Genomic DNA, 72089 nt, shown 5'->3' on the forward strand with positions numbered 1-72089 from the left:
AAAGAAGTAAATCTTAGTCATTCCTTTATGAATCCCAAAGCTTGTATTAAAGATTATAAACTTTGTCATTAGTAAAGTTTTATTACAAAAATTCAGTGCTTTATATCATAAAATGTATATGAGAAAAGCATATTAATCATCTAAGTCAGGAATTAAAAAATGTGTATTCTAAGTTAAGCTTTTCCCAAGAGGTAGTCTGAAGTGTACAAATACTGTAGCAGACAATTATTCATCTTTTTCATTTAAACACTTCATCTTTTTATAGGCTAATGTATGCAAACACAGATGAAAAAGAAAACTCATTTCACATAATTCCAGATCTCAAAATATTTAGGATGGAATATATACACATAGATACTATGAATGCCCTAATAAAATAAAAAATTGAGTAATAAACTTGGGTATCCTACTAGAGGCATCCCCAGGTACATGCCAATAGATAGACAGGCCAGGACGGTGTTCTCTGCCACGGAAAAGAAACACTTGGTGAGGTCAAAAACTGCTACTAAATCCTAATATACAAATGTACCTCATCACTCATCATACAAAGGGCTGGTCAGAATCTTAATACTTTGATTGCCCCAAATCTGACCCTGACTATTCAAGGGGTTTCAGGTGAAAACCTTTCATAACTTTTAAAATGGAAATCAATGGCAAAGTAGGATTTTGCTTCAGAGAAATTCCTTTTATACTCAGTTTTAATGGGACAGATTAATACTATTACAATTTTAATGTGGTATTTGGAAAACAAAACGGTAACAAGTAAAAATCATATTTAAGTACCAAAATAATTTTTAAAATCCTTCTTAAAGATACTCAACTTTTATAATCCTAATTGAGATAAAATAATTCTAAATCAATAGTTTTTCCTATTAAAATAACCCTGAAACTTAATTGAATTTTCTGACAAGCAGATTCACAGAACCAACATTCAGTCTAAAATAGCTAAAATTCTAATTCTAATTAAAAATTCCTTTTCCTAGTCTACCTTCACTGGAAATAACATCTGAAGAAATCAGAAATTTCTAAATAATGAGAAGGCCATTCATTATTTGGAATTTTCTGAATTCAAAAATCTTTCAAAGCATAAACCTGTCACTTATATTAGTCAGTTAACTTAATGGCTCTTAATCATATTAACTGTATATTTTAAACAATGATGCTTCTCTTACTTATTATTTGCAAAATAGCATTCTTATATAAGCTTTACTATAAAGTAGTTTTATCAGTATTTCTTCTTCTTTCCATTATCTGCCCCAACTGCTTTCAACAGGACATTTTTTTCTTTTACTTTTTAACAGAAAGGAATTTGAAAAACTCTAACTTGTGGTGTCCTATTCTCTAAAAACCATTTAAAATCTTGTTTTTTAGTCTTGGTCTTGTTACTTACCTGGAATTTTTGTTTCCCCATTTCCCTAAAAGACTTAAACCATGAGGAACTGGTTGATGATTCTTCTACTGTCATTATTAAGCATTACAAAAGGAAAAATTATGTTGGCACACATATTCCAAATTTAGGTTTTAACAGCACCTGAGTGATATACCCCTCTTTTTAAAATCTTTTATAGTCTAGAAATTTAAAATTAATCCTTAAATAGTAAGCAATCTAGACCAACACAATCTAATACAGAATCAATCACATTCAGGACACTCTGAATGCAGATAGTTTTTTCATAATACAGTTTTACAGTTTAAGTGTTTAATATGATAAACATTTACTATTATGTTTAATATGACACTGTTTAATATGATAATCTCTCAGTTCTGACATTATTTTGTCTTACTTAAATATTTGCCTTATACTATTTTTAAGTTACCCTGTTGCCCACTACCACAACACATAAAAAACACTACTTTTCCTCTTAATATTTTACAAACTGATTATTTCCATCATTAGCAGTGGATCTTTTTATTACTCACCCCCTGTTCCCAAACGATAACAAGAAATAAGGATCAGATTAGGAAATTTAGCATCTTTTTTAAACTTGTGCTTTCTTCTCCCTGCATACGTGCCCACTATACAATTTGTGAATGATACCTGTTACATATTACAGTATCTACCTCTGTTACATATTACAGCATCTGCCCTTCTAAGTATTTACCTTAGTCTTTCACAACCTTGCCTTGAATAATCAGAAATGTCAATAGCCAAAGTTTAAAGAAAAGCAGTTACCACCCTAAGACCCAAAATTGGATAAATGGTCTTGTCATTATGGCTTAACAGTAATATGGCTATAACATAGGGGCCTCGCCTTTTCCTTTATTAACAATGTGACCTGACCACACTTTTTAAAGTCTACACTAGTTTTCCATATGTTTTACATATTTTATTCTGACATCATATCTTTAAAAAACACAAAGAGATGAAAACATTTGCACTTATCAATGCCATTTTCTTTAGATGTGGTTTGACTTCTTCCTTTAGGCTCTTTGTCATCAAGAAGCAAGGTCTGATTTCAATACTGCCCATCTGCTATGAAAATATCAGAAGGGGTCATGTTCAAAGCAATACTCCAGCTGGGCTTATTCAATGATTATAGATTAGCTGCATAATTTCTTCTAGAACATTTGTAACAGACACGGAACATATAGGATTTCAGTTTGGGTTGTTTTTTTTTTTTTTTGTCCCTAGGTGTGATTTCTGTTTTTCATTCATATTTTCTTTTCTTTGAATATATTGCACAATATTTTATTATTAAAAAAGGTTTTATGTCTCAGGCAAAAAGTTCTTTTCCTTTACTTGGGAGATGTTAATGTGTATTATTTTCTAAAAGAGGTACATGGTTGTCCGTGTGGCCATCTTCAAAGGGAACCTAGGGAGGAACAAAAAGATCAAAGTATGAGCTTTATTTCTAACACTATTTCCTCTAAACATAATGGTTTATTTGGGGCAATTTCTTTTAGGCACCAAGAGCTAATATTTAGATTTAACAATGATACTATGACTTAGGGTGGACATCACTGTATCACTTACAGAATTGACAGGTTTGTAGGCTCCAAGTCTGAAACGACAGTAAATTATTTCAACTATAAATTTGCCAATTCCATGTAACATGCCTGTAACAACAAAATGTTTTTAATCAAATTATGCTTTTAATGAAATTTCTTCCTATGTTATTTACTTCCTAAATTTGTGAGTAAGAATAAAAAACTCAACTAATTACAATGGAATAGGTTAAGGAAGGAAACAGTTTGCTTTATTGACATCCACAGTTAAAAATATCAAGACAACTGGATTTTAAAATAAGTGAACTTCTTTTCAAAATCAGAAGGCCACATAATTCATGACCTTGACAAAGCTATCTTTTCAAAGGTGCTTAATATATCTTACACCACCACAAATTTAAATGACTCTATTGTAAATAAAGCAGTAACCAAAACTTTCATAAAAAAGCTATTCATTCATTTAAAAAATATAATTGAAACTATAAACTCCATGTAATATTAAACAGAAGTTAGCATAAAAAAGGAACTATTTAGGTTGGTACAAAAGTAACTGCAGTTTCAGACTGCATTTTAAATCATTATAACCAGGCTCAAACACTTTTTTTAATCAAAATAGGAACAATTAGAATCAATACATTGTTGCCAATGAGAAGTAAGTTTGCTTATTCCTGTAGCATAAAAATCCATGCTTTGGGATTCAATGAAGTCTTGGAAAGTATCTTCTGCCTCCTCCTGCTGTTTTGGAAGCATTTTCCCTGCAAGAAGTGGTCAAGATGCTTGAAGAAGTGGTAGTCAGTTGGTGAGAAGTCAGGTGAATACAACAAATGAGGCAAAACTTCATACCCCAATTTGTTCAACTTTTGAAACGTTGGTTGTGCAACCTGCAGTCGGGCATTGTTATAGAGAAGAATTGGGCCTTTTTGTTGACCAGTGTCAGCTGGAGGTGCTGCACCTTTCAGTGCTTCCAATTGATTTGCTGAGCATACTCCTCAGATGTAATGATTTCGCCTACAGAGGATTAGATGGGTGGCAGACCACCAAACCATGACCGTGACCCCTTTTCTGGTGCAAGTTTAGCTTTGGGAAGTGCTTTGGAGCTTCTGAGTTGGTCATCTCTGGATGTCATATACAGCCCACTTTTTGTTGCATGTCACAATCTGATTGAGAAATGGCTTGTTGTTGCACAGAAAAAGAGAAGACACTTCAAAATGAATTTTTTGATTTTCAGTCAGCTCATAGGCAGCCACTTAAATCAAGCTTTTCACCTTTCCAAATTGCTTCAAGTGCAAATGACCATAGAATGGTTGACGATAAGCTCCTCTGCAACTTCTGTAGTTCTAAGAGGATCAGCTTCAATGATGGCTCTTAATTGAAGCTGTCAACTTCCAATGGCCTGCCACTACACTCCTCATCTTCAAGGCTCTCGTCTCCTTTGCAAAACTTCCTGAAGCATCATTGCACTGTATATTCATTAGCAGTTTCTGGGCCAAGTGCACTGTTGATATTGCAAGTTGTCTTGGCTGCTTTACAACCCATTTTGAACTCAAATAAGAAAATCGCTTAAATTTGCTTTTTGTCTAACATCATTTCCATAGTCTAAATAAATATAAAATAAACAGCAAGTAATAAGTCATTAGCCAAAAACATAAAGCGAGAAATGCACATTAAAATGATGTATACGTGAGCACATTTATTTAGAATGTATTCTAATATCAAATGGCAAATTTCAACAATGTAAAAACCACAGCTACTTTTGCACCAACCTAATATTTCCTTTATCCTTTCTATTTTATTTTTCTTTCTATATTTAACACTCAAATTTTCACAGCTACAATTCTGCAAAAGGAATGGCTACCCACTCCAGTATTTCTGCCTGGAGAATTCCATGGACAGAGGAGCCTGACAGGCTACAGTGCATGGGGTCTCAAAGAGTGGGACATGACTGAGTGACTAACACTTTAACTTTCACAATATAGCACTTCTTTTTCCTTTCAAGTTACCTTTGAGAAAATCCCATAACCTTAAAGCAAAATGATCAGAACTCACAGAATTTGGCTGTACATATTTCATAGTACAATGTATCATAAAATATAATTTTGCATCCTTTACTGTTGAAAATACCTTAATTGAAAAAGAAAATTTATGTTCAAACTATCTACTGTTTCCAGGCATGTTCTCATCTAATCCTACAACACACTTGCAAGTTAGATATTATTATTCCCATTTTTATAGAGAGAACATTTTAGAAAATGTAGGTGACTGACACAGAGCTACCACCATGTAAATGACACAACTTGAGTTCAATAGGCTCTCTCTAGCACACTCTGTGTGTAGTCCCTTCAATTGTGTCTGACTCTTCGTGACCCTATGGGCTATAGCCCACCAAGCTCCTCTGTTCATGGGAGTCTCCAGGCAAGAATAATGGAATAAGTTTCCATTTCCTCCTTGAGGTGATCTTCCTGACCCAGGAAACGTACCCACATCTCTCCCATCTCCTGCCTTGGCAGGCAGGTTCTTTACCTCTAGTGCCACCTGGGAAGCCCAACCACACTAAATCATCTCCCTTAAGTCACTGAATGCAGTGAGCTTAAGTGTAACACTTAATCAATACAATCTGTGACATCTGAAATTAAATCTTAAAGAAAAAGTTCTTTAAACATCAAAATATGAAAATGTATACATTTCTTGCCCCTTTTGAGTAGAAGTATCTTGACTGAGTATGAGCAATACTTTTAGAAATTAGACCAAAAAAAAAAAAAAAAACAGGAATGAATCTTAACCTGTTGTTGAAAAGATTCCTCCAACAATACCACAAAGTCTTACAAAAAACTGCCAGAAAGGCATATGCTCTTCGGTAACTGTCACCATAAGAGAGCTGAGATCATATTTCATAAAAATCCCAGAGACTCCATGGCTACCCGCAGCATGGTTAATAACGCGTTCCTAAAGGAAGGCAAAAGGAAGGGGAAAGAGAGAAGGAAGACACAACAGGATTCACGTCATTAGGCTACTTGCATACAGTCAACAGGAAGCCCTCCAGCCCTCCTGAACAAGAACTACATCCAAATCTCTTCATGAATTGTCCTGCTAGATCAAGTTCTCTATTATGTATTCTTTGTATGGCTGGCTTTTGAAGCAATCAAAAGAACTGTAATCATTCTTTCCTATTTTCTCAAAAAAATCACTTTACATACAAGGTTTCTATTAACCCAAGACTTTAAAACTATATGGCACATTCTTCATTGGCCAAATCATTGAAAACCATAACATTGCCCAAGAAGTTCGTTTGGGTTTTTCTGTCGCATCATAAGGAAAAACCCAAATGAACTTTTTAGCCAACCCAATACATTCCTATTTTAACATACTTTTTTGTAATATTTCTTTGCTAAGAATTTACAAAATAATTATACTTACTTCCTGTCATTTGAAAAAATTAAAAAACAATTTCACTTTCTGTTGTTCATTTTAAACCATATGAGATATAGTACAGGAAGAAAGAATGCATTAATTTGAAAGACTGACTACTGGTTCAGTTTTTAAATGAAATTTTTTTCTTGAAAGGAGTGTAACTAAATTTACAAACCTACCATAGTGTGCACATTGAGTGAGAAAATAATGTTTTGTTTCATCCTGGTTATATTTCAAAAATCAAGCTTGCAAACTTCTAATACATTTCTATCATAGCATTCCAAGGGACTCTCAAGAGTCTTCTCAAACACCACAGTTCAAAAGCAGCCAATCCTAAAGGAAATCAGTACTGAATATTCATTGGAAGGACTGATGCTGAAGCTCAAGCTCCAATACTTTGGCCACCTGATGCAAAGAGCTGACTCATCAAAAAAGACCCTAATGCTGTGCAAGACTGAACACAGAACAGGATGACAGAGGACCGAATCAATGGACATGAGTTTGAGCAGGCTCCAGGAGATGGTGAAGGACAGGGAAGCCTGGCATGCTGCAGACCATGGGGTGGCAAAGAGTCAGACACGACTGAGCAACTGAACAACAACATCACAGCATGAAACAGCTATGATACCCAGCACCTTGTTACGACTTTTGTGTCAAGTCTTACCTGTTTCTACTACGTTGTAACTAAACTACAAGGTTCAGGAAGACATATAGCGAGGAAAATTATAGCAACTCATGTGGGCACTACAAAATCTCTTTGCCTGTTAGCACAACAGAACTATTGTTATAAGCTTATTCCTTACAAGCTTCCTTAAAAGCCACTGATCAAGTTTCCAATATAAAATGATTTCATCTTAAGAGTTCTGATAAGTTAAATATAATGCCAAAATAATATATACACTGTCGCCATCTATATGAGTAGATGTTGTTTCAGGGATCACGGTGTCTACATAACAAAAGACTCATAATGGTTCGCTTTTGGTCCAATACCAATGAAGGTCAGTGTTGACCTTCTTATCATCCATCCATTCTGCCAACTTCAGTTACTTTTTCTGACAGTGAAACGCAACTATTGTAGTTACCCTATCAGTACAAACACACCCCACAAAGACCAAATGCTCTGGGATTCTATTTTTCTTTGTACTTTTATTAAAAAAAATATATCCTGGAGATAATTTTATATCAGTAAACAGGCATCTTTTTCTCTCTCTCTTTTTAAAGTTGCATGCTCCCCCATGTGTGGATGTACCATGTGGGTTGTTTCCAGTCTCTGCAATTACAAATAACACAACTAATAGCCTCATACACACATCACTTCTATTCTTTTATCTTTGGATTCAATTTATAGAAGTAGGATTGCTGTGTCAAAGGGTAAAAGCATACATCATTTTCCAGATATTGCCTAACTCCCTTCCAGGCTATTATGCTATTTTACACTTTCTTAGCAATGTATATCACTCATTTTCCCCAAAGTCTTGTCACTGTGTAGACTGCCTGACCTTCCAGTGTTGCCAACCTTAGTGAGAAATGATATCTCCCCAGCCATACAGAAAAGCAAGCACAATGTATACTTACACTGTAGCTAGTTTCTCTCTCTGTGTACACACAAACATAGTTTTATATATATATATGTATATATATATATATACACACACACACACACACTTTATTTTTCCCTTCTGAACCATTTGAAAAGTCATAAACACATGATACTACATCCATAAAAACTTTAGTACTTAAGATTCCTAAGAATAAAGAAAATTCTATAGTTATCGAGCTCATAATCAACATAAGTCATAAGATTATCAAAGGAAAATCTCATACGGAGGAAAGCAAATTTTTAAAAGCACTTAAATTTTGGAATTTTTCTGGATACTAGTATTTGAATATTCACCATATTTGAACACAATAAGTAAATATAACTTAAAAAAATAAACAAAAGAAGAAAAAAGAGAAGGAAAGAAAGAAAATATGGTCCCAGAGTAGATGAGAAATCTGTTAGACTATCCAATTCTAAAACTCTGCTCCTCACTGTCAATATTTATTTATAGAGCCACTCTACCCTAAGGTTACAGAACGTTTTTCCTCTCAATTATTAATAGATGAATACAAAGCCCTAATTTAAGAAGGAAAACCCTCTAAACCTGCTATGTGAGTCACAATAACCATGCATGGTGCAGGATAGGTGCATTAATTAAAAACTAATAGTGAAATTAGAAAATCTGTTGGCAGATAAAAACCTGCTTATACCAATACATAGGAAAACATTAAAAATTAAGATATTAAGAGTAAAATAATTAATATCATAGTTTAACAATTTTTTATTAATTGACAGAAAACATTCTAGATTTTAAAAATCTACTTCTTCTTCTAAAACATATATTTAGTACCCATTTCTGTTATTTTATTTGCTTAAAATAAAGGTCAATCAATGGATTCCAAATCTTAAATGAGGGAGGGATTACCTGATACTTCAACTTAATTTTGTAGCAGAACTATAAATGCTTTAAAAATTCATTTTAAACCTAGAATGGAAAATAATTTCAAAAATAATATGTGTTAAAAAAAGAATTCTACTTTTTGAAATTTAATGCTTTTGAACTTTATTGAAATTTAATGTTTTGTGAAATATGAAATTTAAATTTTTGAAATTTGAAATTTTTCTTTTTGTCAGTTTTTCTAAATGTCCTATGAACATCTAATAACAATGTACATGATACAAACTTTTAAATATATTTGTGTAGTGATACAAGATTTAAAAAATAATTTTACCAGTTGAATTCAACTTACCCTTTCTGTCACGGCAAACTGATGGGTGTCTGCTGAAATTTTATATGTATGTAATTTTGTTGGCACAATTGTAATAAAATATTGAAACATCTGGTTGTCTAGAATTAAAACAAAAATGTAGTTTTTTCCATCAATCCATTAGCAATGAAACTGCTTCCAAATATATCATTCTTCTATTAAACACATCTAATCTGAGATTTAATGCTATTTATAACAGCGTCTAACAAAAAAAGTATTATAAAACAATCAATGAAAGCAATAATTCACACTTGATAAAACAAGTAAGTTCTCAGTAAGCATAAAAGTCACACACACACATATCTATTAGAAGATGTCAAAAAAATAGATGAGCTAGTGACCTCATTAGATATCCTTTACAGTCATTAGCATCCTTTTATAAAATATGGAAAATAAAAAAGCAGTTCTTTATAGTACAGAAACTAATAAAAATAAAGTTATAAGAGTATATAACCACCATGAGATTAAGATAAAAAAATAAACCAAAATTGAATTACCCATTGGATGAATAAACCAAACTGGAGTAGAAAATGGCAACCCACTTCAGTATTCTTGCCTGGAAAGTTTCATGGACAGAGGAGCCTGGTGGGCTACAGTCCATGGGGTCACACGGACTCTGACATGACTGAGTGACTAAGCATGTACCACTCAGGCAAATGAATCAAAAGGTAGTCTTTGGATAAATACAAAGAATCAATACGATAGCAGGAAAAAAAAGAAATCACTCAATGATGGCCTGGAGTCACTACGTAATTAAAGGGATTATAATTATATAGTCATTAGGCTGTTCTAGGTTTAATATGTCAGAAAAGCATTATATTACTAATTACTGATTTTAAACAATCACATAATAAAAAGCATGTTAATTCTCTAGATCTTACACTCTAGAAAATTTAGAACTAGATATGCTGCTGCTGCTAAGTCACTTCAGTCGTGTCCAACTTTGTGCGACCCCACAGACGGCAGCCCAACCACGCTCTGCTGTCCCTGGGATTCTCCAGGCAAGAAAACCACAGTGGGTTCCCATTTCCTTCTCCAATGCATGAAAGTGAAAAGTGAAAGTGAAGTCGTTCAGTCGTGTCTGACTCTTCATGACCCCATGGACTGCAGCCTACCAGACTCCTCCATCCCTGGGATTGAGTACTTGAGTGGCTTGCCATTGCCTTCTCCAGAACTAGATATACGTTATCTGTAATTTCAGCTAGGTAAGTGATAGGGCCTCACTATGTTTGTGACATACTTCACGTCATATGGTAATAATTGTCTATGAAAATTGTGTACATGAATAAAACATTTTAATCATCCCCCAAAGAAGAGAAGCGAAAAGCAAAGGAGAAAAGGAAAGATATAAGCATCTGAATGCAGAGTTCCAAAGAATAGCATAGAGAGATAAGAAAGCTGCCTCAGCAATCAATGCAAAGAAATAGAGGAAAACAACAGAATGGGAAAGACTAGAGATCTCTTCAAGAAAACTAGAGATACCAAGGAACATTTCATGCAAAGATGGGCTCAATAAAGTACAGAAATGCTATGGACCTAACAGAAGCAGAAGATAGTAAAAAGAGGTGGAAAGAATACACAGAAGAACTGTACAAAAAAGATCTTCACGACCAAGATATTCACGATGGTGTGATCACTCACCTAGAGCCAGACATCCTGGAATGTGAAGTCAAGTGGGCCTTAGGAAGCAAAACTACAAACAAAGCTAGTGGAGGTGATGGCATTCCAGTTGAGCTATTTCAAATCCTGAAATATGATGCTGGGAAAGTGCTGCACTCAATATGTCAGCAAATTTGGAAAACTCAGCAGTGACCACAGGACTAGAAAAGGTCAGTTTTCATTCCAATCCCAAAGAAAAGCAATACCAAAGAATGCTCAAACTACCGCATAATTGCACTCATCTCACAGGCTAGTAAAGTAATGCTCAAAATTCTCCAAGCCAGGCTTCAGCAATACCTGAACCGCGAACTTCCAAATGTTCAAGCTGGTTTTAGAAAAGGCAGAGGAACCAGAGATCAAATTGCCAACGTCTGCTGGATCATCAAAAAAGCAAGAGAGTTTCAGAAAAACATCTATTTCTGCTTTATTGACTATGCCAAAGCCTTTGACTGTGAGGATCACAAGAAACTGTGGAAAATTCTGAAAGACATGGGAATACCGGACCACCTAACCTGCCTCTTGAGAAACCTGTATGCAGGTCAGGAAGCAACAGTTAGAACTGGACATGGAACAACAGACTGTTTCCAAATATGAAAAGGAGTACGTCAAGGCTGTATATTGTCACCCTGCTTATTTAACTTAGATGCAGAATACATCATGAGAAACGCTGGACTGGAAGAAGCACAAGCTGGAATCAAGATTGCCGGGAGAAATATCAATAACCTCAGATATGCAGATGACACCACCCTTATGGCAGAAAGTGAAGAGGAACTAAAAAGCCTCTTAATGAAAGTGAAAGAGGAGAGTGAAAAAGTTGGCTTAAAGCTCAACATCCAGAAAACGAAGATCATGGCATCCAGTCCTGTCACTTCATGGGAAATAGATGGGGAAACAGTGGAAACAATGTCAGACTTTAATTTTGGGGGCTCCAAAATGACTGCAGATGGTAATTGCAGCCATGAAATTAAAAGACGCTTACTCCTTAGAAGGAAAATTATAACCAACCTAGATAGCATATTCAAAAGCAGAGACATTACTTTGCCAACAAAGGTCCGTCTAGTCAAGGCTATGGTTTTTCCAGTGGTCATGTATGGATGTGAGTTGGACTGTGAAGAAGGCTGAGCGCCGAAGAATTGATGCTTTTGAACTGTGGTGTTGGAGAAGACTCTTGAGAGTCCCTTGGACTGCAAGGAGATCCAACCAGTCCATTCTGAAGGAGATCAGCCCTGGGATTTCTTTGGAAGGAATGATGCTAAAGCTGAAAGTCCAGTACTTTGGCCACTTCATGCAAAGAGGTGCCTCACTGGAAAAAACTGATGCTGGGAGGGACTGGGGGCAGGAGGAGAAGGGGACGACCGAGGATGAGATGGCTGGATGGCATCACGGACTCGATGGACGTGAATCTGAGTGAACTCCGGGAGTTGGTGATGGACAGGGAGGCCTGGCGTGCTGCGATTCATGGGGTTGCAAAGAGTCGGACATGACTGAGCGACTGAACTGAACTGAACTGAAAGTTCCTTTGAATCCCTTTCAGTCCATCCCCTCCATATCTGGCCTAGGCCAACCACTAATCTACCTTCTACTGTTACACACTAGTTCTGCCTATTCCAGAATTTCATATGAATAGTAGTATATGTATGTACTTTGGCGTGTCTTGCTTCTTTTGCTCAGCATGAATAAATTTTTATTTCCATCAATTCAATTTTTCAGTCTCTATTCTCAGCATAATTCAGAACAGAAGAAGGAAAGGTAAAACTATAAATAGAAGGGAGAAGTAAGAGTAATGGTCTGTTTAGCACTAACATTAGACAAGTTTCTGACAAAATAAACCAAAGCCTTTTTCAACCTCACCACTTATTTCACCTAATGTTTGTACCACTATCAGTTTCAAAAACACAAACAGTTTTTACCAGTTTTCTATTAACAACTTCAATTTAAATCCTAAATATTATCACAGATAATATTAGAGCAAGAGGGTGTCAACTTTGTCTACCACCAATAACTGGCTTGTCAGCTGAGCTTTCATCCTTTGAGTCGTTTTTTGATATGAAGTGAACTGCTCAATCTGTGCTTATTTTTTTAGATGTTTTATAACTCTATTATATGATAAAAATAGCAACGTAAAAATGATAGAAGGTGTTCAAATGTTAAGTATTTATGAAAAAAGATGAAATTGAGAGTGGTGAGGTTACACCCAATGCTGTACACGTGTGGGAAAATTAAGACTTGCAGGAAAAAAGGAAAGACAAACGAAATCTCATACCATGAGGAGTGAAGTACCAACACAATGAATAATAACCCATGAGGGTCAAAGAAACGCCAGAGCTTTCTAAGCTACGGACTATTTGTCTAATATATAAGATTGCTAGATAACTTAATAACCAGGAAAGGCAGAAAATGCTGTTGCATAAGATTTTGTTGCAAGATTTACAGTCCAAATTGGCACAGCATTAAAGATGTCACTGCTAAGTAATCCCTTGAAAACTGCTACATCAGAGGGGGCAGTTACCTGAACCCACTGGATCTGTGATGCTGAATTTTTTTTTTTCTTTTTTGAAAAAGAGGCCCAACAGAATATATATTAGGCAGGAGAAGAGCATACCTGCTTTAAAGATTCGAAAACCTGCCGACATTCATCTCATGGCATTTTACAAAATAACTCTAAACACCTTAGTCTCCCTGAATTTAGGAACAAGTGAACTTCAAGAGTCTTTCGAAAATTAATCTGTTCATATTTAAATCTGCTTCTTTATAAAAATTTATAGTTCATTTTAGGATCCTGAAACAAAGTACTAACCAACATGTTTCAAATGAGCACCTCTGGTAATATTTAATGTATTTCAGTGTGGAATGAACATATACTTAACATGAGATTACAGAGAATAAAGGTTCTCAGAATGTTTCTACTCACATGTTTCAAGTTTCCTTAAGTGAAACATTCCCAAACAGAAACATCAAATATTCATGAATGTGAATATTCTAAATAAAGCATCTTTAATGTATCTGACTACAACACTGTGCTAACAGAGTAAAATACTGTATATTAATAAATCTATTTGAATTAAAACAAATAAAATCCTTAATTAGTTTTGTAGAGACTAGACTTTGTTTGCAAAAGGAAAGCATAGGAAGCTTTAGAAGACCTCAAGGTATGTCATACAATATGAGTATTTAAGAAGAAAAGCAACCAAAAATCTTCAGGAAATATGAGGAAATATAACTTGCTACAAAATTTAAGAAAACAATCCATTTATATTTGGTTAAGCTACAGTTTTAAATGGAACAGTTAAAACAGTTATAAAAGATATCTGTACTACTTCTGTATTAACAACAAACCATTCTAGAAAAACTCTAGGTTTCTGATGTTTGTAAACTTCTCCAGAGAGGTTTCTGATACGGTAAGTATAGCATGCATTTTATAACTTTGAATCTATAAAAAGAAAAAAATTCTTCTTATAATGTTCAAATTTTATTTTATTCTTTCTTTGTTGAATATGGAAAAGCAGTTATACCCTCTTACATTAACCTTTCATATATTTGAAGAGCTTTTAAATTCTACTCCTTGTCCTGCTTGCTTTTGACTAATTCCTTATTCTGTTTCACGGTACATTCTTTAACATTCAAATTCATCCACTACTAGGACATTCTCTCCACAAAACATTGTCACTTAATGATTATCAACCATTTAAACCACTTAAAAGATTTGTTTATCTGTTACAAGGGGGGTAGGAAAAGAATTAATTAAAATCTTTTATCAAAGTTACAACAACAATTTGCCTACATGCAAATTCCAACAGTAATTTTTAAATACTTACGATCTAATGCAATTTTTTCAGTTCCATCTAAAGGATTAATAATTCCTGGAACAAGTTCTCCAAAAGACAAATGATCTATTCTGTGAGAAAAGTTGTAAGCTAAGAAGCAAAAGAATAAAACTATTAAGTAGAGACATTAAATTATTTAAAACTATGTTACAGACTAGTTCACATTCTTGTCTATTCTCAAATGAAAGTATCTAAAATCTGGTGGCATGAAAATACTGTATTTAAAACCACATTATTCTGAGAAAAATGTATAAGAATACATAGGAACACTGTATTGCAAATTTCATAATTTATACAAATTAATATCTAAGAAATAATACAACATCTAATTCTGATAACAAAAAAAATAATTCTTTTCTAGTCCAAATCATCATATAGAAACAGGATTGTGCTGTTAGAACTGGGGTGATGTCCGTGAAACTGATCAGATATATTTTTAATACACATCATTGCTAAATGTGACCAAATTTGTTTTTTATGGAATTTATTACTTGTTTTTATTCTCCAACAGAGTTTAAAAACTAAATTTTATGATAACCATTACATGAAACTAACTTGAATACTTTATATCTGTGTGTAAATGTCCCTATTCAAATTTACATATGGAAACTTCAAATATATTCTCTTCATTATTATAAAAATTAACAGAAATGTGTACTAAGTGATAAAAAGGACACTAAGGCTCTTCCCCTAACCTTAGCAACTTATGAGCTATGACTAAATAGACTAAATAGAATTATGACTAAATAGAGCTATGATTAAATAGGTAGCTTAAAGACAAGAAAAAATAGATTAGGCATTAAGTTCAATCATTTATTTTCTCATTTATTTATTATAGCTATCTTCTTTCAGAGCAGGCCACTTTCAAAGCCCTACCTTGTACCTGCACTAAAAATTTAAAAACAAACTTTTCCCAAGGATATCTTCCCAGAAAGAAATTTCAGAAACTGCTTACAGTCATGGTTGACAAGTGCTGCCAAGTGTGCATGACCTCGGGGATGTGGAATTGCCCTGAAAGGAGGGAAAAAAGATTAAAGTAATAACATTTAAATACATAATGAATTAAAATCAGAAAGCAGATCTTTCCTAAACTATATGATTTTCTTAGAATTAAATAATATAACATACTTGACCTACGATTTAAGTAGTTAAATCTATTCATCTTGATGCAATAAACTGGGAGTTAGCAAACATTTTCTGTAAAGTTGTTGTTATTGTCTTAGTTGCTAAGTCATGTACAACTTTTCTGTGACCCCATGGACTGCAGCCTGCCAGATTTCTCAGCCCATGGGATTTTCAAGGCAGAAATATTGGAGTGGGTTGCTATTTCCTTCTCCAGGGGATCTTCCTGACCCAGAGACTGAACCCATGTCTCTTGCAATGGCAGGTGGATTCATTACCACTGAGCCACCTGAAAAGACCTAGACAGTAAATATTTTAGGTTTGTGGGCCAAGATGCAAAACTGAAAATATTAGGCAGTTACATAACAAGAGAGAAAACAAATTTTCACAAACGTACTAATAAACTTCAAATTATAATAGTAATAACTGAGTACTTTTATGGAATCCAGTTTTTTTTTTTTTTGAATCCAGGTATTTTTTCTGGGAGAGAACATTTTGTTTAATTGGGCTTCAGAGTTGGCATTCCTTATTTTCAAAATCCCAGATATGGTATGGATAGGATACAAACCAAGTGATTTTCCATTTTACCTCTCTTACTGAAGATGTGAATTATCACACAGAAAGATGTGTGATGAAATTAAGAACAAAGGCCAAAATATAGAGGTTGCTACTATATTTGTCAGTTTCCCTCTTTAATTTTGGAATAGGATATTGTTTGTATCCAGAGATGCAATAAACTCTTCTAAATTTCTTTGAGCGAACAATTAACTGTTGGACTATATGATATGAAGAAGTTAAGGTTTCCATCTGCAGGTTGGGGATGGGAAGAATAGCTCCTGGCAACAGTAACAAAACATGAACGTTAAGAGGAGTGGGATAGCGGAAACAAAGCAACACTTGACCTGATCACTGTAAACACTGAAACAAAGTCTAATGTTTACTCTGCACGTTAAAAAAAATCTCCATCCAGCCATGCTCTTTCCTGTTTTATGACCTTTCCTTCAGCCTAGATGCTAATCTCTCCTTTACATATAAAATGTCGAATCATCCATTAGTGTTCAAAGGTTTTCTTCAATAAAGCCTCCACTGATTCAGACAGTAGACCAGCAAACTTGTTAGACAGTTTTTTTTTTATCAGCCACAGTTTTGCTTTATAGCTACAATACAACTATAATTAAGTCATTATTAGTGTAATTCACTGTTTAAAGTTCAGATTCTCTCACAGAATGTCAGCATCATATGGGCAAACCCTTTCTCTGGTTTTCACTGTTTCATCGATAGTATGTAGCATGGTACTTTGCATGTAGCAAATACTCAAGAAATGTTTTTTACAATGAAGAACTGTTCAGCTCTGAAACTAGCTAGGAGGAGAGAGGGAGGGAAAGAAGCAGAGAAAGAGGGAAGAGATAATCAGAGAATCTATTTATTTATTCAGAGATTTACCAGGTGTTTACCATATGACAGTTTCTGTGCTGGGTTCTATTCATAAAAAATCTGAGATTCACCTAATTTAACTTTATCCCAGACACATTTCTACCTATATCAAAATATTATCTTGAATTAGGGATTCCATTTTGATGAGAATCACTGAAAAGAAAACCAAAAAAACCTAGTATCATCCAACAAAATGAACAAATTAACGAAATGTCTAAGTAAGACCTTTGTGGCTACCAACACTTGGCAAGCTGAAGGTTTTAATTCACATTTACCTACATTTTCTATATTTTAATATATGAAAGATAAGATGACTGCTATCCTTTTGTTTTAAAGTAGAAGTTTTTAAAGTCAGTAGTCTTCTCTTTCCTGAGGCTGAAGGCCAAAACAATCTGAAGACGTCAAAAATACACATTTGAAGAGTCATTTAGTTGTTAGTTAGATATTATTTGATTCGCAAAGTTTTGACTTTTAACCAGACTGCCAACTTGTCTAAAGTATTTTCAGCAAGTGAAAAGAACATACTTGCCCACAGTTATGTGAAAATTCCCTGCTACTTTATTGACATACAGATGACCACGAATTCTGCAAGCATCTGGAGGTTGTGACGAATCATCTTCCCTGTTACAAGATACATTACAGTCACTTACAGCATAGTCAGTAGTTATCATTTACTGGTGAGAAAATTTAATAGAGGGAAAAAAACTCCTAAAGATAGAGTTTTACGTAATGTTCTAAATGTCAAAAGCAGAATAGCAGTTTTTTGAAATCTAAACATTTATTTAAAAAAACTATGAAAATGAAAAAAAATTATATATGAAAATGAAAAGTAAGTCAAAGTGTTAGTCGCTCAATTGTGTCTGGCTCTTTGCAACCCTACGAACTGTAGCCCTCAGGGTCCTCTGTCCATGGGACTGTCCAAGAAAGAAAACTGGAGTGGGCTGCCATTTCATTCTCCAGGGGATCTTCCCAACCCAGGGACAGAACTAAGTCTCTTGCACTGCAGGTAGATATTACTATCTTAGCCACCAGGAAAGCCAAACTATTGAATATATATTTACACAAACTTAAAATTTCATAGTTATTCAAATTTAATCAGAGCACTAAATCTAATGAGAGAAGAAAAATGAAAAGTAAAGAAGTATTAGTCCAACAAAGACACTTTCATCATTTGTTTCTGGTACTTTCAGAGACAGGAAGAATGAGGTAAGGGAAGGGCATGACACTTAACTTCATATACATAAGAACATTTTCTTCCTAAACAAATGTAAAACCTCTATATAGTTTTAAATTTAAATAATCATTTTTATGACAATAGCATTTCCAAATATCAGCTCTTCTAATCTATAAAAGAGACAAAAGTAATATAAAAACATGAAATTATGAAATTCCTAACCAAAGCTTATACATCACCATAATGGTAAATGCAATTAATTTGTTCTTAAAACTTAGTACAATTTTATACGAAGGTATACCATACACACATAAAAGAGAAAAATTAAATAAAAATATTATTATTTATGATAATCCTGATCAATATCACAGGCCATAAATTCAAGAGTTAAAAAGGCATCTTCATCATACAGAATGATTATATTTTCTCTACGAACTATGAGATTCAGAGAACTAAACCATTACTAAATCATGTCACAGTAAATCCTTAGTAAATAGTCTCATAGTTAAAATACACATCTCACCTTGGTGGAAGTGCTGTTGATGCACTTTTAAAAGCACTTTTAAATATCACATCTTGAAGTGAATGTTCTTCTTGCAGTCTACTCTGAATCAGCTGTAGCATCCTAAATACAAAACAAACAAGCAACAGTTTAAAAACACAATAAGACACAAAGAGAAAGTCAACACTATTTGAAAAATAACAATGGCTAGTTGACTTAGCTAAGTCATATATTTATTATCACAGAACTTTATTCTAAAATACAGTTCGAAGTATTCTTTGGTCACTTCGTGGAAAGTAGGAAAAGAGAGGTAGTGTGGCTAGAGGTCTAAAAGCCGGGGTCCCTAATCCTGTCTATTTCTACCAATAATGAGCGTGTGCATCCTGTTTATATGTCCATCACTGGTGGAATGAGGGCCACCAAGAAAGACTTTCTGTTCATTTGAATATCTAAATGCATTCCTCATGAACATATGCAGCAATCACAAAATCATTAGTTTTTGTCAGATACTGAATAAAGTGTTATAGATAAAAAGAACAGGACAGATACAGGGTCACATAACAGATTCGGGGGTTTCATTTGTGGCTCAGGTGGTAAAGAATCTGCCAGCAATGCAGGAGACGAAGGTTCAATCCCTGGGCTGAGAAGATTCCCTGGAGAAGGGCATGGCAACCCACTCCAGTATTCTTGCCAGGAGAATCCCATGGACTGAGGAGCCTGGTGGGCTACAGCCCATGGAGTCACAAAGAGTCGGACACGAGTGAGCAACTAACAGTAGAAGTGACGAATAGATTCAAGAGATTAGATCTGATAGGCAGAGTGCCTGAAGAACTTTGGATAGAGAACATTGTACAGGAGGTGGTGATCAAAACCATCCCCAAGAAAAAGAAATGCAAAAAGGCAATATGACTGTCTGATGAGGCATTACAAATAGCTGTGAAAAGAAGAGAAGCAAAAGGCAAAAGAGAAAAGAAAACATATATCCATCTGAATGCAGAGTTCCAAAGAATAGCAAGGAGAGATAGGAAAACTTTCCTAAGTGATCAATGTAAAGAAACAGAGGAAAACAATAGAATGGGAAAGACTAGAGATCTCTTCAAGAAAATCAGAGATACCAAGGGAAGATTTCATGCAAAGATAAGCACAATAAAGGACAGAAATCTAACAGAGGCAGAAGATATTAAGAAGAGGTAGCAAGAACACAAACAACTATACAAAAAAGATCTTCATGACCCAGATAACCACAATGGTGTGATCACTCACCTAGAGCCAGACATCCTGGAGTGCGAAGGCAAGTGGGCCTTAGAAAGCATCACTACGAACAAAGCTAGTACAGGTAATGGAATTCCAGTTGAGCTATTTCAAGTCCTAAAAGATTATGCTGTGAAAGTATTTCACTCAATATGCAAACAAATTTGGAAAACTCAGAAATGGCCACAGGACTGAAAATGTCAGTTTTCATTCCAATCCCAAAGAAAGGCAATGCAAAAGAATGTTCAAACTACCACACAATTGCACTCATGTCACATGCTAGTAAAGTAATTCTCAAAATTCTCCAAATTTGGTTTCAATAGTACATGTACCAAGAACTTTCAGATGTTCAAGCTGGGTTTAGAAAAGGCAGAGGAACCAGAGATCAAATTGCCAACATACAATGAACCACAGAAAAAGCAAGAGAATTTCAGAAAAACATCTGCTTCTGCTTTATTGACTACACTAAAGCCTTTGACTGTGTGGATCACAACAAATTGTGGAAAATTCTTCAAGAAATGGGATTAATAGACCTCCTGACCTGACTCCTGAGAAATCTGTATGCAGGTCACGAAGCAATAGTTAGAACTGTACCTGGAACAATGGACTGGTTCAAATTTGGGGAAGAAATATGTCACGGCTGTATATTGTCACCTTGCTTATTTAACTTACATGTAGAGTATATCATGTGAAATTCTGGGCTGGATGAAGCACAAGCTGGAATCAAGATTGCTGGGAGAAATAGCAATAACCTCAGATATGCAGATGAAACCACACTTATGGCAGAAAGCAAAGAGGAACTAAAGAGCCTCTTGATGAAAGTGAAAGAGAAGAGTGAAAAAGTTGGCTTAAAACTCAACATTCAAAAAAATAAGATCATGGCATCCAGTCCCATCACTTCATGGCAAATAGATAGGGAAACAATGGAAACAGTAACAGACTTTCTTTCCTTGGGCTCCAAAATCACTGCAGATGGTGACCACAACCATGAAATTAGAAGACGCTTGCTCCTTGGAAGAAAAGCTATGACCTACCTGGACAGCATATTGAAAAGTAGAGACATTACTTTACTGACAAACATCTATTTATTCCAAGCTATGGTTTTTCCAGCAGTCATGTATGGATGTGAAAGTTGGACTATAAAGAAAACTGAGCATCAAAGAATTGATGCTTTTGAACTGTGGTGTTGGAGAAGACTCTTGAGAGTCCCTTGGACTGCAAGGAAATTGCACTAGTCAATCCTAAAGGAAATCAGTCCTAATATTCTTTGGAAGGACTGATGCTAAAGCTGAAGCTCCAATACTTTGGCCACCTGTTGCGAAGAACTTACTGACTAGAAAGACCGTGATGGTGGGAAAAACCGACAGCAGGAGAAGGGCAAGTTCGGATGGCATCACTGACTCAAAGGACATGAATCTGAGCGAGCTCCAGGAGTTGGTGATAGACAGGGAAGCAGCCTGGCATGCTTCAGTCCTGGGCTGCAAAGAGTCAGACACAACTGAGTGACTGAACTGAAAAGTGGGGTATAAATCCACAACACGAGCATCCAATTCTCAGTACAAACTAGGCCACAGTGAAATTTAACATCACCTGGTATCTGCCTTTCCTGAAGTAACCTGAACTTTATTCTATGACATGACCATTCTAAACAAAATATTCCATTCTACCTATAATTTTTAAAAAGAGTATCAGCATATAGGGTATAGGATTATAGAGAGCTTAGTATACATTTGAGAACTCATGCTTAGATTTTCTTTTTAAATATAGTCAAAATAAAACAGAGTTGCTTGAAGACATTTTTTTAAACTAAATCCTTACATTTACAATAACTCATGAAATTACTTATTCTGAACAAAACCAAGAATAAAAGTAGTACTTCTATTTCTACCATTTTCAACAATAACTTTGTCTCTTTAGATATAATCCTATTTCACCTACTTTAACTCTGTATCTTTATATAACTAACATCCAAAGTCATCTATATTAGAACTCAAACTCAACTAGTACAAAATTGATAACCCAGAGGGGAAGGAAGGATGAACAGACAAAACAGGATTTTCAGGGCAGCAAAAATACAGATACTATAATGCTGGGTATATGTCATTAGGTATCTGTTAAAACTCAGAACGTACATCTCCAAGAGTGAACTCTAATGTAAACTTCAGACTCTGGGCAATAAGGATGTATTCATATTGTGCATGGGCTTCCCTGGTGGCTCAGAGGATAAAGCGTCTGCCTGTAGTGCGGGAGACCTGGGTTTGATCCCTGGGTTGGGAAGATCCTCTGGAGAAGGCAATGGCAACCCACTCCAGTATTCTTGCCTGGAGAATCCCATGGACAGAGGAGCCTGGTGGGCTACAGTCCACGGGGTTGCAAAGAATCAGACAGAACTGAATGACTTCACTTTCATATTGTGCATAAACTGGAAGAAATGTACCACTCTGGTGTAGGATATTGATAATGGTGGAGGCCATGCATATGAAGGGACAGGGGATATTTGGGAACTCTATAGTTTTCACTCAAATTTGCTGTGAAACTAAAAATACTCATAAAAAGTTTTTAAACATATATAAACATACATAAATAATTTTGAAAAATTATAAACAAAGAAGCACCTGAAGAAGCAAATATAAATCAGAATATACTTTATATCCTATCATGATATAATAATAAACATTTTCTAGAAGGGCAAGTGAGAGATAAAATACATATGCATCACCCACTGAGGACATTGGTAAAATAGGCCTAGTTAAAATAAAAGGTCATTTTTACACTGTAAAATCAGTAGAAATAAAGAGCTGTAATCAGGAAGGCTATGTCCAGAGTTTGAGATTTACTACTTCAGGAAAAAGATTAGTTGGGATCCTAAATATTTAAGAAAGCAGAACAACTGAAAGAAAACTTAAGTATCTTTTAGCAAATTCTGCAGGAAAAGAACATTTTGGTATGCACATTATTTAAGTTGTTAGGCCTTAGGCATCTCTAGTCCATTCACAAATATTTGTTTGGAAGCAGAACACAATTATTTAGGAAGCTTCAAGAGGTCAGATTTCATCTTTAGATGTATGCATGTTCTTTAGATGTATGCATGTACAGAGACTCAAAAACTTTGTAGCTAATGCTAGCAGAAATTGAAACCTCCATATTTTTGTATGTCATGTATTTCCAGAGTTCAACTTTTACTGCTTGGGCAGTGGGAAAAGAGCTTGATGACAACAAACCATATGTGTGTATGTGTGTGTGTGAGCCTCAAATAGGCCAGTAAAAGCCCGAGCTAACATTCCATAGATGAAGGGATATGAAAAAGTGCACTATGGTGAAAAATGGAAAACTGTACGCTGGAACATATTTATAATTTTAATAGTAAAAACACAATCTTGTCTCTCACTTATTACTAGTTTTGAACATTGAATAAAATTCCAGATGAAAGCAGACTAACTTTTAACATTTCTAGAATACAGTAATACATTTCATTCCTGGACAGCTCTCTACTAAAAGCACTAGAAGCCCAGAGACACCTAACATTAAGTTATTTTGTTCAACTACATTTGTTTCAACTTTAATTTTAAAATCTCTCCAAATGATGAAAGTGGAAATTAAAAGAGAAAGGCATTTGAAATGAGCCAATACTTAGGGACTAGAAAGAAAGAAAAGGATAAGTAAAAAATTTATTTTTAATAATCTTAAATTAGATAATGCCTTTTTAAACACAAGACACAGCCTAGAAACCAAAAAGAAAGGACAGAGAGGGGATGCAGTAACCATTTACCATAAAAAAGTAATTTCTTTAATATACAAAGAATTCTTTAAAGGTAGTAAGAAGAAACCCAATGACCAAGCAAAATGGGCATATGGCATGAACAAGGAGTTTCATACAAAAGTACAAATGAGGAAAAAAAAACCCAAAGATATTCAGCTTATTTATAAAGAAATGCTAATTTTAAAGTACAATATCATTTTTCATCCATCAAAATGGCAAAAATTAAAAAAAAAAAAGTCTGATTATACCCACTGTTGGTGAGGTTAAAGAAACAAGTATTCTCACATAGTTGTGGAGTATAAATGAAACTATTTGGGGAAGATATTTGGCATTATCTATCAAAATTTTTTGCCAATCTTACTGAGATATAACTAGCATATAACATTATATAAGATTAACACTATATAAGATTAAGGTATAAACATATATACTGTGAAATGATTACCACAATAAGTTTAATTCACAACCACTACCTCATCATTAGAAATGTTTTTTCCTTGTGTGACAACTTATCAAAACATTAAATATTATCTAAAAGAGAAATTTCATTTCTAGAAATTTTATATACATATATTCACACAAGTACATAAGGAATATATACATATATTCATATGAGAAATTATATTCAAGAATTTTCACTGAGCATTGATATTAGCAACCTGTCAACAATCTAAATGCCCATCAATAAGTATCCAAAAATTATTATAGCTTGTGAATAAAATATACCACTGTATATACTTAAGTGGGAAAATGTCCAAAATATAAGGTTAGGTTGGAAAAAGCAAGTTATAAAACAGATGTAGTGAATGACCCCATTTGTATTAGGAAAAAAGTAACATAAGCAAATATGGCCACATGCAGAAAACTGGTTATTAGCACTCGTCAGTGGTACTAGGTTTAGAGAATAATGAGGAGGCTTTGATTTTCACGTAATATCCTTTATATTCAAATTTGATCATATATGCTTTTAAAAATATTTAAATAGATAATACAATTTTAAATGTAAAATAAAATGTATTTATGGTTCAAAGTGGCTTAGAGAAAAGATATGACATTCCAAAGATTGGATAAAACTTTTGAAATTATAAAGACTATATTATATACTGTATTCTGTTAATATTTCATTCAAACAAATGCCTAGAAGAATCTATAAATAATTCACAGTAGACAAAATAAGCAAAGCAAGATCTAGATTTCTATGAACCACAATACTTTGTTTAGTTATTACCTCTGCCACTCTCTTTGCTGTGGTGAAAGATCAAATATTGCCTGAAATAAAGCAAAACATAATCACTAGAACTGTCAATTTCTCCCAGCTTTAATATCATAATTTAAAACAATTTTCTTTGAGCAAGGAACAAATTTATAGTGCCGTTAAAAACAAGTATTCATAATTTACATTTAATCTTCCATAAGTCAAACTAATAAATTTAAATATAAATATATAAATTTTAAAATACTTATACTCAAAAGTAGTATACAGAAATTTTACTAACTGCAAATATTTTCCTGTTATAAAAACCTACATTTATAGGAATGGATACAATGCAATCTATCACATGTACATAATGGTAATTTAGGGCTTAAAATCATTTACATGATGCCAGCAAGAAATTAAGCATTTAAAAAAGAAGAAGAAAGGAAAAACTCATACAGCTTAAGTATAGTATTCAAGCACACAAAGCCTACAATTCTGTCATGGTATTTTATCACAATAAAATCAACAAGTTTTGAAACAAGCTAAACAATGTCACTGTAATTCCCAAATGTATTAACCAAAAGAATAATTCAAGAAATGTTACTTAGGTACTATATTCATCAATTCAAAGACAAATTTTGTTATTTTGTAGACTCAGAGGGAAAAGGGCAAGCTCTCATGGTTTGTGGCAATACCCATCATTTAATTTTCCAATAGCAAGTCCACCTTTGATATTTATAAAGACAATTCATAACTAGGCATATTAATTCTATGTTCTAACTAATCATTATTATTAATGATGCCTCCATAACATGTCTTAACCTACTACTCTCTCTCTACAAATCCTTGGTCTTAACCCCTCATTCCATCAAACAGCTCTAACTCTATGCCTTTGGTTATTTATGTTAACCTGGAGCCTACCTCTCCTGTAATTGTGATCCTGAAGTCAGTCTAAATTCTATACACCATTTGTTCCAGGTTAAATCACCCCCTTCTTTCTGATTACAATGAAATTACTTTGGATACTCCTGCAACCTTTTCACACCATGGCACACAGAAAATGCTAACATCTAAAAAACACATCAAGGCAAACAGATGAGGCTACATGCACCTGATCCCCAGTTACTTTGTGAATAAAACTGTTGATAGCAGGGACTATGCAATTTTTCCTTTGGTATCCCCAAACTGCTCAACATAATGATTAACACAGCAGGTAAGGAACCACATTGTGGCTTTGTGTTAGGCCACATGCTACTTAAATTATTATCTCAATCTTCGTAACAATCTTGTGAGTTTGTTATTATTCTTTTATATATAAAAAAGAACTCAAAAGGTTAAAAACTTTTTTTCAAAATCACAGGTAGTAAGGGTCAGTGTATAAGCCCAATTCTCAGATTTTTCACTTTCTCACATCCCTAAAAATGGTTCTTTTCTTTAAACAAATAGCTATCACATAGCATAATGTGATCATGGTTTAGAAACTTATAAAATTATTAGAATTAAGTTTCTATATTCAGACTGCATATTAAAAGAATGAGTGAAAATTTAAAAACAAGTAAAAATTATCTCAAATAATTTTACATTAATAATAATTCTGAAATATTTTAATATAAATTAGGACAAGGGAGTGAATACTTATCAGAAACATTGTTAAACATTTTAAAAATTACTGATAAAAAGCATACAATTTTTAAGTATACATATAAGAAGTATACATATTTTTAAGTTTCTAGCTTTATGACTAAGACATGACTTATTTCATGACAGTTAAAATAAAACCTTCCTATTTACATATGATGGACAGAATGGCAGAAACTGTTACAATGGAATAATCAATAATCTTGCCACAATTACATAATTCTAACATATCCATCAGAGTCTAATATCTGTAATGCGTTCTGCTTTACATTTTGTGAGCTATAAAAAAAGAAAAAAATCAAGCAATTTCTTCTCAAGAGCTTAGCATCTAGCTAGAGAGACAAGCTATCCAGAAAAAATATACATTAAAAAAAATCAGAGACTTAATAAATGTGAAGAGTGACAGACACTCAGAATATGGAGACTGCTAGAAAATAGCATAAATAAATTTCAGAGGATAAGCTCAAGATGATATTTCCTCAAATCTTCACAATGCTTAAAGAAACAGAAAAATAAGGACACAAACTATATCACTGTTTTGAATTATTTTAAATTAGCATCCACCTGCTGGAAATTTTTAAAAACTTATGCAAGCCAGCATACAAGGGAGACTAAATTGAGAAAACAGCCCAACACATAATTAATTTCATGAGACAATAGAAGTTCATGCAAGCAGCAATTAAATTGCCAGTTCACAGTAAAAGGGGAAACAGGTGATAAAAGACAATAACACACTTGAGGAAAAGACAGCGTCCATCCTAAGAACACTTTCAATAATTTGATCAATGCCAGAGAGTGCATTCCACAGCAGTATTATTCCCAACTTATATGTGACCTGGACAGTAATATCAATTAAGCAAAATTACTGCCACAGCTGCTGGCTAATGAGGACAATCACACCAGTTAAACAAAAAAGGAATTACCTTAGCTAAATTTAACCCATCAAAAAAGAAACACGGAAAAGAAAAACTGTGGTGCCCTAGTGACGCACTCTGCCATCCTGAACCCAGTGTGACTTCTTCCTTTCTTTTCAAAAACTTCTGAAGCTTTAACTTTACTTAGAAGAAACATAGCCTACTTCAACTCTCAATCAGTTATTTGGCCATGCATTTTCCCATCCAAAAGAAGAACAAGAAAACAGACAAAAAAGATTCATTAATTTGAAGGACGTGGTCAATCTGAGGTCCAAGGCCTAATTTTCCTCTATGATACCATTTCTAAAAATAAGAAGAAAAGTTTTCTAATATCTCTCAATGAGATTTAACATCATGAAGATAGAAAAAATAGAGTGATCTGCAATATATTAGAGGTGGGAAGTATAATCACTGAATTTTAAAACATAATGAAGGCATTGAAAAAAAAGATTGATCCAGAAGTCAGAGGCAAAGTTCAAAATATTCATCTTATGCAGGAGTTGATAAAATATTGAGAACCAGTCCAGGAAAGTCAACATCATTTGATAAGAATCTTTAAAAGCAGAAGCAAAAGTATTATTCTGAACATCTTTAAAGCAAACCAACAACCAAAAAAGACTTAAAAATTCAGATCACTAATATCACCAAAAGCCAAAAACAACTAAAGGAGATCTACATTTGGATATATAGGATAAATATCTGAATTTCAAAAGTAAAGGAAAGAAAGCATGTAAGTAGATAAATACATTCCCTACAAGGAAAAAAATACTGTGCCAGAAGGCAATAAAGTAATGTCTACAAAGTTGAGTGCAAAGTATCATAAAGCAAGAATTCTATCCTCAGCCAACTTTACATGTATGAACAATGGAATGACAGAATGGCAGTCTGTCACAAAACATAATCCACATATTCCTAAAAAAAAAAAAATTATTTTATACTGGACTACAGCTGATTAACAATGTTACGATAGTTTCAGATGGACAGCAAACGGACTCAGCCATACATATACATATATCCATTCTCCCCCAAACTCCTCTCCCAACCAGGCTGCCACACAACGTTGAGTAGAGCTCCGTGTATTATAGGGTAGAATCTTGTTGTTCATCTATTTTAAATATAGTGGAGTGTACATGTCCATCCCAATATTCTTTCTGTGATAAAGAAGTCACAAAAAGTCCCTTAAAAAATGATAAACAAAAATAAACAAAGAAATGTAGAAAATAAAAGCAGTAAAACTCAGTGAAAGTTGAAGAATTATTCCTAAAATAGTATGAAATGTAATAAAAATGTGAACATGCCTGACAATAATCACCACCCAAACTTCCAGATAACAGTATGCAGTAACATGGTACCTGACTTTGTAAGGTAACTAATCTCATTAAAAATTACTGTGATACCAATTTTTTGAATGGAGTAAAGGAGTTAGGAAGTAGAGAGATTCAGAGTGACACTAACAAAAGTTACTTTTTCTTTAGAAAACTTTATTTTAAAAGTGTGTATGAAAAGGCATAAATACATTTTATTGCTATAAACTAAAAATAACTGGGTAATCAAAACTAACCTAAGGGCTTCCTTTTTCTCCTCCACACATTCAGTTACTTCTAATCCTCCATCACCTTTAGTCTTCACTTTCCAATTTTGTTTATAGAGAGTTCACAACTGTCAATGGTAAACAAAACAACTCAAGAATACATGAGTAAACGTAAGTACCACAAAGCCAACAGAGTAGCCAGCAGGCAAACTAGCTGGGAGCTCTGTACGTTCTTCTCTAAAGCTTCTTCAGGCCTAGTTCTGATCAGGACCTGTTATTACCTGCCCCTGTAATGTGATATCTGCCCCTATAATGTGCTGGTGTCTTCTGATACATTAATTTTATTACACACAACTTGTGCAATGAAAATGATAAGACAATGTCAGTATTTCACCAGGTCTGGGAAATGGAGGTGTGAAGGTAGGTGAAAAAGTAAATGTATATAAAATTCTCCTCTTAGATATTGCTTCATTCTTGATTACATGAGAAATATAGCTCAGACATTTTTAAAGACTTAAATTTGGTAAAAGACGAATACAAATAAGACACAGAATTTCTAAATCATCAGAAAAAAAGGAATGTCATCACTCTAGCAACTGTATAAATGAGATAAAGAACTGTTAAGAAGAATTAACAAAAAATATAAAATAAGTACAAGGTTACTGTTATAGAGGCTTATCCAAATGCTAACAATAGTTATTTCAAGGCTTTAGTATCAAATATAACTTTTTTCTTCCCCTAAATGTTTACAAAGGAAATGTATCACTTTTATTTTCTTGTTTTATTTTTTATTGAAGTATAGCTGACTTACATTGTCATTCATGACTCCTGAATTAAGAAAATGTATTTTTAAAAAAACTAGCTCAGACAAAACTAAAAGCAAATATCAAAACTGTTTTCAAGTGAAAAATTTCTCAAAGCATACAACTGAAAATGACATGTGAATCAAACTTACTGGTTCATAAACTAGACCATCTGCAGATGCAACCATTGTTTCTGCTAAATCCAATACATCTGCTCCAACATCTGCATAAAAAAAAAAAATTAGAAGTTGTATATTCTATGCTCAGAACTAAACTATGTGATATAAACTAACAAACTAAGATGAATAATAGAAAACTCACAAATATGTAGGATCACTTTCCTATACTGCTTATTTATTCAAGTTAAAACAGTAGTATTATATAGTTTTGGTGGAAATAACTTCAAAAATTAATAATGCTTTTTCTACTTTTTACTTGGTAAGAAAGATGACGTGGAATCTCACAGTAAAAATAGTATAAACTTAACTGAACTGAAGAGCTTTGCAAAAATTGGCAATAAACTAATCACAGTATTAAATGGCTGCTGAACAAAATATTAATGACAATAATTATTTTTAGAGATTAAAAAAATCTTAAGGAAAAGCTACTGATGAAATTTATATAGTCAACAAATAGGGAAAATTTATTTTGAAAAGGGTAAAATTTTATTGGTATTCAAACATCTATAATAAAGCAAAATATGATAATTCAGTATTAATACTAAATAGTTTAGATACAAAATATTTCTTTTATCTTAAAACCACTAACATAAGAAAATATAAATGGAAAAGGGAAACAGATTTAGATGAAATCTCTTAGAAATGAATTTCCTTAATTGGATATAATGAGTTCACAACTTTAAAAACTTTTGTTTGAATTACTGAATTCTTGGTCTCTACTTTTCAAGCAGTACCTTACATACAATTTAAGATGAAAAAGCATCCTCATTTCTAAGAGCAATACTGATTCAAACAGTATCTATCTGGAATAAAAACATTTTTTCACTTCTACCAGTATAATTAAGTGAAGCCAGTGAAGAAAACAGAAAACGGTACCACCACCATTAACTTAAAAGTTTTGAATCTGTGTGCAAAAGTAAAAGTAAAGGGTTGTAAATTGAAACAGTGATAGGATATGTTTGTGGAAGGTGGGTGTAAAAACTGGTACTCCAAACAAGATACACCTAAACTAGAACTTTGACTTATCAAAATTTCCTCCAATTTTCTTTCATTTTAATCATACTAATGTAAAAGTTAAATCTCTTCATGGAGAAGAAATTTTAAAAATACAAGCTGTGGAGAAAAACATTCTTATTTGCATTCTTAAATAACACTACAACAGTATTTTACAATATCATAAAGGGAAAATAAAGTTAAAACAACCAGTATTTTTTACTTTTTACTAGCAATTATTTGGAAGAGGCAATGGCAACCCACTCCAGTACTCTTGCCTGGACAACCCCATGGACGGAGGAGCCTGGTGGGCTGCAGTCCATGGGGTTGCTAAGAGTCAGACTCGACTGAGTGACTTCACTTTCACTTTTTACTTTCATGCATTGGAGAAGGAAATGGCAACCCACTCCAGTGTTCTTGCCTGGGGAATCCCAGGGATGGGGGAGCCTGGTGGGCTGCCATCTATGGGGTCGCACAGAGTTGGACGTGACTGAGGTGACTTAGCAGCAGCAGCAATTATTTAACCATAATTTATATATGCATTCAAGTTAAAGATGTACTTACATTGACACTTCATGGCAACAGTAATATCTATATTGATTCTCAATTTGCTAAAAAATGAAGAGGAAACATTATAATATATTAAATGATCAACAGAACATAAGCAATAAAAATCAACTGATCTATGAAAAACTTGAACTTCACACAGAATATGTCAGTTAGAACTTGTATAGCATTTCATATGGCCAAAACAATGGTCTTCAAAAGTAAAAATTCTATTTTGTAATTATTCCAAAAGCCATTCTGACTTACAAGTTTTAAACTGGTAAGTATCCTTTAATTAAATGGCAAGTTTACAACTGAGAAGTCTAAGCAACTCAGAAAAAAGTATTAACCTCTGTTTACATAAATCTTATATAGGCTATGTGACTAAAGAATGTAAAACTTTCAAAATCAAAAGGTAGGAATTGAAAGTCTTTCTTCCCTTATCAAATAAATACCATACATCCAGCATTATGCCTGATATGCTACAAATACCACAATCTTTATTCTTTATCACGGACCTATAAAATGGACAGCTTCAGTTCTACAGATAAGCAATGGTATTTACAGAAGTATAAATGCATGCCTAGTTTAAGACCAGATAAGCACTGAAGTGGCATACTGGAAACTAGGTCTGTGTAAGACAAAATAAATGTACCAAAATTACTAGAAAAAAAGAAATCTGATTCTTAAAGTTTTACATGGCCTTTTAAAAAGACTCACTCAATGCCTTATTTTCAAATGATCAGTTCAAATCAAATTAATTTTCAAAAAGAATTAAAGCACCAAGAAAACAGAATGAGTACAATCAGTATTAGTCCTGTCTGTCCTGTGCCTCCTATCAAAACTATTTTTCACCCTAATAATTTTCATCTGGTTTCAACAGGGAGTATCGATTTTTAGAATTTCATGTAGTCTTAAAGTTGCCTAGAGTTCAAACTGTAGTCAAATAACCCTGGAGTTTAGGCTCACGAGATTTTATAGGAACCAGAAGATGAAGCCAAGTGGACAGGCTTCTAGGCATTCCCATTACACTTGAGGTGAACTACATGACTTCATTTGTAAAGAAGAAAAAGTGTTTCATTGGGGCTAAAAAAATAAATAAATAAGAAAAACAACAAATTCCTTAAAAACTAATGGCATTAAGAATAATATTGACGTTACAGATCAGAAAACTAAGGCCCAAAAAAGCCAGCTGTATGACTTGCCCAAGGTTACAAAGGACCTATTACAAATGTTGACTGACTGAATTCTCATTGATCTGAAGAGGAAAGTAGTATAAATATTATCCCCATTTTACAGAAAAGAAAACTGAAGCACATGCAGATATAGAGTTAGTCAGTTCTTGAAAGTCACGCACCAAGTAACTGGCAGATCTGGGACTGAAATTGAGAAGTAAATGTTTCCTGCCATCTAGTGGAACCTACATGTTATAAACCTGTTATCTTCAATCAATTAAAAAATCCAAAGTATGTTTTGTTTCCTAATTAAGATACTATTATTTTCAAAGGCTTAAAAGTGATGTTTACCTTAAAATATAGTTTATACATAACTTACAACAATCAAGCTTTAAGTATAAACAATGTTACCATAATTTGTTTTCCAGCTCAGGCAGATCAGTAAGATATTTCAAAATCTAAAGAGTAAACAGTTTCAAAACATCAAACAATTTCCATCTTTTCAACTTCTAAGGAAAAATACATTATGTTCTCCTAACCTTTTTAAACAATATATATTTTTAAACAAATATTTAAAACAAATATTTTTAAACAAATATATAAACAATAGAGAACCTCTCTTTTATAATTTAACCAGTATTCAAATGATTCTAAAATATTTTACCTAATTCATAATGAGAATTTTTAAGGACTATTTCTTCAGAATTAAAATAAACTATGTATAAAAATTAAACCATGTTATTTTCAGAACAATTTAAATCTAAAGGCATTTCAAAAAATAAAAGCAGTTACCTAGAAAAATCCTTGTCTACTTCATATTCATACTTCATCCATGTATCTTGATATACTGAAAATTCCATTATAGTTAATAAAGCCATAGTGGTAAATGCTATTAGAGAAACTGAGAAACCAACAAAAAAGAAAGAATTAAAATAATTTTTAAAAGGTAAACAGCAGGAAACTGGGATTAAAATTAGCAAAGAATACCCTAATATAATTGCCATGTGAATGATTTTTCTTAAAATATTAAAAAAATTTTTCTAAAACAACTTAAAAATGAATATTTAATGAACACAAACATTCGCATTATTGAGAAAGCATGTTATTTCTTCAGTATTAAGGACATTTCTCACTAAATGGATCTGTCAAAATTACACAAAGACACAAAACTTTTACCTTGTTACAAATAGCAGAGTCACAGATATGATAAATGATGAAAGTGAGCATGTTTCACAACACAAATTTGAAAGTAGTCCCCTCAAATTAAAAATGGCATCCATGCTGTAGTCCAATTAAAATAACAAAAAAAAGCCTAATTTCTTAGATCTTGAGAGTTCACAGTCTATGCCAAAAAGTCAAATAAAATCTCCATCTCTACTCACCAAAGTAGATAGATAAAAGATAGATAAAACTCTATCTACTTGGAAATCTCCCAAGTATTTCACTTCATTTTAAAAGATCTAATTAAAAGAAAAAGCACTATCATCTACTATGACAAAAAACACTTAAAATGGACAGTGTAATAAGAACTTGTACTATGTTCATTAACAAAGTTAATCACAGGAGATTAGAAATAGCAAATAATGTAAATTTTACCAAATTATTTTACCAAATGAAATGTGAATCTTATGAGAAATGTACTGTTTTATTAGTTCTTCACATAGAAAAAAGTTATAGTAAATACTGTTACATTTTTCTGATATATTTCATTACTATTTTATTTAACAAATCTCTCTCTCTGTACCAGGCACTGCTCTGAGTATTTTATAAATATTAACTTATTTAATTGCTACTGCAACTCTACCAGGTAAACACTGATAACATCCTCATTTTGTGTAAGAAGAAACTAAAGCATAGACAGGTTGAGGAACTTTCTGAAGATCAAGTATTTAGGAAGGGGCAGAGGTGGAATTTAAATCCAGACAGTCTGATTCCAAAGTCTAAGCTCTTAACTTACTACCCTAATCTACCTTTCTTTAGTAATGTGAAATTTAAGAATTTTATTATCATATCTAAAGTGACTTACTCTTAACCAAAACAGACTAAGGCAGTTTCAACATCATTAAATAACTTCAAATCTGTCTACATGTAAAAATCTTAATAATAATTCAACAGCACCAAACCAGTATAACTTAATTAATTTGTTCAGTTATGCTTTAATAAACACTGCTAAATACATAGGCTGCTCTGGGTTGGATGCCAAAAAGCATATATAGAAGAATAAATTTAAGGCAAATAGTGTGACATGAGGACAGACCAGCTATAAAGTTACTTTGATGAGTTTAAAGTTACTTTAAAATTCACTGATGAGTTCTTCCTCATAGCGACATTTCTGTAAGTTCTTTTTTTTTTGGAAAGAAAGTTGTTTTTTTTTTAACCTTTTTTCTTCTTTTTTTCATTGGTGTATAACTGTCTTCCAATGTGTTAGAGTGACGTAAATCAGCTATATGTATGCATACACTCCCCCCTCATGGACATGCCTTCACCCCCCACCCCGACTACCACGCTAACTCAGAAGATGAACTTCCTGAAGGAGTTCTGATTGGAACTGATACTCACCTGTACCCCCACTGGCTGAAGTCTCCACATAGCTCTCAGGAACCTTTGGAAAGGCATCCAACTCTTTCACCAAACTTAAGGTTTTCCTCCGATTCAGTCGCCTCATCTTCAGGAAAACCTTCTTCTTCTTTCATATAGTCATGCTAAGAAATAAAAAAAAAAAGAATAAATGCATCCTTCAGAAAGATTAAAAGGTTGATTTTATTTTTAGATAACTGGCAAATGTCCTTGGAACAACTTAACATTCTCATTCCTCCTCAAGGGAATAAAAAGCTTAACACTATTCTTTCTCCACTCCCACCCTGACAAAAAGTACTAATGAAAGGTAATTTACACACACTAACACATTTAACAGCTAAATAATGTGAAAAGCTACTCAATCATATTTGTAATATTTGAATATACAAATTAAAATGGTTATTCTCTTAAATTTACAAAACATACAAAAATAACACATTTCCATTAAAGAATGACAATGAAGTAAAATAGACATGCTCATATATTGCTAACAACAACATAAATAATCACCACTCCTCTTTTCACCATGTAAATTCCTCTTTTAGGAATGTACCCTAAGGAAAATATATGTGTTGTGCACAAAAATTTCATTATGAGGGTATTTCACAAAATCCTCACATCCAATATACAAATTTAGTGAATTAAAAGTTCTGAATCTAAGTAAGCACTGAAAATCTTATAAAAGAAAATACAATAATATACAAAAATACTCGTAACACATTAAGACTAGAAGGCCATATTCCAGTTTTATTAGACGCAGGGAAAAAGATACTTGGGGGAAAAACTGAAAGCCTATACACAAAATGTTTTAAGTAGATAATGGGAGAATTTTGTTCTCTTTACAAAATTTTGAACTTTACAAATTATCTATTTTTATAATAAAAATATTATTTAAAAATTGACTGCTTGCTATTCTCCTTTTGATCAGTATGCCAACTATATCTAAAATATGCTAGCCATAAAATAACTGAAATCACAAATATTTATAGAATTTTATATGGCTGATTTATATAAATATTATAGGTGATACTACAAGCATTACCCAAATCAAACCTGTACTGATAAAATTAACACCTAATAGAAAGAGTCTATTGGTTGTAGAAGTCACTAAAAAAAAAAAAACCAGTGTCTAGAAGAAAGCAGAAAGACTTATCTAAAATCTAAATAGTATTAATACAGAAAGAAAAGACCATAGAAAGAGTATTCATGGAGAAAAAGGAGACCAGAGAGGTAAAAATTGGCAGGAATCACAAACACCGCCCAAAAGAGAGCAAGCCCTAACCAGGGGCACTACTTAATCAGTCCATGCAGGAACCACGGCCCTAACATGAAGCTGAATGCATTAAAGGGCTGATTTCATTTGCTATTACAAACATCCAACTAACTCCCCTTGCTGATCCCATGTTTAAAAGTGGCCCTCAGATTATAATTTGGTTTTCATATACATGGTTTTCCTAAGAAAAAAAAGAACATGTAGACAAAAGAGAAGACAGAGTTTGATTCCCATGAGAGATGTGAATTAAAGCTTCTGAGTGTTTATTAAGCATAAGCCGTGGCTCTTCATGTTTGTTCAACTCAGTAATCAAATTTATTTTCCATACCCACTTAGCAGTAATAGCACCAAGACTGATCCTTCTTCCATCTTTCAAATTTCTACTCATTCTCTCCTACAGGAGTTAAAGGCACTTAACTTTAAAACAAAACTCTCAAGGTAAGCTCAAATCCAACTCAACTCTGGCTACCGCTTCAGTGTTCTTGCCTTGAAAACCCCATGAACAGTATAAAAAGGCAAAAAGATATGACACTTAAAGGAACGAGTTGTCTCCATTCATATCCTGAGACTAATTCCTCGGTTCTCAACTAAATTTGCTCTCAGCAAGGTCATCAACAATTTCCTTAGTAACGAATCCAATGGACAATTTTGGCCTTAATTCAGTTTTGCTTCTGAGAGAATACATTTCCTCACTTGTTCATCACTTCTTTTCCCTCTTGAAACAGTCTCATACTTGGCTGAGGTAATACTACATTTCTGATTTGGCTTATTTTGCAGATTCTTCCTCTCAGATTCTGCACTAGGCCCTTCTCTCAACCTCCACACTTTCCCCAAGTGGTCTCCCATCCCTTCCATTTCCATCAACACGTTGATTCCTCTCGAATTTTTATTACCAGTCCAAATCTTTCTGCAGACATGAATATCTTTCTGCCTTCTATTACATTTTCATTGGAGCATTGGAAAGACAATTTAGAGTAAATATGCCTAAAAATAAACACTTCACTCTACCAAACCTGTTTCTCCTCCTGTGTCCCTAAATTAATGATGACACATGCATCCAAATGCACAAGCTAGAAACATGGATTTCATCCTTAAACTCTTCTTAAATTTCTCACAATTCTAACTTTTCCAGGCCCAGAGAAATTCCTTACTAGGATCTTAGTCTCAGCTGCCATAATCTATCTCTGCATTGCTTCAAACGATCTTCAACCCTTCGATTCACTCTCGACAGTCATAATATTTTTAATACATAAAACTCATCATATAAGTTTCATTTTAAAATATTTACATAGGTTCCCATTACATTTAAAGAGTTTGAAATCTATCTATCCCAACATGTTTTACAAAGCACTGAAAACACAGACGCTGCTTACCTCTCTTCAAAACCCAGTTTCTCAAAGTCTTAGTTCCAACCTTACAAAATCACTTTCTATTCCTTAAACACACTGTTCTGTCTACTAGAAATATCCTCCCCCTCCTACCCCACCTCTACATTTGGCTAACTTTCTTCACGTCTCAGTCTAAACATCTCTCTCAAGGAGGAAAAACCTTCAATAACCTCAAACATGAGTTACAACATTTGCTCCTAGAACACTGTAGTTTTATCCCACTATTTCTACCTGCTTGTTTTCTCCATAGTAATGTTAAGGCAGGGACCATGGGTAACTTAGTTTTTGTATCTCCAATGCACATGAGGTTACCTGATAAATATTTACGGAAGAAAGAAAAGAAGGAAGGTGGGAAATTCCCCATTAACATTCATGATAGCACAGCTTTCCAATCAAAACATCCATACTTAGATAAGTATGTAAAAATATAAGATCTACAAGTATAAATTACTATAGTATATCCCCAGCACCTTTAACAGTGGTTGGCTCATAGTAGCTATAGCATTGTTGAGCAAAAGAATAAAACTGTGAATTTTATTTTCTAAACATTCTATGTATTTTAATAAGCCTTACAAATGCTTTCTTATAAATTGAATCTAAGTATAAAGATATGGCAAGCAAGTAGTTGGTTTTCCCAACACTCTTAATATTTATACAGCCTATCTAGTACTCCTCCCTTAATCATCTAACTAGAGTACTCACTGGCTATCTCCCTCTCCCTTTTCTAGTTTCTACAATTGCACAGATTGACCCAGAGAACACATAGAGGGCACTCTCATTGGCTCTCCCCAAACAGACTAGAAAAGCTGACAACAGGCCATGTTCCTGGTGATCTGGCGGGGGTCTCACCTTCCCCTCAAGACAGCCCTATTCTACACTTGAGCACCTGCCACTCTGCTGCTCTTGTCTCATTCTTATTACCTCAGCACTAACCTACACCCGAGAAATTCGTTCCACCTCAAAAATTGCCAGTCTGCTCTACAGAGCCACTATTTTGATATGAACAAGTCATCTGTTAACTTCTAGTTTTTCTAAAAGCAAGCCTTCTACCTGCTATTTGTGAAACTTGACTTTCTTCTAGTGGCATTTCTCTTTCAATCCTACTTCTTTTCTGAGACTCACAGGTAAAGTAGCAGCAAGTTTCAACATGATTTCTTGACCATCTCTTCCCTTTTTAAGTCTATCTTCTAATAATAATAAACACACATACTATACAGAATTACAGCTAATTTTCATATTATGTATTCGACTCTTTGAGACCCCATGGACTGTAGCCCGCCAGGCTCCTCTGTCCATGGGATTCTCCAAGTAAGAATACTGGAGTAGGTTGCCATGCCCTCCTCCAAGGGATCTTCCCAACCCAGGGATCGAACCCGGGTCTATACTTCTCTCTTTCCCCATCCCATGACACTCAGGCACTCACTCTCAGTGATGTCATGTAAGCATAACATTTATTCTCCAATCATTTCCATCTTAATTCTATACAAAGTCACACATGAACAAGGTCACATTTTGGCTCCTCTGAACTTTTAAAATTGTGCGTGTGTGTTAGTTGCTCAGTCGTGTCCGACTCTTTGCGAACCCATGGACTTTAGTCCACCAGACTCCTCTGTCCATGGGATTCTCCAGGCAAGACTACTCGAGTGAGTTGTCATGGCCTTCTGTAGGGGATCTTCCCAACCCAGGGATCGAACCCAGGTCTCCCACATTGCGGGCAGATTCTTTACCATTTGAGCTACCCAGGAGGCTCAAATTTAAAATTGCTCTGCTGCTAATACCCAAAACATGAATTTTCTTCTCTGAGCAGAAACAGTTATCCTTGTAGTTCTTTAATTTCTCGACTAGGGAAAAACCTACTCTTCACTTTCCCTGTGTTCTCGATCCCGTGGATTCCTCCCCGTCACGCAGTTCTGCTGCTCCCATTCCCACTGAATTTGCTTCTCCATCCAGCTCAGTTATCCATTTTCAAAAACACATTTAGAAAGACCCTAGATCAGTGATTTCCAGAGCCACAGGACTGCTACTCTGTCACAAAAGTTTCTAATCTGTACCTACTAAATGAAAAAAAGCAATGATAATATAAGAATTTTTAAAATTAAATTTATTCAATTTTAAAAAATCTGTCTTTTATTCTGAAATTATTTCCTTTCCTTGTTTTTAATGTGCCAAATATCCTTTCTTTGGTGAAATGATAAAGCAGACAGAAAGTTTTTTGTTTTGTTTGGATGTCTTTCTTTAATAAAATTAAAAACTTCAATTCTACATTAGCCCTTAAGTCCAGCCCCTTTCCCTGATTTCTATACACTTTTTGTACTGGTTAACAAAATTTAGGAGCCATTATGCTAGATTCCTTTGCCCAGTGATTTTCATAATTTGACAATCTCCAGTACCATATCTTCAATTTCTCTCCTATACTGCTGTGTATACTAAAAAATAAAACATGTAAGCTCTACTAAGTCATTGATAACAACTGAGACTAAAACAATGCTTTGAAAAACTGCATAAGAAATATGAAACCAACTTTCATGCTGGAACACAGGCACATATTATCAACACTCAATCTAAGTAATGCCACACAGCCAGTATTTCATCATCTGTGTCCCTGTAAATACAATGAGACTATCAGATGCTTTGCCAGAATTAAAATACAGAATTCATGACACTTCTATGGCTCCATTACATTTAATTATTTCTTCAAACAAAAAGGAAGAAAAGAAGGGAGATGGGAATTGTGGAGACACAATTTATTCCTGCTACTCACACTTTATGAGCTAACTTCTATTTTTAACATATATTTGACAATATGAAAAATATTTAATTGGTTAATACATATGCATTGTTGTGAGCTGAACTATGCCTCCCAAAAGGATACATCCAAGTCCTAATCCCTGGTATCTGTGAATAGGTCTTATTTGAAAATAGCTGGGTTTTCAAAAATACAACTACTTAAGATGAGATCATACCATATTAAGGTGGCCCCAAATCCAATGAGGGTTTCCCTTGTGGCTCAGCTGGTAAAGAATCCACTGACAATGTGGAAGACCTGGGTTTGATCCCTGGGTTGGGAAGATGCCCTGGAGAAGATAACAACTACCCACTCCAGTATTCTGGCCTGGAGAATTCCATGGACTGTATACAGTCCATGGGGTGGCAAAGAGTCGGACATCCAATGGCCAGTGCCCTTATGACAAGTCGTATGAGGATACACAGACACTCTGGGGACTATGCCATGTGAAGACAGGTAGAGGTTAGAGGGATGAATCTACAAGCCCAAATGTTAGAACAGGCAAGGAAGGTTTCTTTCCTAGAGCTGTCAGAGGCAATATGGCCCTGCTGACATCTTTATTTCAGTCTGGTGGCCTCCAGAATTGAAAGAAAACAAATTTCTATTTTTTTAAACCAGGCAGATGGTAATTTGCTAAGTCAGCCCTGTGAAATTAACACAAGTTATTAACAAGAATGAGAAAGGAGGTGGAATAAATACTATCCAGGCTGCCACTGAACTTCAGAAATGAAAAAGCTATGACTTATCTGTAAATTTAAGCCACTTAATAATACTGCATTAGAATACAAAAGAAAAAAAAATTTATGAAAGATAACTTAGTTTCACTTTACAGCACTATGGGCTTCCCTGGTGGCTCAGAGGTTAAAGCGTCTGCCTGGAATGCAGGAGACCCGGGTTTGATCCCTGGGTCGGGAAGATCCCCTGGAGAAGGAAATGGCAACCCACTCCAGTACTCTTGCCTGGAGAATCCCATGGAGGGAGGAGCCTGGTAGGCTACAGTCCATGGGGTCGCAAAGAGCGACTGAGCGACTTCACTTCACTTACAGCACTAGATATCAAAAAAGTACTCATTCTTTTTACTTTAAAACATTTTACAATAGAGTAAAATGTTTAATAATTACAATTATTTACACTAACATAATTCAAGCAAATCTAACAACCTTCCAAGTGATATTTTTTAAAAATGTTTACTTGGAAGCAGATAAGATGGTATAAATGTGAGTTCTGTGACTGGAAATGCTTGGGGTTCTTCTAGGCACTTACTAGCTATGTGACAAATTTGAAAAGATACTGAACTTCTCACAATTCTCTATTATAATTTTATTTTAAAATGAGGGATGGAGACATAATGGTTTACCTCACAGTTTTTAATCAAGATAAAAATGAGTCATTTGATAAATGTCTATGTCTAGTTTTCAAAAGAAATGCAAAGACTTATAAGATAGCTGAGATTTGTTAAAGTCTTTAGGAAGGTGGAAAGATTATCTGAATTAGTTGATAATACCATGAATAGCTGGGTTTGATCCCTGGGTGGGGACAATTCCCTGGAGAAGGAAATGGCACCCCACTCCAGCACTCTTGCCTGAAAAATCTCGTGGACGGAGAAGCCTGGTAGGCTACAGTCCATGGGGTCGCAAAGAGTTGGACATGACTGAGCAACTTCACTTCACTTCACCATGAATAGACTGAGGATTATATAAACTGATAGAATCAATATTGAGAGACACTGAGTGCTGGCAACACAAGTTGGATGCACCTAATAACAAGATGAAGCAAGGTTTGACTCCAGTAAGTACTCAATAAAAGCACACAAAATTGAATTAACAAAGTAAGGCAAGTGTGAAGAAAAGGTCAGTGACACATGAAATATACTGACAATAGAATGAAGGTCCCCAAAAGCAAGGAGAATGGGTTACCAAGGCACTAGGTCACTGACCTAGACTGTAGTAAGACTGCATGAAGTAGCAGAAAGAAGAAATCTGTAACTTAGTAATTAAAGAGAGGATAACAGCTTAAGAAAGCAAGCAGTTGGAAGATGGAGCTTAAGCACAAATTAACCATACAGACTAAAAAGTATAATCAATTTTGGAATCAAATTACTTTAAAAAGCATCTTCTTCATTCTATATTTTGGCTAAGTACAAAAGCAACATTTTCTGAGTAGGTATATAAAATAGAAAACAAAAATTAAAAATTAACAAGAGCTAACACTTTGAGCATCACCACCCACCTTCTGAGTCTGGTATTATTATTTCCATTTTGCAGATAAGGAAACTAAAGTACAAAGAGGTTAATTTATCCATCAGGACATTAAGAGGCAGAATCATAATATTGAAAAACTGTTGAAAACGATTTATAGCAGGCATAGACTGCTTAAAAAATAACTTCTATTAAAAATAAGTTTCACCATTTCTTCCAATTAAATCACTAACCCTAAAGGAAATTATCATTTTCTTTCTTTCTTTTTTTTTTTTTGCTGTTATACTTCCAAGTCGGTACTAATTTCCTCTGAGACTTTAAAGCTTGGTATATTTTTATGATTTGCATCCTCAATTATAACAATCAGCTGTGACTGAATTTTACCATCACAAAGAAAGAAATTCACTCCCTCTTCTTCCCCTAAAGAAAACCATGAAATTTCTTTTTTTCATGTTTTTCCCCTAAGAGACCTGGAATAATTGCAACAATGGGAGATATCAATAAACAAATTAAGTAAACAAACATACCTACTACACTCTTCAGTGAACAAACCTGATTCATTTCTTTATAATAGCTGTATCCTGGAGTACAGTGAAATACTTAAATACAATTGCAAACAAGTAAATCCCATTTTTAACTGTATCTTTGACTGCTTCTGAAGGCACGTCTTGCAACATTTTAACAGATATTATGTAACTTTGCGTTGTCCTGAGGGCATTAAATCCTAAATATAAAAGTTACAAGAACACCTTTTCTCAAACAATGACCTACTAATTCTATACACTACCAATACCCAAGGGTATTCTCTACCACGAGTTGACTGTTACCTAACGAGGGTTTCTTAACTCTCGAGGGTTTCAGAAAAGTACTGACACTCGAACCTCTCTCTCCTACAGCATCTCGTCCTATCCTAACCCCCTTCTCATTTTCCTAAACGGTGCGCGAACCTCCTGAGGAGAGGCTAAGAAGATCTAGGTCTTTCTCAGACAGAGAGCAACTTGCTGCGAAGAATCTGGTATCTGTCTGAACGGGGATGGAAGCCAGACACCCGGGAAATCCGGACACCATCAGGCAGGTCTTCACAACGTGGGACCCTCCTCGCCTGCGGACGGGAGGAGCCACCGGGGCACGGGGCGCTGTAAGAAGCAATGGGCCAGGGTCAGAAGCTACGGGGAAGTACCTAAACTCCTTCAAGCTGTAAGACAGCGCAGAAACACTGACCCGGATAAAGAGGAGATTCCCGGCGCAGCGCTGCCCAGGGTCCTGCCAGTAACGCCCCCGGGAAGATAGGGAGAGCGGCTCCCAGGTCCGGCCCGTTCTCCAGAAGAGAGGAATTAAGACAGGGAACAGTCCTGTAACTGGCTCTCACTACTTTAACCACATTCATGCCCTGAACAGCCCTGGAGCAAGCGAGGGAACAGCACCCAGCAGGGTTTCATTATTTTACCTTGTGTTACGGTCCCAGCCGACCGCCATGTTTCACAGAAGCCCGGGTGGCCCGGGCTCCCATTTACCCGGAAATATCGCGAGAACAGAAGCCACTACCACCGTTGAAAACGTCAACACGGAGTTGGTGTAGAGCTCTCGCGATATCCCCTTTGCTGACGAAGTTCTCTGTGAATTAAGAGGCGTGGTCCAAATTAAAGGGGTGTGGCTAAACAGAAGAGAGATTTAAATGTATTTCAGTTATACCCATTTGACTGATACGGAAGTAACTTCTCCAGGGAGGGATTTGTATTCTACCAATTGGGAAACCTGGGGTTTCCCAACTAGCGCGACTGGTAAAGAATCTGCCTGCCAATGCAGGAGACGCCAAGAGACGTGGGTTTAATCCCCGAGTCGTGAAGAACTCCCGGAGTAGAAAGTGTCAACTCACTCCAGTATTCTTGGCTGGAAAATTCCACGGATAGAGCATCCTGGCAGGCTATATAATCCATAGAGTCGCAAAGAGTAGGACTCCACTGAACGAGGGAGCGGGGCATGCACGCTCGCATAGGCACGCATACAAAAAGTCGTAGACTACAAAACGAATCTCACGCAGGAATTAACATTTACAGCCCTAAATGTATCACTCCTCCAAAACTCTCGTCACGTTTTGTGCAGTCTTTCTTTACCTCTTTATTTTCTTCTGTCAAGAACGTTTAAACTTTCCTCTTAAGACCAGGTAACAATTATTTATTGAATGTTTGTCTTGTCTATGGGTTAGCCAAAAAGTTCGTTCTGATATATCCGTAATGTCTTATGGGAAAATGCAAACGAACTTTTTGGCCAACAATTAGCAAGCTCCATAAGAAAGTACATCTGATCTGCAAAGATTCTGATGTACCTATCTATAGGGCAGCAATGGAGATGCAGACATAGAGAACGGACTTTTGGACACAGTAGGGGAGAAAGAGGGTTGGATGATTTGAGAGAGTGGCGTTGAAACAGGTGTATTACCATATGTAAAGTGGGAATTTACTGTATGACACAGGGAACCCAAAGCTGGTACTCTGTGTCATCCTAGGAGGTGGGATGGGGAGGAAGGTGAGAGGGAGAGTTAAGAGGCAAGGGGACATATGTATACCATGGTTGATTCATGTTGATGTGTGACAGAAGCCATCACAATATTGTAATTATCCTCCAATTAAAAATTATATTTAAAAAAGGACATCTGTCTCTGTCAATCATATCACCAGTACATTTCTATGCACTCAAATATTTATTGAGAAAGAAAATTAATGCTTCATTCACCTTTTCCTAACACTTCCTATCATAAGAGGCAACAGAAGGGACTTTGAAAAGAAAGGGTTCAAGAGCAAGCCCATGCTTCATTCACCTTTTCCTAACACTTCCTATCATAAGAGGCAACAGAAGGGACTTTGAAAAGAAAGGGTTCAAGAGCAAGCCCATGTATTACCAGATTTTCCAAACATTGAGATTTCAATTTTAAGATTTATTGACCAAAAATTCTCACAAAAAGATAATAATGACTAATTCTTAAGGGGTATACAGCACTTTTTCCCCTTGTAAGCAATATTTATATGTTTTACTGTCTGTATCTCATTTAACCCTCACGATATTATTCACTTACTAGATATGGAAATAGAGATAAGTGGCAGTTAAGTAATTTACCCAAAGTCAGATAGCTAGGAGATGCAGAAAAATCTTGACCACAGAACTAAACTGCCTTTCAAAGGAGAAATCATTTTATTTAATTAAATAACATTTACTGAAATATAAAATTTTACTAAATTTAAAATATCCTAGAAAATAATGGCAAAGAATTTCCGCTGATAAATTTCACTTCCAGACTTTCATCTCAGAATTAGCCTCAAAACTTTAAACCCACCCCTAAATTGATTTAAAGCTTAAATTGATATTTAAGAAGAAACATAGTGGGGGTGGTTAAGATCACAGACACTAAGCCAGGATTTCTTGGGCTAAAATTCCAGTTCAATCACTTACTAGCCTGTGACCTTAGGCATATTATTTTATCTCTTTTGTCCTCTTTTGTTTATCTATAAAAGGGCACAATAATGTATCAAAGATTGTTACAAGGAATAAGTTCAGTTCAGTTCATTTCAGTTGCTCAGTCATGTCCGACTCTTTGCGACCCCATGAATCGCAGCACGCCAGGCCTCCCTGTCCATCACCAACTCCTGGAGTTCACTCAGATTCACGTCCATCGAGTCAGTGATTCCATCGAGTCAGTGATGCCATCCAGCCATCTCATCCTCAGTTGTCCCCTTCTTCTCCTTCCCCCAATCCCTCCCAGCATCAAAGTCTTTTCCAATGAGTCAACTCTTCGCATGAGGTGGCCAAAGTACTGGAGTTTCAGCTTTAGCATTATTCCTTCCAAAGAAATCCTAGGGTTAATCTCCTTCAGAATGGACTGGTTGTATGCCCTTGCAGTCCAAGGGACTCTCAAGAGTCTTCTCCAATACCACAGTTCAAAAGCGTCAGTTCTTTGGCACTCAGCCTTCTTCACAGTCCAACTCTCACATCCATACATGACTACTGGAAAAACCATAGCCTTGACTAGACAGACCTTAGTCAGCAAAGTAATGTCTCTGCTTTTCAATATGCTATCTAGGTTGGTCATAACTTTTCTTCCAAGGAGTAAGCGTCTTTAAATTTCATGGCTGCAATCACCATCTGCAGTGATTTTGGAGCCCAAAAAATAAAGTCTGACACCATTTCCACTGTTTCTCCATCTATTTCCCATAAAGTGATGGGACCAGATGCCATGATCTTCGTTTTCTGAATGTTGAGCTTTAAGCCAACTTTTTCACTCTCCTCTTTCACTTTCATCAAGAGGCTTTTTAGTTCCTCTTCACTTTCTGCCATAAGGGTTGTGTCATCTGCATATCTGAGGTTATTGATATTTATCCCAGCAATCTTGATTCCAGCTTGTGCTTCTTCCAGCACAGCATTTCTCATGATATACTCTGCATATAAGTTAAATAAGCAGGGTGACAATATACAGCCTTGACGTACTCCTTTTCCTATTTGGAACCAGTCTGTTGTTCCATGTCCAGTTCTAACTGTTGCTTCCTGACCTGCATACAGATCAAGAGACAGGTTAGGTGGTCTGGTATTCCCATCTCTTTCAGAATTTTCCACAGTTTATTGTGATCCACACAGTCAAAGGCTTTGGCATAGTCAAGAAAGCAGAAATAGATATTTTTCTGGAACTCTTTTGCTTTTTCCATGATCCAGCGGATGTTAGCAATTTGATCTCTGGTTCCTCTGCCTTTTCTAAAACCAGCTTGAACATCAGGAAGTTCACGGTTCATGTATTGCTGAAGCCTAGCTTGGAGAATTTTGAGCATTACTTTACTAGCATGTGAGATGAGTGCAATTGTGTGGTAGTTTGAGCATTCTTTGGCATTGCCTTTCTTTGGGATTGGAATGAAAACTGACGTTTTCCAGTCCTGTGGCTATTGCTGAGTTTTCCCAATTTGCTGGCATATTGAGTGCAGCACTTTCACAGCATCATCTTTCAGGATTTGAAACAGCTCTACTGCAATTCCATCACCTCCACTAGCTTTGTTCGTAGTGATGCTGTCTAAGGCCCACTTGACTTCACATTCCAAGATGTCTGGTTCTAGATGAGTGATCACACCATTGTGATTATCCAGGCCGTGAAGATCCTTTTTGTACAGTTCTTCTGTGTATTCTTGCCATCTCTTCTTAATATCTTCTGCTTCTATTAGGTCCAGACCATTTCTGTCCTTTATCGAGCCCATCTTTGCATGAAACGTTCCCTTGATATCTCTAATTTTCTTGAAGAGATCTCTAGTCTTTCCCATTCTGTTCTTTTCCTCTATTTCTTTGCATTGATCGCTGAAGAAGGCTTTCTTATCTCTTCTTGCTATTCTTTGGAACTCTGCATTCAGATGCTTATATCTTTCCTTTTCTCCTTTGCTTTTCACTTCTCTTCTTTTCACAGCTATTTGTAAGGCCTCCTCAGACAGCCATTTAGCTTTTTTGCCTTTCTTTTCCATGGGCATGGTCTTGATCCCTGTCTCCCGTACAATGTCATGAACCTCATTCCATAGTTCCTCAGGCACTCTATCTATCAGATCTAGGCCCTTAAGTCTATTTCTCACTTCCACTGTATAATCATAAGGGATTTGATTTAGGTCATACCTGAATGGTCTAGCAGTTTTCCCTGCTTTCTTCAATTAAGTCTGTTTTTGGTAATAAGGAGTTCATGATCTGAGCCACAGTCAGCTCCTGGTCTTGTGTTTGCTGATTGTATAGAGCTTCTCCATCTTTTGCTGCAGAGAATATAATCAATCTGATTTTGGTGTTGACCATCTGGTGATGTCCATGTGTAGAGTCTTCTCTTGTGTTGTTGGAAGAGAGTGTCTGCTATGACCAGTGCATTATCTTGGCAAAACTCTATTAGTCTTTGCTCTGCTTCATTCCGCATGCCAAGGCCCAATTTACCTATTACTCCAGGTGTTTCTTGACTTCCTACTTTTGCATTCCAGTCCCCTATAATGAAAAGGACATCGTTTTGGGTGTTAGTTCTAAAAGGTCTTGTAGGTCTTCATAGAACTGTTCAACTTCAGCTTCTTCAGTGTTACTGGTTGGGGCATAGACTTGGATTACCGTGATATTGAATGGTTTACCTTGGAAACGAACAAGATCATTCTGTCATTTTTCAGATTGCATCCAAGTACTGCATTTCAAACTCTTCTGTTGACCATGATGGCTACTCCATTTCTTCTGAAGGATTCCTGCCCACAGTAGTAGATAAAATGGTCATCTGAGTTAAATTCACCCATTCCAGTCCATTTTAGTTCGCTGATTCCTAGAATGTCAACGTTCACTCTTGCCATCTCCTGTTTGACCACTTCCAATTTGCCTTGATTCATGGACCTGACATTCCAGGTTCCTATGCAATATTGCTCTTTATGGCATCAGACCTTGCTTCTATCACCAGTCACATCCACAGCTGGGTATTGTTTTTGCTTTGGCTCCATCCCTTCATTCTTTCTGGAGTTATTTCTCCACTCACTTCCAGTAGCATATTGAGCACCTACTGACCTGGGGAGTACTTCTTTCAGTATCCTATCATTTTGCCTTATCATACTGTTCAATGAGTTAATATATATCTAAAGTGTTTCTTTTTAAAATTTATTTATTTTAATTGGAGGCTAATTACTTTACTATATTGTGGTGGTTTTTGCCATACATTGACGTGAGTCAGCCATGGGTATATATGTGTCCCTCATCCCGAAATGCCTCCCACCACCCTCCCCCTCCCATCCCTCTGGCTTGTCCCAGTGCACTGGCTCTGAATGCCCTGTTTAATGCATTGAACTTGGACTGGTCATCTATTTCACATATGATAATATGCATGATTCAGTGCTTTTCTCTCAAGTCATCCCACCCTCTCTTTCTCCCACAGAGTCCAAATGTCTGTTCTTTATATCTGTGTCTCTGTTGCTGTCTCGTGTAGAGGGTCATTGTTACCATCTTTCTAAATGCCATATATATGTGTTAATATACTGTATTGGTGTTTTTCTTTCTGACTTATTTCACTCTGTTTAATAGGTTCCAGTTTCATCCACCTCATTAGAACTGATTTAAATGTGTTCTTTTCAATAGCTGAGTAGTTTGAGACATTGTACAAGAGGTAGTGATCAAGACCATCCCCAAGAAAAAGCAATGCAAAAAGGCAAAATGATTGACTGATGAGGCCTTACAAATAGCTGTGAAAAGAAGAGAAGCTAAACGCAAAGGAGAAAAGGAAAGATATACCTATTTGAATGCAGAGTTCAAAGAATAGCAAGGAGAGATAAGAAAGCCTTCCTCAGTGATCAATGCAAAGACATAAAGGAAAACAATGAGAAAGAGAATGAGAAAGACTAGAGATCTCCTCAAGAAAATTAGAGATACCAAGGGAACATTTCACACAAAGACGACCACAATAAAGGATAGAAACCTAACAGGAACAGAAGATATTAAGAGGTGGCAAGCATACACAGAAAAACTATACAAAAATGATCTTCATGACCCAGATAACCATGATGGTGTGATCACTCACCTAGAGCCAGACATTCTGGAATGCAAAGTCAAGTGGGCTTTAGGAAGCATCACTATGAACAAAGCCAGTGTAGGTAATGGAATTCCAGCTGAGCTATTTCAAATCCTAAAAGATGATGCTGTGAAAGTGCTGCACTCAATATACCCACAAATCTGGAAAACTCAGCAGTGGTCACAGGACTGGAAAACGTCAGTTTTCATTCCAATCCCAAAGAAAGGCAATGCCAAAGAATGTTCACACTACTGCACAATTGCACTCATCTCATAGGCTAGCAAAGTAATGCTCAAAATTCTCCAAGACAGGCAGGCTTCAACAGTACATGAATGATGAACTTCCAGATGTACAAGCTGGATTTAGATAAGGCAGAGGAACCAGAGATCAAATTGCCAACATCCAATGGATCATCAAAAAAGCAAGAGAGTTCCAGAAAAACATCTACTTTTTCTTTATTGACTACACCAAAGCCTTTGGCTGTGTGGATCACAGCAAACTGTGGAAAATTCTGAAAGAGATGGGAATACCAGACCACCTGACCTGCCTCCTGAGAAATATGTATGCAGGTCAAGAAGTGACATTTAGAACTGGACATGGAACAACAGATTGGTTCCAAATAGGAAAAGGAGTACGTCAAGGCTGTATATTGTCACCCTGCTTATTTAACTTATATGCAGAGTACATCATGAGAAATGCAGGCTGGAAGAAGCACAAGCTGGAATCAAGATTGCCGGGAGAAATACCAATAACCTCAGATACGCAGATGACACGACCCTTATGGCAGAAAGTGAAGAAGGACTAAAAAGCCTCTTGATGAAAGTGAAAGAGGAGAGTGAAAAAGTTGACTTAAAACTCAACATTCAGAAAACGAAGATCATGGCATCTGGTCCCATCACTTCATGGCAAATAGATGGGGAAACAGTGGAAACAATAACAGACTTTATTTTTGTGGGCTCCAAAAGCACTGCAAATGGTGACTGCAGCCAAGAAATTAAAAGAAGCTTGCTCCTTGTAAGAAAAGCTATGACCACCCTAGACAGCATATTGAAAAGCAGAGACATTACTTTGTCAACAAAGGTCCGTCTAGTCAAGGCTATGGTTTTTCCAGTAGTCATGTATGGATGTGAGAGTTGGACTATAAAGAAAGCTGACTGCTGAAGAATTGATGCTTTTGAACTGTGTTTTTAGAGAAGACTCTTGAGAGTCCCCTGGACTGCAAGGAGTCAAACCAGTCAATCCTAAAGGACATAATCCCTGAATATTCATTGGAAGGACTGATGCTGAAGCTGAAACTCCAGTACTTTGGCCACCTGACGTGACGAACTGACTTATTTGAAAACACCCTGATGCTGGGAAAGATTGAAGGCAGGAGGAGAAGGGGACGGCAGAGGATGAGAAGGTTGGATGGCATCACTGACTTGATGGAGATGAGTTTGAGTAAGCTCCAGGAGTTGGTGACGGACAGGGAAGCCTGGTGTGCTGCAGTCCATGGGATTGCTAAAGTCAGACATGACTGAGCAACTGTACTGAACTGAATACTCCATTGTGTATATGTACCACAACTTTCTTATCCATTCATCTGCCGATGGACATCTTGGTTGCTTCCATGTCCCCGCTATTGTAAACAGTGCTGCAGTGAACATTGGGGTACACATGTCTCTTTCAATTCTGGTTTCCTCTGTTTCCTGTGCCCAGCAGTGGGATTGCTGGGTCATATGACACTTCTATTTCCAGGTTTTAAAGCAATCTCCATACTGTTCTCCATAGTGGCTCTACTAGTTGCATTCCCACCAACAGTGTAAGAGGGTTCTCGTTTCTCCACACCCTCTCCAGCATATATTGTTTGTAGATTTTTTGATAGCAGCCATTCTGACCAGCATGAGATGGTACCTCAATTTGGTTTTGACTTGCATTTCTCTGATAATGAGTTAGTGTTGAGCAGCTTTTCATGTGTTTGTTAGCCATCTGTATGTTTTCCTTGGAGAAATGTCTGTTTAGTTCTTTGGCCCATTTTTTGATTGGGTTGTTTATTTTTCTGGTATTGAGCTGCATGAGCTGCTTGTATATTTTTGAGATTAATTCTTGGTCAGTTTCTTCATTTGCTATTACTTTCTCCCATTCTGAAGGCTGTCTTTTTACCTTGCTTAAAGTATTTCTTTATCTTAGCTGCAAAAATAACATCAGCCCTTCCTTCTTTGTGGGTCTGATTGTTTGAGCTTTGTGTGGCTGGAAACTGGTTGTTGTTCATTTAGTTACACCTGATCCTTGGTCTCTAGAATAGTCTACTTTCAAGGTAACAACTACTCCATAAGAATCAGATGTCACAATAAAACAAAACTGACTAATTTGATCTTGCTTATTTAAAAAAAAGCTCATGATCTTCCCAGCTACTCAGTGAAGACTAAATTTCCTTCTGAAGATTGAAACCTTACTTAACTTGGAAGGGGTGAGTACTTAATGCTATGGTGGTGTTATATCTGGAAAACAATTTGCTTCCAAAAATAAAAATGTCCATTGGGTAATGATTAATCAAATCCATTTCACCTGCTTTCGAGATCATTTTTTAGACTTGCTTGTCCTCCAAGCAGTACATAGCCTAAACATTGTCTACCTGTTATTTTTAAGAAACTTGAGGTCATCTGTGTCTAGTTCAAGCCCAGTTGTTAAGTCTGGATGGGACTACCAACTGAGCATGTGAGAGTGTCTGTTTGGTGACCTTTTAAAGGCACAGTGGTCTATAGCTTAGTTATGCCTTCACAGAATGACCTCACCTTTATCCACCCTCTGCCACTCAGATATTTTTCCATTTTCTGATATCATTATATAATATTGGTGGTGAGATAAAATGGCCAAATAATTTCCATCCCATATACAAGATATGCCCCTGCTTTTTTATTCCATAAATGCCCAAAGCCCCTTGCCTTCAGGAAGCCAGATTTGAGATTTGTCTTCTAATTCCCTTGCTTGGGTGAAAAAAAACCTGCCTTTGCAGCAAGCTTCAGCATCTCAGCCTTTGGGCTTGCTGTACATTAGGTTAAAGGAACCTGGTTTGGTAATGTTGCCTGCAGAAGAGAACCAGGAGATAGGTATTAGATTGGGGATTAACAGCCACTGCTAACCAATCTGTATTTTGTACAAATGATCTAAAGGTGTTTTCATGCTGGTTTTTGTTTGTTTGTTTGTTGTTGTTGTTTGTTTTAGTTCTCTATAGTTTGCATAAAAGTTTTTAGCAAGTGAGTAACAAAATTAAGGTAATTTAATACTTTTTGCTATATGAGTGCCCTAGAAGCACCTCAGATTCAATATATCCCAAGTGGATTTTATAATTTACCCCCAAATCTATTTCTTCTCCACTGTACCTAGGAAAGTCAATGACACCACTAACCTCAGATTTAGTCACTAGCTACCAATCCCAATGATCAATTTCTTTCATTAAAGCTACTTTCAGTTTCATGCTACACACAAGACTATGATTTTTATGTATGTGTCAAACTATCATAATTACAGAGGAAAAAAACAGGATAACATGACAGGAAAAAAAATCAACTTTCAACAGCACAGCAGAATATATTTTTCCCACTTTCTGATATTATATAATATTGGTGTTGACCTAAAATGGTCAAATAATTTCCATCCCATACACAAGATTTGTCCCTAGAGGTGATTTTCATATCATGTAAACAGAAGCAGCCAAATATATAAAAAATATATGGTCAGAATTCAGATGCTTTGACTAAAAATTATGAATACATATTGTATATCTTACTATTACTATTCAACAGGACTAACATGCCGAATACTCTTATGTATTAAATTTGTGTTTGTAAGTAAAGGATAGTTGAGCCAACAATAGTGAGGTCCCTTTCCTCCCTGTCTGGATCTTAGAAGAAGCCAGTCAGACCTGTTCCCACCTGCCCTCCACTTTCTCATGAACCAGGTTTTGAATGAGTAAACTTGATCAGAAGTTGATTTTTTCCTCTAATGGAAGAAGTAGTTAGGTTGGGGGAAACTCACTGAAGAGTTGAGTCCTGGACACAGATTGAGGCTGCTACTTCGGTATCATATCCATCTAACCCATCTATAAGGGCGATGATCTATAACTTATTGATCTCTTTTGGCACTTTCATCATAATACAGATGGGGATTGCTGAGCCCGAGGTAGGAGAAGCTATTAACATCATGTCTATTCTAATCCAAGTCCAAGCTGAAGGAACACGTAGGGAACCCATTAGAGTATTCCATTTGGAGGCAAAAGATAGAAAAAATAAGGTTGGGAAATTAGCACTATCTTTTTTTTTGGTCTGTACACCAAGTCTAGGTTCGGTGGCTCAGACAGTAAAGCGTCTGCCTACAATGCGGGAGACCTGGGTTCAATCCCTGGGCTGGAAAGATCTCCTAGAGAAGGCAATGGCAACCCACTCCAGTATTCTTGCCTGGAAAATCCCATGGATGGAGGAACCTGGTAGGCTACAGTATGTGGGGTTGCCAAGGGTCAGACAGCAACTGAGCGACTTCACTCACTCACTCATACACCGAGCAAAAAGGCTTGATTCAGTTAAACTATGATTTGTCAAGGATGAATTTTTAAAAAATCATTAAAGTTTTAAAGGTGCTAGCAACAGCCATAAAGAACAGTGCAACTTCCCCTTTGCTCCCCTCCCCACCCCACCTTGCATCATCTGTTGGGAAAACGCAGCTATTTTGTCATCAGCAGAGTCACGAATCCCAGTGAGGAGGCCCACATGGCAAAGCACTTTCGTACTTTAAATATTTCTGATGAGTCTCAAGTCATTCAAATTCTTGACCAAAGTATGAGACCTCTTTTTATCTGGAATCTTGTATCATTGTCTTATCTCCAGTGCTCTTAAGCCTCACAAAGACATCTGTGATCTGGGTCCATCCTCACACTGCTGCTGGGCATCCAATGCCTTCTTTCCACCTGGCAACACATACTCTTAAGTCTAGGAAGTTTTCTTGACTTGTTGTCTTGATTAATTTCTCCCTTCCATTTTCTCTATTTTCTCATTCTGAAACTCCTATTTATTGTTATGATATGCCCTGGACTATTAAAAGTGAAAACTAAAGGAAATAGGAAATCAAAAGCAGTGGAATAAAGAATTACAGCTTTTTCTTTATACAACCACAGTATCATTTTTAATTGACACTATTTCTTCTGTAGTTATTCCTAGAAAAGGTGATAAAAGTGAAATTAAAAGCAATGTATAATAATTAGGGATGTGAGAGAGATTTCTGGTTGCATGTAAATACTTACCTCTCCTTTTTCAGTACCAGAATCCTGGACAATTAAACCCAAGTGAAGAATGAAATTCTCATGGCAGGTAGACATGTAAGTAAAGTCACTGAGTAGGGCTTTTATGAAAGCCATTTGTCCCCTTTTCTCCTTGCTCTTCCTCATTTCCCTTTCTGGAATGTGAGTGTGATGACCTGAGTCCAGCTATTTTATGGCTTGACGATTGAATTGATACTCTGAGGATGGTGGAGGAGGAAGACAGGAAAAGTCTCAGGCATTCTAACCCTTTAGACAGACTATCAGCTGTCTGACTTCATTTAGGTAAGAGAATAAAAATACTAATTCCTGAAGGTACTGTAGTAAAGTCTTTTTAACAAGCAGCTGTAAAGTAATTCCTGGTGGATTCAAGGAAATTTATACTATTTTTAAGCTCTCTGAAAATTGAACCACCCTTATTACATGTAAGTCTTATTATCTCTATCCATTTGATTTTCCTTCTCATGTTCAAGTGTGTGATTGAAGCCAGCCCAATTCCAATATCTCCATGCTCCTAATCTTATCTCCCCAGTCCAAACTCCACACTTTTGCCTGCATTATCTTCTGAAAACACCCGTCAGTCACGTGATATAGTAATTAAGGTCTGTAATCAGAAAAACCTATATATTCATCTTTCTCTGAAACCAGGTGTTTGATATAAAACAAGTCAGTCTTCCTAGCTTCAATGTCTTCATTGATAAAATGGGAAAGGGAATGCCTTTTTGATACAATTGTGCTGAGAATTAAAAATTAATATATATAAAATATACAGCATAAGGAAATTTACTAAGATAGCCTCATGGGATTGTCATTCTCAAATTAAATCCTTAAGGAATTTATGAAGAGAATTATTGAAAAAAATGGAGGACATAAGAAAGAACTGAATAATTATATATACTATATTGTTGAACAGCAAGGCTTAATTAAATCAATCTTTTCCCAAATAAAATATAACATAGTCTTTTTCTCCTACATGTAATGGTTTATTGCTGAATTTTGATTACATTCAAACATGATAATTTAATTAGATTTTACCCCTCCTGATTAAAGTGTCATTGAAGTAAAAATTCTGAAACTATTCCCAAAAGATAGCTTTGCTGCTGCTGCTAAGTCGCTTCAGTCATGTCCGACTCTGTGCGACCCCATAGATGGCAGCCCATGAGGCTCCCCCGTCCCTGATATTCTCCAGGCAAGAACACTGGAGTGGGTTGCCATTTCCTTCTCCAATGCATAAAAGCAAAAAGTGAAAGTGAAGTCATTCAGTCATGTCTGACTTTTAGCGACCCCATGGACTGCGACCCACCAGACTCCTCTGTCTATGGGATTTTCCAGACAAGAGTGCTGGAGCTTTAAAAGTGTACAATTTACTGATTTTATTAAATGTATGAAGTTGTGCAATCATCACCATAATCTAATTTTAGGACATTTCCATCACCCTGATTTTATTTCTTGCATTTACCCAAAATCTTGAGAAGTGAAAGTGCAAGTTGCTCAGTTGTGTCCGACTCTTTGCGACCCCATGGTCTTTACAGTCCATGGAATTCTCCAGGCCGGAATACTGGAGTGGGTAGCCTTTCCCTTCTCCAGGTGTTTTCCCAACCCAGGGATCCAATGCAGGTCTCCCGCATTGCTGGTGGATTCTTTACCAGCTGAGACACAAGGGAAACCCAAGAATACTGGAGTGGGTAGCCTATCCCTTCTCCAGGGGATCTTCCCAACCCAGGGATCTAACCAGGGTCTCCTACATTGCAGGCAGATTCTTTACCAACTGAGCTATTATGGAATCCCATCCATAATGTTAGGGAACCACTGTTCTGCTTTCCATCTATAAATTTGTCTACATTCCATATAAGTGTAACTGTAACATGTAGTCTGTTGCAACTGGCTTTTTTTCTGTTAGCATAATGATTCTGAGATTCATTTTTGTGACAAATTTTTAACTGTTCTCTTTTGTTCAAATATTTTTTAAAAGACCCAAGGTCAGATTGGTGAGGGAGGAATCCTCTTTAAAAGCTTTATTTTAAAAAAATGCACAAAACACTAACTAATATAAATTGAAAGTTTACTAGGTGACTGACACTCTTTTAAATAGATAAATTTATAAATTCCTTTAACTACAAGATATCTCTATGAATAGTTTTTTATTACCTTCATTCTGTAGGTGAGAAAGTAAAAGTATAATGAGGTTAATTTGCCTAAAGTCATAATGCTAGTTAATGATGAAGATGGGATTTGAACCCAAGAAGTCTGGTTTCAGAACCAACACTTGTCCCTATGCCCAGGGGTTCAGTTCAGTTCAGTCACTCAGTCGTGTCTGACTCTGCGACCCCATGAATTGCAGCACGCCAGGCCTCCCTGTCCATCACCAACTCCCGGAGTTCACTCAGACTTACGTCCCTCGAGTCGGTGATGCCACCCAGCCATCTCATCCTCAGTCGTCCCCTTCAGAGTCTTTTCCAATGAGTCAACTCTTCTCATGAGGTGTCCAGAGTACTGGAGTTTCAGCTTTAGCATCATTCCTTCCAAAGAACACCCAGGGCTGATCTCCTTTAGAATGGACTGGTTGGATCTCCTTGCAGTCCAAGGGACTCTCAAGAGTCTTCTCCAACACCACAGTTCAAAAGCATCAATTCTTCAGCACTCAGCTTTCTTCACAGTCCAACTCTCACATCCATACATGACCACTGGAAAAACCATAGCCTTGACTAGACGGACCTTTGTTGGCAAAATAATGTCTCTGCTTTTGAATATGCTATCTAGGTTGGTCATAACTTTTCTTCCAAGGAGTAAGCGTCTTTTAATTTCATGGCTGCAATCACCATCTGCAGTGATTTTGGAGCCCCTAAAAATAAAGTCTGACACTGTTTCCACTGTTTCCCCATCTATTTCCCATGAAGTGATGAGACCGGATGCCATGATCTTCGTTTTCTGAATGTTGAGCTTTAAGCCAACGTTTTCACTCTCCTCTTTCACTTTTATCAAGAGGCTTTTTAGTTCCTCTTCACTTTCTGCCATAAGGGTGGTGTCATCTGCATAACTGAGGTGATTGATATTTCTCCCGGCAATCTTGATTCCAGCTTGTGTTTCTTCCAGTCCAGCATTTCTCATGACGAACTCTGCATAGAAGTTAAATAAGCAGGGTGACAATATACAGCCTTGACGTACTCCTTTTCCTGTTTGGAACCAGTCTGTTGTTCCATGTCCAGTTCTAACTGTTGCTTCCTGACCTGCATATAGGTTTCTCAAGAGACAGGTCAGGTGGTCTGGTATTCCATATGATATTCAAATATTTTCATGAGATTAGCTTTAATGGTTAAATGATATAAATGGAAAAGTCAGGTAATATCTAACACAGAAGATAATACAAATTTAAACCCTTTTCCACTGGAAGAGAATGGATGGCAGAAAGTGTAACTGCCAGTGTTTCTCAAACAAAGTTAACAAATAGTGATATCAGGGAACACAAGACACAGTGACAATCTGTGCTTTCCAGGTAAAGGGCATTGCCAGAAATGCAAGACTTTAGTGCTCTGCATGTGTGGAACTCTAATTACCCGGAGAGAAGAACAGGTTCTCTGTTGAACAGCAAATGTTATTTGAAAGACTTTTAAGTATATGTATATTCTGTAGTATTTAATATACATAGAAATATATGTAAGTCATGGAGCAAGATCATAAACATCTGTAAAACCACCACCCAACTTAACTAGAAAATTATTAAAACCACTTATGTGTGATTCCTCTGTCTTATCCCACCAACCTCCCACTGCTCTGAATGGTGGATTCTTATCCCTAGCATTTTTTTTCAACCATATATGAACCTAAACAGTTTAATTTTGCCTGTTACTGACCCTTCTATGGCACCTACTCTTCTGAAATTTGCTTTTTAAACTCATCATTGCTTTTAATATTCATCCAAAGAGCCTGTGGACTGTCCTATGTTTTTTACTGCTATGTGAGGATATTACCTTTTGATTATCCATGCTTCTGTATTGGGTATGTGGAGTGCCAGCTTTTGCTGATGTTCATGTTTCCATAAAGTTCCCTGTTCATGCTCAGTTGTCATAACTGCATCACTTTCCCAGGACACTGTTAAACCTAACTGCATGTTAGAGTCAATGTAAGAAATTTAAAAAAAAAATTACACCACCCCCACCCATGCCCTAGATGTTTTCATTTAATTGCAGCCATGCAACCATCTAGGTCATTTCCTTGGAGGTAGAATTGCTAACTCAGAGGACATTGGCATTTTTAATATTACCCATGTTATCTGAGTTGCACCCCACCCCTGACCAGTGAGGAGAGTTCCCTTCACTCCACTTTCTCATCTGTTTATATCGTCACACCATGCATTTTGCCAGTTTAGGGAATGTAAGATGGCACTTTTTCTTGCTTTTGCTTTCTGTTCTATTGATTGATTTCATCTCTGTAGCAATATCACCCTGTTGGCTCAGCTGGTAAAGAATCCGCCTGCAGTGTGGGAGACCTGGGTTCAGTCCCTGGGTTGGGAAGATACCCTGGAGAAGGGAAAGGCTACTGACTCCAATATTCTGGCCTGGGGAATTCTGTTTTAAATACTATAGCTTTAATTGCCTCTGTTGTAATTTTCCACTTTATTCTGCCTCTTTAAGAATGTATTAGATATTTTGGCCCTGACAGTGGTTTGTGTTGCCACTAACTGAAACTTTGGTTAAAATTTACTCTTATTTTATAAATATCTATAAGGAATAGAAAAATGAAACTGGTTATGCTTCTGATAATAAAGTTGAGACCAAGATGAAATCAGTTAAGTGCCCAAAGCCTTTTACATCACATTAATTCCTCAGTTAATCTTTGATGAGAATTAGACACTTACTGGGTCTAAGTTGTTGACTGTTAAATTGACAAAGAATATGTATGAATAACTGGAACTATGTTATTGAACTATGTTATTACTACTTCCCTGGTAGCTCAGATGGCAAAACATCTGCCTGCAATGCGGGAGACCTGGGTTCGATCCCTGGGTCGGGAAGATCCCCTGGAGAAGGAAATGGCAACCCACTCCAGTACCCTTGCCTGGAAAATTCCATGGACAGGGGACCTGGTGGACTACAGTCCATGGGATCACAAAGAGTTAGACACAACTGAGCAACTTCACTTCACATTACTGAAAATTTTGTGAAAAAGATAAGGTGGTGAGTTAGAGGAAATTAAGTAATGCAATTTATGGCTGAAGGATTAACAACAACAACAACAAAAATGTTCCAAGAGTCCAGATGATAGGAGAGACTCAGAGTATGTGGAGTTGTTCATAGGAAAACAGCTTGATTCAGATTTAACATCAGATACCAGTGTATAAAACTTTAAGACATAAAGCAAAAATCAAGTCAACTAATATTAGAGCTTTAAAACTCAGTTCATGTATTACTCTTCCTGCAAAACCTCCATCCATCTTTGCAGAAAGTGTTGATTATTTCCTCCTAGGCTGGCAGCTCCATGGCGTACGGAATCATAATTAAATTTGTATATCATCTTCTCCCCTAGAATGAGATTCTACAGATGAGGGAGATTTCCTCTTTCAAGGTGCCCCTCTTTGCCATACAGCAGGTGCTCATGGAGGACATTTTTAAATAAACACATGAGCAAAAACGTAGGTTATTAGGTCTCTATTTTTTAACATTTGGCTACATAACTTTTACAGACTATATTAATGTACACAGTTGATTGCAGTTTAATACACATAGAGCTTGACCTTGAAATGAAAGAATAAAAAAGAGTTTGGGGGAAGAAGAAACAGTCGAAGTAAGAAATAAAGCTTATATCCCTCCTGAGTGAAACTGGCTTTCAACTAGGAAAAGGGAAAGTAAAACAGTCTAACATAAAATAGTCTAATACCTTCCTATTCAACAGGGAAAAGATTAAATACAGAACAATTTAAAAATTACTGCCAACTGAAGCTGAAAAGAGATCACCAAATAGTCTCTGACCCTTGTAGAAAAGTCAGGCAGCTTCCCCAAGTAGTACATGGAATGCTAACCTCACATCTTTTGCTGCCAGAGCCCTCAAGCATCACCAACAGATCACCGTCCCAGGAGATCAGAGATTGTCCAAGCATCCAAATTAACCACCTGCAGATCACACTGTGAAGAAAAATGCTTTAGACAGGCCTGATGTTTTAATACAGTCCCTCTTTAACTCCCCTTAATGTCATCTAACTGAAAAGATGAGAGCAATTTAATGAGGCAAAGTAAAAGTACTACAAAACAAATTAACATAAGAATGAGAGAATCTTCATTATAAGTCTCATCTTTCAATTTACTGAGTTCCCATTGAACAGTATAATTTAAATCAATGAATGCAATTTAGGCCAAAATTCATAAAAGATGTTTTTAGTAAATACTAGGAAATTTAAAAAGACTTTTCCTTTGTAGCAGTTGCAAAAGAGAGGAGAGACAGAAAGAGAAATAGAGAGGGAATGGGAAGAATGGGGTAAGAGAAAGGGAGATCAGAAAAAGAAAAAAAAATTATCTTTTGGTTATTTCTTTATGGATTGTTCTTTGATTTTTTTATATTGTGCTTACCTAAAAAGTTAAACTATACCCCCTTTTTGAATGCTGTAATTTTGGAAACAAAGTGATAAATATTGGTGGGAAATAAGAAAAAAAAAGTTGCTTCAAGCTCTTTCTCATTCTACATTATCTATCTCTGTGATGGGCTCTGGCATTAAGTCTCTGGTCTCAAGGGCCTTCCTTAATTTTTGGCTAAGCTTTGAAAGATGAGGGTAATGGTATTGGTCAGCTGAAATTCAGATAAATGTTTTGAAAACAATAGAAATATCTTAATTTGTACCTAAAAAGTTAAAACTCAAGCGATAAGCCTGATAAATCATTTCTTAAATGTCAGTTGCTCATTGAAATTGTGAAACTTACTGGGACCATTCCTATATTTGTACTTATCTGTGTGAGTAAAATTAAGAATTACAAGGAGGGAGTAGCATTTCTCTTCATATCTTTCAATGTTAACCAAGTTAGAAAAAATAGTAAAAGTATATATGTACCCTCAGTCATGTCTGACTCTTTGTGGCCTCATGGACTGTAGCACGTGAGGCTCCTCTGCCCATTGAATTTTCCAGACAAGAATACTGGTGTGGGTTGCCATTCCATTCTCCAGGGGATCCTCCAGACTCAAGGATCGAACCCACGACTCTTGAGTCTCCTGTGTTGGCAGGCAGATTGTTTACCATTAGCACCACCTGCTGTTCTGTGCTGAATAGCTTCAGTCATGTCCTGCTCTTTGCAACCCTATGGACCATAGCCCATAGTCAGGACCATATGTACCTGCAGTCAGCTCCTTTGGACCATATGAACCATAGTCAACCATATGGACCGTTGTAAGGCTCCTGTGTTCATGGGATTCTTCAGGCAAGAATACTGGAGTAGGTTGCTATGTCCTCTTCTGGGGATCTTCCAGACCCAGGGATTGAACCCACATCTCTTTGTCTCCTCTTTATATCTCCTGCATTGGCAAGCAGGTTCTTAACCATTAGCACCACCTGGGAAACCCCAAAAGTATATATGGTGGTATTCAAATGTGACATATACATAGTACATAGATATGAATGTAATGGCATTTAAGATTATAAGTTCCCAGGAGGCACAAACCAACATTAACTTTCTGTGACCAATGTTTAATATTGAATGTATTTATACACCAAATCCAAGCTCCTCCATGACAAAAGTTGGGAGAAGTGACATTGAGTTTTTTTAGCAATGACAAGAGACATATTTTCCAGATACGTGGTTATGTATTTCCTTTCCCACTTGTGATCACAGTCCCATCAGGTTGCCCTTCCAGGGATTCTGCTTCTCCTCCAGTGATGGATGTGATCCAGTCTGTGTAGGCAGAAATTCTGGTGAAGACTGTTGGTGCGGCAGGATGGCAGTTACTGCTGCCCCAGCTCACAATACCGATGAGCTTGTACTGTCCACCCTCGCCACACTGCAGTGGTCCTCCAGAATCTCCCTGCAACCAGCAAAAAGAGAAGTTCATTCTCCTGACTGCATGATCCATGGGGGACGCTAACACCCAACTGCAGGGGATGATCAGACAAGAGTGTAAGTCACTCTCCCATCACAACAGCTTAAGGAACTAGGGCCACTGAGCTCGTTGGCTGATGTTACAGATCTCTGATTCAGACTGGAATTTATATTTTCAAAGCAATGCTGAAAGAAACGTAAATTCATTTTATGCTGACCATAGACTACCATGCAGGAATGTGTCTAATAAATATAAATGAACAAATGATGGCTTTGAGTTACACAAAAGTATTTTTATATTTTCAGTGCTACTGGAAATAGGTAGTTTGAGCTACCTAATTCAGCTATGACATCAAACCATAAGAAATCATCATTTTTTTGCAGGTCAAAGATAGCTGAAAATCATCAGTTTCACATAGTTCAACCTAGCAATGGAACAAGTAATTCCTTTTGAAAACGAAATCTATGCAAATATCAAATTAGCAATTGCAGTACATCAACTTAGCAATGGACTTATTCCTCTCATTTTTCCCTTTAAAACTGCCATACATTTGTACCTCTCTCTGGTCAGCAAACAAACATTCAGGAGATAATACTGAAATGAACCTCCTGCCCTCATGAATACAGGCCTTAATTACCATACAGGAGGATGATCCGGAAGCCCCTCCACATATATTAGTGTTTTTAATTTCCAGTCCCCAGTAGCTTCGACAAGATATACTACTGATCAGAGGTACCTGTGCCTGCTGCACAGTTTTAGGAAATTCATCTTCTAGTAGAAAAGAAATAAAAATACATAAGCAAACGCTATTAAAGGATAAAACAAAATTAGCCTTACATATACACAGACTCGAAGGGGTAAATCCCACTCATTCTCCTCTCTCAGCACTTCAATGATGCCATTAGGTGACTTGTAAAAAACTAATCATTCCACAGTGGTTTATATAACAGAAACAACAAACAACATTTTATGTGCATTCTTTTGTCATTAGTATAGTCCTCAAAAGATATAAAAATGATACCACCTTATGAAAAAAAAGACAAAATTTACACCCAAATCAGTTTTTGATAAAGCATACGACATAATTCATTTTTCACATATGAAGTCTATACTCTATTTCATTGGTTTGCCATCTTTTCATTCTTTTGATTCGACTTCTGCTGAGCAGGACATTCTGTTTAAGTGCTGACACTGACTGGAAACTGAAAACTGAAATTACATTCTAACTAACTCTTTACTTTGTTGGATATTTGTAACTAGTTAATTCATTTGGAAAATAGAGTGTAGGTGAGACCAGAGACACGGGTTTGATTTTTATATGGACTAGAATATTTTTATATAATCTTTCCACCCATTTACCTTTAAAATAAAATTGAAGTATAGTTGATTTACAACATTATGATAGCTTCTGGTATACAGAAAAGTGATTCAGACATATATATATATTATATCTATAATTATATATAATATATAATTATATATTGTATATAATATATTAATATAATATATAATATAATTATATATAAGTATATAATTCTTATATATAATATATAATTCTTATATAATATATATTCTTATATATATAAGAATATATAATACATATAATATAATTCTTATATAATATATATTAATAATATATATTATATATTATTATATATAATATACAAACATATATTATATAATATATAATATATAATTCTTATATAATATATATAATATATTATATATAATTCTTATGTATATAAGAATATGAAAAAGAACATATATATACATTATATATATATGTTCTTTTTCATATTCTTTTCTGTTATGATTTATTACAGGATATTGAATTTGGTTCCCTGTGCTACACAACAAGACCTTGTTGTTTGTCCATCCTATATATAATAGCTCGCATCTTCTAGTCTCAAACTCCCAATCCAACCCTCCCCTGCCCCTCCTCTTCCTTTTTTTTTTTTTTTACCATGTTCCAGGACATTTATTGTTTCATTCAAGCAAAAAATAGCAACAACAAAAACAATAAAAATCACATGGATCAACCTGTAGTCAGAGTCAGCACCTGATTAAATGTACAATAATCCATTCTCATTCTGCATTATTTTTAGACTTATAGCCAAATTTGGCTTCTAGCAAATAAGTTAAAAAGTGTTATTCACAAGAAGATGCAATATGCCCTAATTTTGCCAATTTATACCAACAGAAAGCTGGAGAACACGTATGAGGCCTGATTTGAGACCTATTAGATCTAGATGGCAGCAATATAATTGAGAGTAAACCAAATGTGTTTATTAGAGTGCTCCAAAATAAGATTCTGAATATTTTTGAGTCACTAAAAATGGCTCCAATAGGGGAGAACCCAGGCAGCAAAGCAGAAACAGTACCTGAAGTAGAGGGGCCTGTGGTGTAAAGGTGGGGCCAAGGAGGAACAGGCAGTTTCCTGCCACCTGCTCAGGGACACCCTCACTTAAGGCTGCACCCAACAGGACCAGCAGGGACACTGGTGGCTACTGGAGTGTAGAAACCCAGACCAATACTGCCCCTCGTACATCAAGAGCCTGCAGTCCCTCAGCTGGGTACTCTTGTCCCAGCTGCACTTGGAGAAGAGTGGAGATTCATCTGAGTGTATCATTGCTCCCATGCAAGGGGGGCTTTTACTGACTTGGTTTAAAGAAGCTGATTCTTCCAAGCTGCAATTCAACACCACCAGCTGAAGACACCATAATGGAGAAACTGTCCTTTAAGATGTTTCTGGGAAAGGAAAGATGCTGTGTTGTTTTAGCAGATGGATTCTCCAAGTGGCAGCAATGTCAGGGAACACCCAGAGGCAGCCCTACTTCTTCTTATTCCCCCAAATCAAACCAGAAAAGTCAGAGAGAGAGAGAGTGCTCTAGACAGCCCTGAGAACTAGGAGGAAGTGTGGGACAACTGGAGGCCACTAACAATGGCCAGGATCTTTGGCTGCTGGGAGCCCCCAGAGGAAAGAGACAGCCTGTGTTCCAAAACCATTATCACAGGAGATTCCTTCAAAGGCTTAAATGACATCCCCCAACATGATGCCTGCCACATTAGATGGACAGGAGGCAGTCTCTAAGTGACTGGACTTTGATAAGAATTTGGGTTCTTTGGTAAGTTCATGAAGTTTCATGAGCTTTAGTAAGCTCATGGAAGTTCTGAAGTTAACTCACACTCCAGAGAACACTACCATCCGCCATGGTGAATAACTCCTGAAAGAACACTCCTGAGTGTCTGCTTCCTGTTGACTTACTGCTCAAAAAGGAGCTCAAGGCAAGTGACAGCAGCCAGAAGATGCTACAGTGGCTGGCCACAGTCACCCAAGAAGGAAGACCCAAAAACACCCCAAAAGGCAGAGTCAGATGTGCCCCAGGTGTCCAGGCAATTCCTGCAAAAAAGTCTATTCCCCCCCAAGGAAGGCAGTGCAGGGCTTCTGGAGTGATGGCGGAAGTGGGAGGAGGAGGAGACTTTTGGCAAGCCTTCCTCTTCCTTAGCAACCAAAAGTCTGTTCTCTATGTATGAGTCTGTTTTTGTCTCATAGTAAGTTCATCTGTGTTACATTTTAGATCCTACATATAAGTAATATCATATCTACACACTTACCTTTTATATCACCCTATCATTTCAGAAAACTGCCTGACAGCTTTAAGAACAGGCACATAGACATCTTCAAGTATGGGTTTTTACAATAGCAATATCTACACTATTGTGAAAACAAACTGTGTGTGTATATGTCTGTGTGGGCACTCACAGTGCAACTGGGGAGTAAATACACACAAATATTTATTGTGTAATAACATCACTAGATAGTTACCAGCACAAGTTTTTACAAGTATCAATGAACTAGAATCAATGAACTTGTGTTAATAAATATGATGGACTAAAACTCAAGCAGTCACCTTTAGATCTATTATGAAAAAAAGTTTTTCTACTATCATTCCTATGAAAAATACAGAAAAATTGAAAATGAATAAACAGTATACTCAGACTTCACATATAATTGTTTGGATTCTAATTTTAGAAGAGGTAATAAATATACTTACTATGAGGTTCAGTTATTCCCCATCCGGCAGTCAAACATTTGGAAAGTAAATTTATTTTATCATCTTTCCCTGGCAAACAGATTGTAGATACAAACTCTCCTAATAAAAAGGATGAGAAAGAAAAAGACAAATATAAATTAGTCTATAAGATTCATATTAACATTGTCTATATTGTTTGCTCTTCAGTGATAGCTCTAGAAATGTTTACTTTGACCTGACACTATCCTCTGTAACCCTATAGTTTAATAAATAAAGTCTTCCAGAAGCTTTCATCTATTAGTTACTCAGAGGGGAGCATCCCAATCAATGTACATGATAACATTTTGCTCCAAGTATTTCCATAACCTCCTAGGAAAACAGAAACACACATCCTGCACTGAGATGTGGGGCTTCTCATCCATAACCATTTTAAAAAATGCATTTGTTTTTTTAACCTGTGTGCCTTGAGCACATCACCATGCTGATCTGAGATGACAATGGAGAAGGATAAAACTGTCTTCCTTTTTCAACTATATTACATGAAAAATGGGGAAGAATATATTTGTAGCAATTTAAACTTTTGAAGTATTTTTACAGCAAATATCTATCTTCACAGTTGCATTATAAAATATATTGATATATTACACATTCACTTTTTTTTCTTATCACCAAAATTTGTATATATATAAATACTGTGGGTTTCTGTCTCTGTGTGTATATATGCTACACACACACACACACAGACACACAGACACAGACAGACAGACAGACAGACAGACAGACAGACACACACACACACACACACACACACACACACACACACACACAGAATGCAGTGCTCTTGTGTTTGTTTTCCCTTTCCCCAGGCTGTTTCACTTCATTTTTGTCTGGGCTTTTACATACTTAAGTGCTTCAGCATACCTGCTATCATAGGCCATTAATTTCAATGATATGTTCTTTATTTTTACTGCTCTCGTAACAAAATTACATAAAACTCTTTGTAACTTGTCTACTCTTTTCCTACTCATCTCTCTACACATGTAGCAAATCTTATGTTATACTGGCTTCATAGATGATTATTGCTCTGTCATAATCTCCTCCCAAATTTCCTTGAGCTAAAACATTTTCCCTCTACCAACATATTTTTCCCATCAATAGTTTTTTTCTTATCCTGATACTCTTCATTGACTCAATTATGCTTATATTATTTATATCATTGCATATAGATCTACTACATCATTCTTTTAACAGCACACAGTATTCAGATAATGAATGTACTGCAATTTATTAAATCCCATTGGCAAATTATTTAGACTTTAATTTTTTCCTTTATAAACTGCATCAAGTTTTCCAGATCACATATCTGTGCATCAGTGCCAGTATTCCTGGATAGTTGAGTTGCTAGACCACAAGGCCTGCACTTCAAAAATTGTCAGATATTGCCAAATTGCAGGATGGGGCTGGGGAGATATATTGACTTGTACTCTACATAAAGCTGTGTTTATAATGGAAAAATATGCCAAGAATCTGGAAAACATTTATGCCCCAAATCCAGTATTTCTACATCTGAAAAATTTATTTTAAGGCAATAGACCTAGAAAAATGTACATATAAAGACAGTCAATCCAGCATTATTTAAGTAAAAAAAGGAAACAACCTTTACATGAATGTTCATGGAAGCTTTATTTGTAACATCTAAAATCTAGAAACCATCAAGATGTTCTTCAACAAATGAATGGTTAAATAGGTATGAGTGGTTAAACATTCATACCATGAACACTGAAGTGAAGTGAAGTGGCTCAGTTGTGTCCGACTCTTTGCGACCCCATGGACTGTAGCCTATCAGGCTCCTGCGTCCATGGAATTTTCCAGGCAAGAGTGCTGGAGTGGATTGCCATTTCCTTCTCCAGGGGATCTTCCCGACCCAGGAATCGAACCCAGGTCTCCTGCATTGCAGGCAGATGCTTTACCGTCTGAGCCAGAACATTACTCAGCTATTAAAAGCAATGCACTGTTGATACACGCAACAACATGAATGAAGTTCCAGGGTGTTAATGCTAAGTGAAAAAAATCAATCACAAAAGTTTACATACTATAAGATTCCATTTATATAATATCCTTGAACTGACAAATTATGGAAACAGAATAGATCCATGACTGACAGAAATCTGGGTGGGGAGGGTAGAGTAGGGAGGAAGGAGATGAGTGTAGCTATAAAGAGGCAATAGTATCGATCTTCATGGAGATAGAAATGTTTTGTAACTCAATTGTATAAATGTCAAATGCTGCAAGTTGTTACCACTGGTGAAAACCAACGTAAAAAGTACTTTGGTGTCTCTGTATTATTCCTTATAACTGCATGTGAATCTACAATTCTCTCAGCATTGACAGTTTAACTAAAAATAAAATTTAAAAGCAGGGTAGGGAGAAAAAATAAGTCATAGTCAAGGTTAAGAAGCACTGCTCTGAGTGCTGTCACTGACTCAGTTATAAAAGCATAAAAAGCAAATGATTTGGGGTTTGTAGAATGGATGCACTGAAATGATATAAAAAGTGAGGTCTATAGCCAGAAACAGAGGAGAGAGTTGGAGCAGAGCAGGAAAAGTGTCCAGAGCCCTGTGATTTCATGAAAAAGCTTGAATGTGTGGGTGGGGACTATCCATGGATCTTAGTTACATTTCCCCCAATACATCTTCCACCTAAGAAGGTAGGTGGGTTAATTGCCATTCCCCGTCTACAAATGATAAAGCTGAAGTTCACAGAACTTACATAAACTGCCCAAGACCACATGACTATTTCGTGACAATGTGAGGATTAACAATTTCACATTTTTGCTTAGCTTCGGCTTATGTAAAAATTTTTAAAAAGCAATATCTTACTAAGTTATAAGTGAAGTGAAGTGAAGTCGCTCAGTCGTGTCCGACTCTTTGCGACCCCATGGACTGTAGCCTACCAGGCTCCTCAGTCCATGGGATTTTCCAGGCAAGAATACTGGAACGGGTTGCCATTTCCTTCTCCAGGGGATCTTCCCAACCCAGGGATCAAACCCAGGTCTCTCGAATTGTAGCCAGATGGTTTACCATCTGAGCTACAGACCTGGGTTCACTAAGTTCTAAAGGAACAGAAAATTGAACATCTCATAGTTCAAACTGACGTTCTCTTAGTGTTTGAATTAATCTCTGAGAACATAGTCTCAAAAATATATATATAGGACAAAGTTAAAAACGTACTTCTTTCTTTTTTTTTTTAGGTCACACTGTGCAGCATGCAGGATCTTTGTTCCCCAACTAGAGATCAACCTGTGCTCAAACACTGAGAACACAGTCATAATCACTGGACTGCTAGGAAAGTCCCTAAAACATATTTCTTTGAAATATTCTCTAGACCCCCATCAATTAAATACACATAAAAGTAAAATGTTTACACAGATACTTCAGCTTTTAGAGAAAGGAAGTTAAGTTAGTATAAAAGAACATTTAAAAGTAATTATTTAATTCATGACTCAGGGAACTCAAACCAGGGCTTTGTTACAAAACAGAGGGGTGGGAAGGGGTGGGAGGTGAGAAGGGAGGTTAAAGAGGGAGGGAACACATGTATACCTATGGCTGACTCATGTTGATGTATGGTAGAGGCCAACACAATATTGTGAAGCAATTTTCCTTCAATTAAAAATAAAAAAGTTTGGGGGAAGAAAAGTACATATAGCACTTCTAAGCAAGATAAAAGATAAAAACTGTATGGCAAAGGTTCAAAATGGAAAAAAGTTATTTATACTGACCTAGTTCAACAGGTTTTTCCAGATGCAGCAAAGACAGGTCATCGTTGGGAGGAAATTGTGTGAAGCTGGGGTGAATGTACACAGCTTTCACAGGAATCAAATCACTATTTCTTATATTCCCCAGGTAACTTCTTCCTATTACCAGGTAGTCTGTGACAGTACTTGTCACAAGAAAAGGGAGTGAGGAAATAGATTCCACTTTTAATTAGGCCATCATTTCTCAGAATTACTAAAAATATATTCTTTAACATTTCTAATCCACATTAAAATCCTGATTATCTTGAATTCTTAGGAAACAAAGGTTTCGTATTAATTCAGCCCTTGAGAAAAATTTTAAAGTGTCTACTTCCT

The 72089-nt window shown here is 36.0% G+C and overlaps 2 protein-coding genes and 1 pseudogene across 4 annotated transcripts in view; 1 reads left to right on the forward strand and 2 right to left on the reverse strand.

Moving 5' to 3' along the window:
- Positions 1–1058: 1058 nt before the first annotated feature.
- Positions 1059–44661, reverse strand: LOC120858524 (endoplasmic reticulum-Golgi intermediate compartment protein 2). Of its 3 annotated transcripts, XM_040234628.1 has the most exons (15): positions 44534–44658; positions 44034–44222; positions 35425–35567; positions 33658–33766; positions 31709–31755; positions 30125–30195; positions 25117–25157; positions 18899–19000; positions 17727–17822; positions 15601–15656; positions 14637–14735; positions 9145–9242; positions 5727–5889; positions 2975–3057; positions 1543–2813 (listed from the first exon to the last, which is right to left on the reverse strand). In XM_040234628.1, exons 3-15 carry the CDS (start codon positions 35528–35530, stop codon positions 2751–2753), a joined length of 1134 nt encoding a protein of 377 aa, XP_040090562.1. In that variant the 5' UTR covers positions 35531–35567; positions 44034–44222; positions 44534–44658; the 3' UTR covers positions 1543–2750. The 3 variants fall into 3 exon arrangements, with proteins under 3 accessions (XP_040090561.1, XP_040090562.1, XP_040090564.1); XM_040234627.1 differs by lacking the exon at positions 44034–44222 and having other exon boundaries at positions 1059–2813; positions 44534–44661; XM_040234630.1 differs by lacking the exons at positions 44034–44222; positions 44534–44658 and adding an exon at positions 42393–42411.
- A 19163-nt stretch (positions 44662–63824) lies between these two features.
- LOC120858007 lies at positions 63825–67380 on the forward strand (annotated as a pseudogene).
- Positions 67381–67825: 445 nt separating this feature from the next.
- LOC120858008 (ovochymase-1-like) overlaps positions 67826–72089 on the reverse strand; it is a 94463-nt gene continuing 90199 nt past the window's right edge. Inside the window, exons 23-24 of the mRNA XM_040233909.1 lie at positions 71739–71899; positions 67826–67878 (exon numbers count right to left, since the gene is read on the reverse strand). Coding sequence (XP_040089843.1) covers positions 67826–67878; positions 71739–71899 — 214 coding nt within the window. The remainder of the gene's footprint in view (positions 67879–71738; positions 71900–72089) is intronic.

The sequence above is a fragment of the Oryx dammah genome, unplaced genomic scaffold (assembly GCF_014754425.2).
Source record: "Oryx dammah isolate SB20612 unplaced genomic scaffold, SCBI_Odam_1.1 HiC_scaffold_29, whole genome shotgun sequence".
NCBI lineage: Eukaryota > Metazoa > Chordata > Mammalia > Artiodactyla > Bovidae > Oryx > Oryx dammah.

Excerpts from the sequence above, each read along its gene's own strand:
- LOC120858524 (XM_040234627.1), bottom strand. The coding sequence starts at position 35,530 with ATGAGGCGACTGAATCGGAGGAAAACCTTAAGTTTGGTGAAAGAGTTG. Across the intron at positions 33,767-35,424 it reads TTCAGCCAGTGGGGGTACAG|TTTCTCTAATAGCATTTACC; the intron begins GTGAGTATCAGT and ends TTGGTTTCTCAG. Across the intron at positions 14,736-15,600 it reads AGCACTTGTCAACCATGACT|CTTACAACTTTTCTCACAGA; the intron begins GTAAGCAGTTTC and ends TTTGCTTCTTAG.